The sequence below is a fragment of the Pinus tabuliformis genome, chromosome 1_1 (assembly GCF_031772625.1).
Source record: "Pinus tabuliformis cultivar Carrire ecotype Pingquan chromosome 1_1, CPIR1, whole genome shotgun sequence".
Taxonomy (NCBI): Eukaryota; Viridiplantae; Streptophyta; class Pinopsida; order Pinales; family Pinaceae; genus Pinus; species Pinus tabuliformis.
The window spans coordinates 344,019,578-344,091,666 of NC_142297.1; the positions used below are offsets into that span (position 1 = coordinate 344,019,578).

A 72,089-nucleotide genomic window follows, 5' to 3' on the forward strand; every position below is an offset into this window, starting at 1 on the left:
TGCTTTTCAAACATTTAAGAATTTTCATAAGTGGATTGAAAATGATGCACAATCTCATATTGGGTCTATTCGCACTGATAATGGAAAAGAATATACATCAAATGAATTTGAACACTATCTTCGCCAACATGGGATTAAACATCAAACAACTGTGCCTTATAATCCTCAACAGAATGGTGTAGCTGAAAGAATGAACAGAACAATTTTGAATACGGTACGATCTATGCTTTTCTTCAAAAATGTAAAGACAATGTTTTGGGCTGATGCTGTTCTATGTGCTGCATATATAAAGAATAGATGTCCATCTAGTACTATAAGAAACAAGACTCCTTATGAATTGTGGTATGGACATGTTCCTTCGGTAAAACATCTCAGGATATTTGGTTCCACCTATTATGCTTTAATACCAAAGGTACATAGAAACAAACTTGGTGCAAGAAGTCATAAGTGTATCTTCCTGGGGTATTCAAACACATCTAAAGCATACCGCCTTTATGATGAAGTAAATAAAAAGTTTGTTTTATCTAGAGATGTCATTTTTCTTGAATCATCCAAATCTGACAATGTTGTTGAACGGCAACTTGATCGCTTGGATAGATTCACAAAGCAGAAATCATTTCAAGAGTTTGATAATCAGATTCCACATCTTGAAGGGGGGATTCCTATACTAGATCAACATGTGGAATCTTCTTCTGAAGAACAATCTCCCCTGCATGACACTCCAACAACGGATGATGCTTTAAGTGATGTAATTGATAGAATTGGGAGACTCAATCTTGATTCAGACCCAACTCAATCAACAGAGCAGCCTGGACCATCTCAGAAAGGTCCCCCAAAGTGGCTGACAAAGACACTTGAAAGTGTTCATCCTGATGAAATTGGAAAAACAGGAACCCGAAATTCAAATCGACAAGATGGAGGTGATGTAGATAACTCTAATTCACCTGTTGATATGGATGTTACTTATGATTGTGAATTGAACTTGTCTACAGATTTTGAACCAACTTCCTTCAAAGAAGCTGCTTCTCATGATGAATGGAAAGAAGCAATGCGGAAGGAGTATGATGCCCTCATAAAGAATGGCACTTGGAAGCTGGTTGATCCTCCATTTGGAACCAAACCAATTGGCTGCAAGTGGGTCTACAAGAACAAGTACAAAGCTGATGGCTCACTTGACAAGCACAAAGCCAGGCTTGTGGCAAAAGGTTTTGCACAGAAGGAAGGGGTCGATTATGAGGAAACTTTTGCTCCCACAGCAAAATGGGCCACCATCCGGACACTCTTTGTACTAGCTGCTCAGAACGGTTGGAAAGTCCATCAAATGGATGTAAAAACTGCATTCTTGAATGGAGATCTAAAAGAGAATGTTTTTATGTCCCAGCCTGAAGGATTTGCTGTGAAAGGACATGAACACAAAGTATGCAAACTTGTGAAATCCTTGTATGGCCTCAAACAAGCACCACGAGCCTGGTATGAAAAACTAACTGAGCATCTTCTGAAACTCAACTTCAAACATTTTGATCTTGATGATGCAACTTTATTTGTCAAGAAAGTTGGCAAAACAGTTGTATATCTTATGGTATATGTAGATGATCTTTTAATGACAGGGAACAATGAAAGCTATATTGCATCCATAAAGAAAGAATTAGGAAAAATCTTTGAAATGACTGATTTGGGCTATGTTCATTACTATCTTGGCACTGAAGTAACCCAACATCCAAAGTCCATATTTCTTTCTCAAAAGAAATACATTGGAGATTTGTTATACAGATTTGGCATGACAGAGTGCAATCCCCTCTCTACTCCAATGGAACAAAACTTGAAGCTCACATCTACTGAAGGAAAGGAATTTGAGGATGCAACAAGGTATAGACAGCTTGTAGGAAGTCTCATCTACCTCACTACTACCAGACCAGACATTTCATTTGCTGTTGGAATCCTCTCCAGGTTTATGCAAAAGCCTTGTGAGGGACATTGGTCTGCTGCAAAAAGAGTTCTAAGGTACTTGAAGGGAACTCAAGACCTTGGAATCAAGTATACATAGGTGGACGACTTCAACTTGATTGGATACTCTGATTCAGACTTCGATGGAGACAAAGAAACTGGGGTATCTACTTCAGGATATGCTATGAGTCTTGGATCAGGAGCTGTCTCCTGGAGATCACGCAAACAATCAGTACCAGCGGATTCCACAACAGAAGCAGAATACGTGGCAGCAGCTGAAGCAACGAAAGAAATTGTGTGGCTCAGGAAAATTCTTGAAGATTTGCAAGTAAAACAAATACAATCTACTCCACTCATGATTGATAACACATCTGCAATAAAGTTGGCCAAAAATCCAAAGTTCCATGATCGTACTAAGCACATCAATACTAAATATCATCTGATCTGACATCATGTTGAGGCCAAAACAATCCATCTCCGTCATTGTTCCACAAACGAACAAATTGCAGACATCTTCACCAAAGCGCTTGGAAGAGAAAAGCTTGAAAGATTCAGAACGATGCTTGGACTCACCAACATCCCTTCAGATTAAGGGGGGGAATGTTGACACCTAATCCGAAACGGATGAGGTGAAGCCGAACAGTCATCTAGAAGATGAACTGATCCGTTTCTTTTGTATATAAATAATTGTTATCTAATGTGAAATATCAAGTTGTCTTGCGTTCATCAATAGCTGGAGTTACCCAGGCCTGACAGTTTTCACCCACATTGGGTTTCCACCTTATATCATGGTGTTCATGTGTGTGGCTTTTGTGTGATGATCTGTTCTGTTATACTGCATCTTTTTACTCTTAATATGGTGAATAATATCCTGATGCACTTAACTGGAGATAAACTAACTGAATTATAAGATTTCTGGTTATACGCTGTTTTCTTTAGACACAGTAGCGTGTACACGCTGGTTCACTTAACTGAAGTAGCGTATATGTTTCTGAGCATTGAAAAAGTTTTATTGATTTGATAATACTGATTCACCCCCCCTCTCAGTGTTATTGCCAACAATTGGTATCGGAGCCAGGTTCTTCAGAGAAGCTTGATCGCTTGAAGGTAGATCGTTCATCATGAGAAACTACAAGAAAGAAGCATCAATCAGGCCACCGGTTTTTGATGGGACAAACTTCAATTATTGGAAGGTAAGAGTTACTGCCTATCTTCAATCTCTTGGTACAGAAGTTTGGGACATCGTAGAGACAGGCTACACTTTTCCTTCAGCTACTCCTACAGATGCAGCCGAGAAAAAGAAATATGAAACAAATGTGAAAGCAGTCAATACTCTGTTGGGATGTATATCTCAATCGGAATTCATGAAGGTAATGCACTATAAATCTGCAAAAGAAATATGGGACAAAATTGTCACGAGCTATGAAGGAGACGAACAGGTAAAGCGTGCTAAACTTCAAACTCTCAGGATTAAGTATGAGACTCTCAGAATGTATAATGATGAAAGTGTGGCTAACTATTTCCTTAGGGTAGATGAGATTGTCAATTGCATGAAAAACTTGGGTGAAGAAATAAAAGAGGCTATTGTGGTTGAAAAGGTTCTAAGATCCTTGTCCCCCAAGTTTGAATCTAAAGTGTCTGCCATAGAAGAAAAGGAAAATCTGCAAATTCTTACTATGTCTCAGCTTCACGGAATTCTAACCGCTTATGAAATGAGAAAGGGAGGTTCATCAGACAGAAGAGAAGCTGCCTTCAAGGCTTCAGGCAAAGAAGATTATTATGAAGCAAGTCACGTGCCAGAAGATGAAGAAGAGGAATCAAATTTTGTCAGAAATCTTCAAAGGGGCTCTGGAAGGTTCATAGGTAAGTTACCTTTTAAATGCTTTGCTTGTGGAAGAGTAGGTCATTATGCTGCCAGATGTCCTCACAAAGATAAGAATGACAAGCGAAAGGAACCTGTTAAATGGAACAAGAAACAAAATGAAAAGAAGAAAAGATATTACACACATGAAGATAGTGATGGTCTTTCAAATAGTGACGAAGATGAACAAGGTAATATATATAAACTTTTAATGGCTTTTGAAGATGATGACTACATGGATGTTATAGATGTAGAAGGCTTTTGTGAAGAAATGAAAGATCTCAAGGTTTGCTTAGAAGAGAAGAGTGCTATTATTGATTCTCTACAATGTCAACTAGCAGAAAAGGAAAAACATCTTGAAAAATTGGAATGTGAGATTGTTTGTCTTAGAAAGGAGATTGAGAAAACAAAAGCGATTAATCTTAAATTTGTTAAAGGATCTGAAACCTTGGATGAGATTATCAATGTGCAACGATCTCCTCTGATCAAGACAGGTCTTGGATATAATGGAGAAACATCTCAAGCCTCTACCTCTAAAAGTTATCTTGATGCAGCAAGGAGGAGTGAGCAAAGGCCAAATAAAAGCCATCAGGTGAATCAGGGACAGTTTACCTCAAGAACAAATAAAGACCATCAAGAAAGTCGGGGACAAATCGCCTTAAGGACAAACAGAAGCTACAATCAGCCACAGGTAAAATCTTCCCAATTTGCTCCAAGAATGAATAGAAGCTACAATCGGTTGGATGATAGATCTGATTATCACAGAAGTTTCTTTAATGGCCAATGCTTTTCTTGCCATAACTTCGGTCACAAAGCAACTCAATGTGTTGCCTACAAGACAATCGTGACTAGAGAAGCTCAAAAGCAAGGGAGAATGACTGGAACCATGAAAAGGACTTATAACAACTTTTCGGTTCTTGAAAATGAAGTTGAATGCTCTATTTGTAATAACTTTGGTCATGAAGACTCTGAATGCAGGAGCAGGTTCCGGAAGATAATTCAGAAGGAGCAAACCTCAAATGTCAGAACATGGAGAATAAAGGAACCACAACTAGAAAGATGTGGGATAGCCTTTTATGCAGAAGGTCAAGAAAGTCTATGGTACATTGACAGCGGATGTTCGAAGCATATGACAGGGGACAAAGAAAAGCTTGAGTCATATACCGCATTAGAAAAGGGGAAGAAAGTTTCTTTTGGAAACGATATCTCTGCAGCCATAAAAGGAAACGGTGTTGCTCCATTGAAAGAGAAGGTCAAAGCGGGAAATGTTTTGTATGTTGATGGATTGAAGCATAATCTTCTGAGTGTCAGTCAAATGTGCGATCAAGGAACTAAGGTAATATTTAGATCAAATGGATGTTGTGTTCGTGATCTTGATACAGGTAAAACAGTGATCAAAGGAAGAAGGACTCCAAATAATCTATACATATTTGAAGAAAGACCACAACAATGCTATTTGAGCAAGGATGATGAACACTGGCTATGGCATAGGAGGTTGGGGCATCTAAGCTTTTCACAAATAAGGAAAGCATGCAAATATCAGGCAGTTCGCGGTCTTCCAGATATCAAAATTCCAGACAACACTATATGCAAATCTTGTCAGTTTGGAAAGCAAACCAGAACTAACTTTCCAGAGAAGGAAGGATCAGCCAGCATACCTCTTGAGCTAGTCCATACAGATGTATGTGGTCCATTTAGTAAAAGGACACCTCGAGGAGAAGAATATTTGATATTATTCATTGACGATTTCTCCAGGTTTGTCTGGTTAGGGCTTATGAAGCACAAAGATGAAGCATTCGAAAAATTCAAATCCTTCAAAGCCATGGTAGAAAATGAATCAGGACACAAAATTAAGTTCCTCAGATCTGACAGAGGTGGGGAGTTTACCTCAAATGAATTCTTCGATTTCTGTGAAGAACATGGGATAAGAAGAGAATTCTCTACAGCTAGAACTCCTCAGCAAAATGGAGTTGTGGAAAGAATGAACAGAATAATCCAACAAATGGCTCATGCTATGCTTGATGAGTCAGGTACTCCCGCAACTTTCTGGGGTGAAGCTGCACATGACGCGGTTATTATTCTCAACAAAACAAATGTCCGAGTAAATAGCACTCAAACTCCTCATTAGCTCTGGTGTGGTAAGACTCCTTCGGTGAACCACTTCAAAATCTTTGGGAGCAAATGTTATATTAAGAATACTGATGAGCAACTTGGCAAACTTGAACCAAGAGCAGATGAAGGCATTCTTCTTGGTTATTCTCCACATAGCAAAGCATACAAAAGCTACAATAAAAGACTTGGCAGAATTGTTGACAACATTGATGTAGTGGTTGATGAGAAAGGATATATTCCTAGGCAAGTTCAGCATGAAGACATTGAAGAAGATGAAGGCTATTCTCAAAGGCAGAATGATGAAGAAGAAGAACCTCAAGAAGAACCAGAGGAGCAGACAAGAATAGAAGAGAAGACTCCATCCAGATATGTTCAAAAGAATCATCCAGAATCTCAGATTGTGGGGCAGAAAGAAGCAGGAATACAAACAAGAAGAAGAATTGCAGAAGCTTCAAGCTATCTGGCATTACTCTCTTCCACTGAACCACAAAATGTGAAAGAGGCATGCAAGGATGAATGCTGGGTCAAAGCAATGGATGAAGAACTTGAGTAGATCGAAAAGAACAATACTTGGGAATTGGTTCCTAGACCAAAAGATAAAAATGTTATAGGGACTAAATGGGTCTTCAAAAATAAATTGAATGAAAATGGAGAAGTAATTAGAAACAAGGCCAGACTTGTTTGTAAAGGGTATGCACAACAAGAAGGAATAGATTTTGAAGAGACCTTTGCTCCTGTTGCAAGACTTGAGGCCATCCGAATGTTCCTTTCTCTCTCAAGCTTTTAAAACTTCAAGGTATTCCAAATGGACGTAAAATTAGCCTTTCTGAATGGAGACTTAGAAGAAGAAGTATATATTGAGCAGCCAGATGGTTTCATTCTTGGGAATGATCCAAACCTTGTATGCAGATTGAAAAAGGCTCTCTATGGCCTCAAACAAGCTCCAAGGGCTTGGTACTATCGATTGGACAAATATCTTCACCAACAAGGTTTTTCAAAAGGATCAGCAGATAGCAATCTCTATATGAAAGTTGAAAATAACAAATTGCTAATACTTGTTGTGTATGTAGATGATATTATTTTTGGCAGCAATGAAGAGGCTATGAGTCAGAACTTTGCCTTGGTTATGCAGAAAGAATTTGAAATGTCATTGCTTGGAGAATTGACATACTTTCTTGGATTGCAAATCCAACAAAATGAAGGAGGTATTTTCTTGCCTCAAACCAAGTACGTCAAGTAGGTCTTGAAGAAGTATGGCATGGAAGATTCAAAGCCAGTATGTACACCCATGGTTACAGGATGCAGCCTCAGTGCAAATGATGAATCAGCAGCAGTTCATCAACCAAGTTATAGATCCATGATTGGGAGTTTGCTTTATTTGACAGGTACCTGACCAGATATTATGCATGCAGTAGGAATTGTTGGAAGATTTCACGCCAACCCAAAAGAAACTCATCTTCAGGGAGTCAAAAGAATCTTCAAGTATCTTCAAGGGACCCAAAACTATGGCTTATGGTATCCTAGAGATACATATCTCACTCTTCATGCTTACACAGATGCAGATTGGGCCGGAAGTGTGGATGATAGGAAAAGCACAAGTGGTGGGGCTTTCTTCATGGGTTCCAGATTAGTATCTTGGTTCAGCAAGAAACAGAGTTTGATTGCCTTATCTACAGCTGAAGCAGAATATGTGGCAATGGAATCTTGTTTTACACAACTTCTTTGGATGATGCAGACCTTGCAGGATTTTCAAATCACTTGCACTCCACCAGTCTCTATCTTATGTGATAATACAAGTGCAATCAGCATTTCAAAGAATCTAGTCATGCACTCAAAGACCAAGCACATACCAATCAAGTACCATTTTCTTCAGGAACAAGTGCTTGAGCAGAAGGTCAAGTTGGAGTATGTTCCTTCTAAGGAACAAGTTGCTGATATTCTCACAAAACCAATGCCCAGGGAAACTTTTGAGTATCTCAGACAAAAGCTGGGAGTAATTGATGCTTCATCCTGCTGTTGAAGAGAAAATTTGATATACGTGAGTTGCGTAAGGGATATCCGCGTATATACGTTGATTTATGCAGGGAAAGTCGCGTGTATGGTGTACGCGTATTGCAGAAATTATATCCGCGTACATACGTTGTTTTATGCAGAAGAAGTCGCGTATATGGAGTTCTGAACAGTAAGGGCAGACTCTGGTTGGAGAAGGTCTGAGATGGGTATGCCAGAATTCTTCAGGCACAGTTTCAGGGGGTGCAGCAGGCACAGGTTCAGGGGGAGCAGCTTAAAGTCTCATAAAGCATTGTTGGCATTTAGACACTTTTTTTTGGGTTCTAGTTCTCAACTGTTGTTGGTTTCAGGAGAAGGAGCACAAAAGGAAATCTTGGTTGCTGATCTAAAAGATGTTTATCAGATGCTGCTGGTGGCTTTCATAAGTCTTGGTCTAGATTTGTTGTCTCTATGTCATGTATCTCTTTTATCTCTTTTATGGTGTCAAGGTCATGTAACGGCCTATGTTGGTTTCCCCCACTATGCCTGGGATGAATGATGTAATATAATTGGTTGTTATCTGTAAATTTCTGATGTATCCCCTCTTGGTTGGGAGTATGGATGTATGTATTGAGTCCTTTGATGATAGGAAGGTCCCTTATGGTGTATAAGTCTTGGTTCTTTTAAAGAACATCTTTTGCAAATATTGCCTACAGTTAGGGGGAGCATGTTTCAGCACAACCAAGCAGCCATCAACATGTACTCAGGGGGAGCACAACCCTTTGCCCTTGATGACAAAGGGGGAGAATGATTCTAAGGATCTTGGGGTTGCCATCAAGTCCAAAGGGGGAGATTGTTGGCATTTTGGCACAGGTGTGGCGCTATGGTACAGGTGTTGTCCTTGATGGCAACTCTCTTTGATGACAGATCTCAGTTCAGACTACAGAATGAAGAGAAATCTCATATACGCAGGTTAATTAAGTCCAAGTTGCGTATACACGCTGGTGCTCTATATACTAAGTCGCGTATACGCAGGTGAGCTATATACGAAGTCGCGTATACACGCAGTTTCATGAACAGAAAAGGGCGTGCATGTCGAGAAGCTTACTTTTGGTCCATGGTAGTTAGTCCTCGGTACTTGAGCCTATGTTTTGGACCAAGGTATCTCGATAGACGTGTTGATCCCTAGTTTTGAGGTTGATGGTTTTGAATTTCTATGGTTTTGGCCTTTGGTATTGAGCAAGGCCTAAGGCTATATAAGGAGAAGAAGGTCATTAGGCAAAGACAATCTTGAAAAGGTTTGAATATCTGAAAAAAGAAAGAGATCTGGTATGCTGGTTCTGGGTTGCTTGATCTAAGCTAAGGAGAGATCACATCGGTGGATGGAAGACTAGATCTAAGGACAGATCGGGATCTAATGGTTGAAATGCACTATTATGATATGGTTGATTATTCGTATTTCTAGATCTGCATACTGACGCAATGTTATGTTCTGGGTCTAACTGATGTCTGGTACTGCTGCAAATTGATAGAATTTATTTTTAGATCTGTACACAGGTTGTCTTCGGAAAAAGCGCGTGTATACGCGGGTTGCCCTCATTGAAGTAGCGTATATCTTTTGAAGCTTGATTTTGGGTTTGCAGTTGGGTCTGACTGTTATTGCAGAGTTCTGTAGTCTGCTCTGTGTTCTAGTGACTGGTGTTGACAGGGTTTCAGTGGTTCAGTGATTCAAAGATTGATGATGCTAGTAATGGTTGTTTTAATGCTTCAATGATTTGTGAATGAATCATGGTCTTCATATTGTAATGTTGTGCTTCAGGAGTATCCAGTCTGAAAATTGATGAAAAGTGATACCTGAAGGAAAGAAGATTGTAGGCCAGCACCTATGTACTAGTATCTTAGCTAGTACAAGAGCAAAGGGGGTTGGAGCTCCCTTCCAAGGAAGTTTGGAGAACGAGAGAAGGTTGAAGCCTTCTGCAGGTTGTAGCCTGTGTAGTGGTATAAGGCTGCACCAGTACAAAAGATTGTAAACTGAAGTTCTTATTAAAGAAAGATAGAGACGACTTGCAGCAAGTGGTTTTCACCCACATTGGGTTTCCACCTTATATCATGGTGTTCATGTGTGTGGCTTTTGTGTGATGATCTGTTCTGTTATACTGCATCTGTTTACTCTTAATATGGTGAATAATATCCTGATGCACTTAACTGAAGATAAACTAACTGAATTATAAGATTTCTGGTTATACGCTGTTTTCTTTAGACAGAGTAGCGTGTACACGCTGGTTCACTTAACTGAAGTAGCGTATATGTTTCTGAGCATTGAAAAAGTTTTATTGATCTGATAATACTGATTCACCCCCCCTATCAGTATTATTTCCAACAAAGGCTTCCTCTGCAATAGGTTATTCTCCAATAATTAATTCCTACAAGCTCAAACTATATCAACCTTCCTATCTAGACAAATATAATCCTATATCTAATTCAATGGACAACATTTTAGATTTGTAGCCCCCATTCGATAATGATACCTTCTTAAGGTGTGCCAAAAATCTACTCAACATGACATTATAACTATTTACATCATGGGCAATATGGATAAGCTCCCAACCAAAGATAAATGTGTTGTACCTTTTTCCCATAAGCATTTACATACCGTTTTTAGTGGAGAGAAGATCCTTTGGATAGTGGGATACAATATTTAGTTCTTGTGAGGGCATCCAAAAATCACCCTTGGACAATTGACTGCTAGCATCTTTACAACAGTTTTTTCTCACTGACTTGATACTTGTCTCAGGGGAGTTTTCCTTGAGGGTCTTTTGCCCAACACTTTGCCTTAAGGTAAAATTGTGTATACATTGTTGTATGTAATCTTGATCTTCCATATTATCAATACAAGAAGATACAGATCCACCAGTTGAATATGCAATAAGTGCAAAATCGGATAACTCAAACTGTTCACACTTTGTGTTTTCATCGAAGTTGGCTGATGTTGCATGTTCTTCATCAGAATTTGTCCATATTTGTCCATATTGTTGTATTTTGTTTTTCTACAGTACAAATTTCATCCACACTGCCCCTTGAATGTGATTTCTCCTCATTCATTTCTTCAACCTTATCTTGATTATACATCATACTGGACAATCATCATTCTAGTACAAAACAACCTCTGGATATTATTGGTGAATAATTGTAGTTAATGGGTTCTCATGTAATAATTCCCAATATCAATGGAACAACATATAATTTGAATCACTCAAGTAATGAATCTCAATTTAACAACATTTTAATATAATTACATTCTACCATAAATACACATCAATAATACTTTGCCTTGTAGATTTCAGCACCCATGTATTCGATGGATTTATGGGAATGAAGGGAAATTGGAAAGCAAATGATCTCCTACAGTTATGTATGGCCTTGTCTAGTACCTATGGCCTCTTAGACAACCACGATTGAGCTCAAACTCACCCCAGCAAACGAAATAATGCTCAGGGGAGAGGGAAACGACTCTAGTAAGTAGAAATCCACCCAAGAACGCTTAAGAACACTCCAGGTAAGGAGAGAGAAATTCTTAACAGTCATACATAAACCAAATTAGCAACTCCTTGAGGAAATGAAACAGCTCCAGAACCATGGCAATTGATCTCTAACTCAACAAGAAAGTGGATTATGAGTAACTCAGAGCTGATGCGTTATATAGAGCATCAATCAATCAAGAGTTTCTGAATGAGGCTAATAGAAATTCAATGGAGAGTTATTTATTTCAGCCATGAGCACAAAGACAGGGAGCACATATAATATAACTAAGGAGTATGAATGATGATAACTCATACACCATAAGTTTATTATATCTTAGGAACATATAATAGATGAGAGCCTAGCACATTGCCTTCATTGTCAAAAGAGAGATGTCCATGTGCAAATTAACCCTCGCTCCATGTGAGACTATTGCATCATAGCTGCTATGGGAAAATGAAGGAATTGGTCATGGCAGTTAAACACTGAATTGAGCTAGTTTCAGTGTTGTCCAATTAGGGCTATTGCATCTTGTCACAGGTAAAGATTGCAAGACAGTTCAACATTACAAAGGGAACAATCCAGGCATAGTCACTCTTTGTTTAGTTAAGTCAAAGCTCATGGAGAATTAGCCTATATTCGACCTCCTTTGGGCAGCAACCAAGAAAGTGAAAAAGCTCGAAGTTTGTAATCCAACGGGAGAAGAAAAACTGAGGATAAGAAGAAGTCTACAACACTTGAAGAAACCGAAATATGTGACTAAGCCGAATCTCAATCTAAAGCTATCTATTTGCAACAACATCTGAATATCTGTGGTAAAGAGTCAAGGGTTTGCTGTAGTAGCCAAAGATCAGTAATAGAAGGCAAAGAGTCTGTAATTGGAAGTCATTGTATTATAATAAGAGACTAAACCTACAATAAGGACAGAAATTGAGAAGCTGCTTCTGACTTTGACTAGGCAGAGACTCAACTATTGACCTTGACATAAAGAGGAGGGCTGACTTGGAGGGACTCTTTGGTCTTGTGTTGGATATCTCATTTTGAAGAAATTCAATAAGAGGAGGATTGTTGGGTTTTCCCCTATTGAGAGGTTTTTCCCTACCTTGAAAGCCTAAATCTTTGTGTCTCCTACTTCTTTGTGTTCTTAGAAGAACAATTTGTGTAATTACTTGATGAAAGAGAAATATTAACTAACAAAGAAAAGAATACTTATATAGGAGTTTACTTCCGACTATCAAGGAATACAATGAGGACATAAAATTTGTAAAACTTAAACTTGGCTAGGCCACTGCACCTCCAAAAACCTGACTCATTAAGCCATAAACTAGAAACCTTCTGTGGAACTCCAAAAACAAATGAATTAGAATGAATTATCAACCAAAATCAAGGGCCTTTACACTTTACATTTGACAATCTATTGCAGTGTGAATATTGAGGTCACAACTATTCATTTATATTGCACTTTTGTAAGAAAGGATGATCATATTTTATATATTTTATCTAGTAAGGCCCGCACTTCGTCATTGCCAGCTCTAACTAAGGTTTCATGTTCCCATTGTAATGAACAATAGCTGCATTGCAATCTGTGAACAGTCCACGCTAGGATTATATCCTAAACCCAGCACATGCCAAGACTTGTCCAAAGGATGAGTCAAGCCATAAAATGTTCAATCCAAGGGGTAGTGTTCCATACTTCCAAAACACTCTATCCTCATTCTGACATACAATAAAAGAAAAACTTAGAAATAGAACAAAGAAAAACCCATTAAGTTTTCTAGCTAATTACTTCAGATTTACTTCAAATAATTTAAAGTAAGCATCACAGGAATTAACATAAATAAACCACACTACACACTTACCGTGTTTTGCCACTTGTGATCAAATACATTCATCCCATATGCCCAACCACAAGCATGGAAAAATTAAGGTATTTTTCAAACCAGTGAAAGCTTTCTCCACAAGTTTCCACTGAACCATTAACCTTTCCATGAAGATCTATTGACCACAAGGGCGTCAAATCTTTCTGCACCACAATATCATCATCCAAGAAAAGGATCTTGTCCATTTTGGGATAAACTTGTGGAAGATAGAAACAAAGTTGATTTAGCATGGATAAATATTTTGGATTTATATATTTCAAATTGGAGGAATGTGCTGAGAGTGTTGTCGAGTGATCTGCCTTGAGATAATACTCTTTCATAGCTACAAATTCAAGTTGGCAAAGCACAGGGCTATAGGAGGAATTGATCCATTTAAAATCATCTACATTTTCTACATGTATCACAGCTTTCCCCGGGGGATTAAGTAAAAACCACATTTTCATGGCCCCAAAATTTAACTTGTCTGTGATGAGATGAAATACATGTTTCTCAGATTCCTGCAAACACATGTAAATCACCTACAATGATATCCAAATATTAAATGTAAAATTCAGAAAAACTGTTGGACTTCCAAACTTTAGAGTAATTTAAATTAATAACACTTCACCTTAGCATTCATGACAGTTGAATTCACAACCACAGATGCATAGTGATAAAGAGTCGGATTCTCCAACTTGTCCTTTTTAGGAAATTATCGCTTTTCAAGAGGAAGAAAGTAATAATCTATGGCCAATCACATGGAAAGACAGTGCAGGCCCTTGGGAACAAACTTTGTTGCCACTTGACTTAAAAATTTACTTTGCTTTTCCAAGGTCCTTACTTTCTCATCTGCAGACTGAAGCATTGCTTGCAACTTCTTTGTTACTGTCGCACAACCATAAAATTGTTCTCTAGCCTTGGATAGGACATGACCCATAGCCTTGATCTTCTCAGGTGCACTGAAACATTCATATCAATTACCGGTCATGAAAAAGAGAATGAAAAGCAGAAAGATTGACACACAGACTGCAAATTTAAAAGAAACAAAGGATATGAACACCAAATGCATATGGAAGAACTTACTACTCATGATTTAGAAGCAGCCAATGGGAAAATCCAGGGGGTAGTGTTCCAAGCTTCCACAACACTCTATCCTCATTCTGACATACAATAAAAGAAAAACTTAGAAATCGAACAAAGAAAAACCCATTAATTTTTCTAGCTAATTACTTCAGATTTACTTCAAATACTGTAAAGTAAGCATCACAGAAATTAACATAAATAGACCACAATACACACTTACCATGTTCTGCCACTTGTGATATATTCCAGTTATATCTTGTTTCTTCCATTCTTTGAGATCAAATACATTCATCCCATATGGCCAACCACAAGCATTAGGATCAAAGTGCCTGGCTATATGCGGATTGGAAAAATTAAGGTATTTGTCAAACCGGCGAAAGCTTTCTCCACAAGTTTCCACTTAACCATTAACCTTTCCATGAAGATCTACTCACCACAAGGGCGTCAAATCTTTTTGCACCACAATATCATCATCCCAGAAAAGGATCTTGTCTAGTTTGGGATAAACTTGTGGAAGATAAAAATGAAGATGATTTAGCATGGATAAATATTTGGATTTATATATTTCAAATTGTAGGAACTTGCTGAGAGTGTAGTCAAGTGATCTTCCTTGAAATAATACTCTTTCATAGCTGCAGATTCAAGTTCGCGAAGCACAGGGCAATAGGAGGAATTGCGCCATTTAAAATCATCAACATTTTCTACATGTGTTGCAGCTTTCCTTGGGGGAGTAAGAAAAAACTAAATTTTTGTGGCCCCAAAATTTAACTTGTCTGTGACGAGATAAAATACATGTTTTTGAGATTCCTGCAAACACAAGTAAATCACCTACAATGAGATCCAAATATTAAAAGTAAAATGCAGCAAAACTGTTGGACTTCCAAACTTTAGAGTATTTTAAATTCATAACACTTCACCTTAGCATTCATGACAGTTGAATTCACAACCACAGATGCAACCAATACATTGTCAGAAAATAATGCATAGTGATAAAGAGTTGGATCATCCAACTTGTCCTTTTTAGGAAATTTCACTTTTCAAGGCAAGCAAGTAATAATCCATGGTCAATCGCATGGACAGACAGTGCAGGCCCTTGGGAACAGTCTTTGCTGCCAGTTGACTTAAAAATGTACTTTGCTTTTTCAAGGTCCTTACTTGCTCGTCTGCAGACTGAAGCATGGCTCACAACTTCTTTGTTACTATCCCACAGTCATAAAATTGTTCTCTACCCTTGGATAGGACATGAACCATAGCCTTGATCTTCTTAGGTGCACTGAAACATTCATATCAATTATCGGCCATGAAAAAGAGAATGAGAAGCATAATGATTGACACACAGACTGCAACTTTAAAAGAAACAAAGGATATGAACACCAAATGCAAATGGAAGCACTTACTACTCTTGATTTAGAAGAAACCAATGCGAAAACTACTACCTTTGAGGTAGATCAGAATCTGCATTAGCCTCACCCAATGTACGCTGACATTCTTTAATACGAAGCATCAAGTCATGGTATAAATCAAGATTATTCCTAGCCAGGGAAATGCTTGAATACACCCTAGCCATGATCAGTTGGTTTCGCATCAATCTAACAAGGTATTCAGAATTCTCGTTCTCATTCTCTCGCCTCCAAATGCTGTATTTTCCTAGGACAATAGAATCTACCTCCTTGGAACTTTTGATTGTTGCCTTTTCAAGCTCAACTCATTTTTCTTCATCCTGTTGAATCATCTCTGTTGGCCTTTTCTCCCTCCTCTTTTGTCTCAATTATTGTAAGCATTAAACTACTATAAATTAAAGCATTCTATGGTAAAATCTAAGAAATATAAAAATTTTCTATTGGAGAAGTAACAATCAAAAAGGATTTTGGAAAATAATATAACAATTCCCTCTTCCATGAGAACAAAAAGTAGCAATCTAGTGCAGCAAAGAGTTTTACCCTCTGTGAAACTTTTGTTGGACTTTCTTCAAGCTGCAAATGGTCTGCATTACAACAACCATTGTCCTGGGAGTTTGAATAGACATTACCTTACAGTAGGCTACCAACATCATAGATCATCTAACCAAGGAAAATAAAAAATTATCATCAAGAGCATTCTCTTTGACGTCTCGATGTTCACTTCCTGTGTCATCCTCTTGAAACCTCGTAAGAAGTTCTTCATCATTGGAAGTTTTTTTCTGCACCTCGTCATTCATTTTAAACCCCTCAGGATTTTCCTTGCCTTCTTCATTGAAGATCACACCATATTGTTGCGAATATAACTTTTCTGAGCTGTCCCCAGAAGTCGTTTGCCTCTGCTTGATGTACACCATTAGAAATAGAGAAGCACCCCTGCCAATGTCAGTATTCACTTCTTGCTTAATACATCCCTACTCAACTACATAGATCATCATCACATAGGTTTCCTTACATGTTCAGTAGAGAAAATAACCAAAATCTTCACCAATCGTATCTCAGAGTTAGTAATATCCCTTTGGTTTACTTCGAAGGGCTTTTCTAATACACATGAGGAAGATAAGTCATTTCGTCCAACAATATTTAAGTTTAGAGTTCCCAAGTCCTCTGTGATAGCTGTTATGACATAAATCACCTACCCAGTAAATATAATTTATTTTCAATTCTTTGCTCAATAGGGGAGAAATGAAATTTAAGATATCCAAATGCAACAGGTTTCTTATACTTGCCTCCTTTGGGAAGAGAGAGTCAATTCTCTCTGTTAAACTTTGCTTTCTCCAGTCATCTGCTTGTTCCTGTGAACCCCACAGATAAATAGATAAGAGTGATTTTAAACATACGACAGAGCTCCAGTATCCTCAATAATTCCTCTCTATTTCAATCCACTCAGGTCGATTAAATTTCAGTTTAGGGATATTATTTATTTTATGGGATTAGACTAACGTAAGTGCAAGTGCATTGCCCAGACCCCAAAAAGAACAAAATGGCCATAGAAAAATAGAATTGGTTTTCAAGATGTGGAAAGAGAATACCATTCTAATAGATCCATCTCCTGAGAAGTTGTGCCCTGCTATTTTAAATGATAAAAAATGCATAAAAGGTCAGGTAGAAAGACTTGATGGAGAAGAATATCTATAAATATACTGAAACGCTAAAAAGGGGGTTGCTTTGCTATCATGCATATGCTAAGATCAAGATTTCATTAATCATCAATAATAAAATGGTGTGTATAATATCTATCATTTGTTTTGGCCAATGTGCTCTGAACACTGTGGGAACAGTGTGAAAATGATATGTATAGCAGAAAGTAGCTGGTGAACAAGATTGTCATTGTGAATGGGGTCTAGGTTGGGTGGATCAGAACGAGTTTTAACTTGACTGATGAGAAGTGGGTTTAGCTTTATGAATGGAAAGTGGTTCTGGCTTGGATAATGTGTTGATGGAAAGAATGATTATTACCCTTCCCACCCAAATTCAATTCCCACAAGATTCAATTCCCATGAGTAAGATGTTGAACTGAACTCTTAACAAATATATTTTTATAATACCCATCCAGCTTATGCAGAATCCAGCGCACACTTAGTACCATCCTCCTGTTGGAAATAATACTGAGAGGGGGGGGTGAATCAGTATTATCAGATCAATCAAACTTTTCAATTTCATACTCAGAAACATATACGCTACTTCAATTAAGTGAACCCGCGTGTACACGCTACTGTGTCTAATGAAACTCGCGTATATCCAGAGATCTTATAATTCAGTTAGCTTAATCTTCAGTAAATGCATCAGATCATTATTAAGCATATTAACAGTAAATAGGTGCAGAATAACAGAACAGAACATCACACAAGAGCCACACACATGAACACAAAGATATAAGGTGGAAACCCAATGTGGGTGAAAACCACCTGCTGCAAGTCATCTCAATCTTCTTCTTAATAAGAAAATCCTTTTACAATATTTGTACTGGTGCAGTCTTATACCAGTACGGGAGCTACAACCCCCTTTGCTCTTGTACTAGCCGATCCATTTACTAGTACGCAGGCTGCTACCTGCTACAATGCTCCAAAGATCTCCTTTAGCTTTTGTACTAGCTTAGATACTAGTACGTAGGTGCTTGCCTACAATCTTCTCACCTCCAGGTACCACGTTTCATCAATTTTCAGACTGGATACACTGAAGCACAACACATAATCTGTAAGGCCACTTTTCATCCAATTTTCATACTGGACCCATAACTATCATTGAAGCTCAAAACAATCATCAAACCCTGAATCACTGAAACCCTGTTAACAACAGTCACCAGAACACAGAGCAGACACAGAACTCTGTAATAACCATCAGATCCATCTGCAACTTCAAATATTAAGATTTACAATGTATACGCTACTTCGATGAATCAAACCCGCGTGTATACGCGCTTTTATCAAAGCCAACCCGCGTACAGATCTAAAAATAATTTCTCATAACTTGCAGCTGTACCAGACATCAGTCATACTCATAACACTTATAGAACAATACATGCGTCAGTATGTAGATCTAGAATAAGCATCATAAAGATAGTTCATTTCAAACCATTTGATCCCGATCTCTCCTTAGATCTAGTTCTCCATCAACAGGTGAGATCTCTCCTTAGCTCAGATCAAGCAATGCATCATCAACCCATAACCCTGCATACTGGATCTAATGCTTCATCAGATATTCAAGACATTTCAGATGCACTTTGCCTAATGATTTCCTTCTCCTTATATAGCCTTAGGCCTTGTTCAATACCAAGGGCCACAACCATAGAAATCCAATACCATCAACTTTAAAACTAGGGATCAACACGTCCGTCGAGACATAATGGTCCGAAATCATAGGCACAACTTCCAAGGACTAACCACCATGGACCAAAATGAGTTTTCCACATACACGCGCTTTTAATGAAGCCAACCTGCGTGTACACGCGACTTGGGCTTAACGAACCTGCGTGCATGAACTTTCTCTTCTTCTTATAGTCTGATCATCAATTCCTTGCTGCTGTCCTTCTACACTATGATTTCTCATCAGTGTGGTTTGCCATCAAGGACAACACTTATCTCATAATGCCAACAATCTCCCCCTTTGGACTTGATGGCAAAGCTAACTTGTCACACTTAGAACTATCATCTGATTCCTTTGAGCTATCCTCCATCAGTCACATCTGATATCTCTTCTGAAGATTCATAAGTGAGATATTCTTCTATGAGAGGGTTGCCATCAAGTACAACACATGCATCATAATGCCAACACATCCTCAGAATGAGAAGTTCCCAGCGAATTCACCGAGCAGTTGCCCAACGAATTTACCTGTCATATGCATTTCCCTTTATTAAAAAATGGAAAGAGCATCGTTATTTCTTGCTATTGGGATGAATGGTTTCATTATCTTTGGCAAGGGAAATTACCCTAGGGGCAGTTGGTAAAACCTTTGCTCTTGCATGAGAGAGGTACAAACTTTGAATCTTTCTCCTGGTAGGTATTGTACCGTGTTAATGCAGAGATGGAGTTCACAGCTTCACACAGATCAAATGAAAGGAAACCTATAAAGAAAACTCACAAAATGTTTGGAAAAATGCTAGAGGTGCTAAACTTTAGACAATAAGAGAGGAAAGTAAGTTTGATAACATCTGTGCCTTCAGATCCTGCGAAAAAGCTAAAAGGAAAATCAAATTCCAAAGTAGGTCCATGGGGTTTTGGTTCAATGGTTAACCGGGGGTGGTGAAGGAAAATCAAATTTCGAAGCAGGTTCATGGGGTCTTGGTTCAATGGTTAACTAGGAGTGATGATAATTCCCCGCCAAGGCTCAAATCACATAAATACATTGTTGAGTGGGTTATCAATGAAAGGGATCTTTCTAAAATAGTATAAGATGACTACACTTCATTGTAATGGAGATATTACTTGAATGTTGTAAGAAGTCTACACTTCATTGTAATACTACCATATTAAGAAAGGGCATGCTTGCCAATAAAGATAAATTAAATGCTGAACCACCCCAAAAAAAGAGACAGAAGCAACCTGATAAGGGAGGAGGGCAGGAAGAAGCTTACCAGCGAGGGAGGAGGGCAGGAAGAAGCTTTACCAGCGAGAGAGGAGGGCAGGAAGAAGCTTACCAGTTGCAGATGTAGATACGGAGTGACGAAACCTAGCTGCCAAAAAAACCAATGGCATGACCACAAAGATAACAAGGAAGCACACCACAGCTATTCAATGATGAAAACCCCGACCTCCCCATCCTCCATTTCTACCATGCTGGTAGCCTTGCCACCCTCCATTCCACACACCTCCTCCTTTCACAGGATCTTTAGCTCTCAACCTTAACACCACTTTTCTCCTTCTGCTCCTCCTAAACAGATATCGAGCAATGCAACCCTTACTCAATCATAATCCTCTACATCAAACCCATATCATGGTTAGCAGAAATATATGAAGTCAGCAACAACTAAAAAAACCCTTAGATCTCATATATACTTTAGAACATTTGACATGGTAAAAACCTAGATGAAAATGGGCATAGGGGCCGGAAGTAGACAGATTTTAGGGTCTCTATCTCTGTTAGCCTTTTTGGTTAAAAATCCAAAACATATAATTAAGGGAAACATGTCATTCTGATTCAGATGCCAACATAGATGTTATTATTAATGGGGATCCTCACCAGTCTGGTTGATTGTTCATACACTACGACATAGGAAGAAGAAGAACAGGTAGGCAGTGTTGGGTATATATGACACCCCTCAACTTACTAATTTAGCTGAGTAGAAACTGACTTGGCATGCCTTGCATTGAGGCATGTAAAGGTAAAGGGAATGCTAGGGGGTAATTTGATGCAAAGCAAGGGTGAATTATGCCTCACTGAATGCACATCATGAGACTGTGTTTAAGATTCGCGATTCTGAAGCTGCAAGAATACTAGAGTGTAAGTATCCTCTGCCCTTGGACATCAATCAAGAGGGTTTGAAAAATAGTGTTCGTGGTTTTCCATTGGGTAGATGCTTATTGAAGGTAAAGGATCAACCTTTGTGCGTCTCTGAGATTTTGATATCAAAGGAAAGGGGGTTCATGACAAATAAAGATCATTTCAAGAATCTTGAAATCTGAAACACAATGTTCTAAAATCTCATTTAAATAGGTATGACTTTTATTGATGTCTAAGCCAAATGCATCTCAACATTTCTTTTCATATCAACTCATTGAGGCAATCAGGACAAACATGTGGGTTTAGCCAAGAGCCATCACTTTTTATATGATTTTTACATCTTGGGTTTAAAAAACTTTTATATACTCTAATTAGTAATTACTAGTACCCATGCTCGGTACATGCTACACATTATTTTTCATAGCTGCCAAATTTGCATTCCATCAGTTAAAGCTAGGATAGAATTAGTCTTAGTCGTCGAAGTCTATTTTATTTGATGGATTCAAACTGAATTTAATTTATTATGGTTTTTCCTTTGCTTTAATTTACTCTGGTTTCAATAACCATCAAATCTTCCAAAGACAAAAATTCGATAATAGAACTGGAGTCAGATAGAGACTTACCATTGCGAGAAATGGATACAGTCGAAAGTTCTTTCTCAAGGCTTGGCAAGTCAACGGGCTCCATTTAATTTTTTTTCCTCTTCCCCATATTTATCAATGGCCTTTTCTGCAGCAACCTCAGAGGGGTTTTTGTTGCCTGTGCTAGGGAAAATGTATGATTTCGAAGGGGATGTCCAACAACCGAAGCTTTTTCATCAGTTACTCGAGTCCAAAATTTCTAGAATAGGTCTATCAATCTCTTTCACTGCCTTGGAGGACAAGGTGACAACCTATAGAGAGAGAGGGGCATTTTTTGGGTGACAGTGGAAAGGAAAAGCCATGTTTGAACCTTATGTGGGTTTGGGGTTCCATAGCGAAATCAAGGAGCCGCACAACTTCCAGTTAGGTGTCCCGTTCCCTGCACAAAACCTTAGCAATCCCCTACCTCTATCAAACTTAAAGGGAAAAATAGGATACTCGTAGCAAAACGTTGGTCTCCATCGTTGAAACCTCCTCCAAAATTAAAAAATTCATGGTTTGAACAAAATTGCGGAAACCTTCTCCAGAATTCAAAAATCCAGGGTATGAACAAAATTGCATCACCCATTGTTCTTCTTCCATTCTTGAAAGCTCCTCGAGAGTGCGCCTTGAGGGTTTGAACAAAAATGGCATCGCCCACCTCGAAATTTTATTTGGTGACTGGTACACGGGAGACAAAATGTCTTAAATAAAGTTATTAAATTGCCATGGTATGTTTTAACAAGCTCTTATAATATATATATATATATATATATATATATATATATATATATATATCTTCTAATGCCTCTCAATGTCTTCCATGGGGAATTTTGATTATGATAAATTTAATAAATAAAATGAAATTTTAAGATGAATTCATGTAGTAGTGATTCAATGGAATGGAATTATTTTTAAATTCTTTTCAAACTTTTTTTGCAGATATACTTTTTTTCTAGACAGTTTCACCTTTTTCAAAGGGGGAAGAGGCAATAGTCTCTTGTAGTAGTGATTCAATAAAATGGAATCATTCTTAAATTTTTGGAAACCTTTTTTCATGATGTTTTTAGACATTTACCCTTTTTCTAATAAGTTTCACCACTTTCAAAGGGGAAAGAGGTGACAGTGTCTTGTTGCTCTTTCACAAAAGGTGTCATGTCACTCCTTGTCAAAGGGACTAGAGTGACACGCTTCAAAATGTCACATTTTGCCATGGTTTGAGTCCATATTTTAAGCCAGTCAGGTGGAAGGGTGTCTAAGCTTGTTTAGGTGTACATTTAAAAATGAACATTTCACTGTCATTCTCATCTTCAAATAAAAGCTCATGGAAGAGCTCAGTCTTCTCTTTTTATCAATCTGATAAATAGTTTATATATGGAAGAGGGTATATCTTGGCTACAAACATGGGCTATAAAGCTTGGGGTAGCATGGGACAACAATAGAAAGGTCTGTTGAAAAATGTAGATCCTCCCAATCTCCCCCCGAGAATAGGCCTCGATGCAAAATGGCTACGTGAATCTTCAAAGGAAATTTAGGACGAATACTGTGCTCGCAAGCTGAAGTTTCATGAACAAGAGATGGGAAAGGATATTGTTGGGATGTTTAAGAACAATTTAAAGCAAGATACGCAAGCTCAGAAACCCAAAGGAGAAACCCAAGATAAACATATGAGCTCTAACCCTCGTCCTGAGTCATCCAATGCTACTTCTTCACAAAACGTCTATTATTGGTGTTGGTGGATAAAGAAAAAAAGGAGAGGGATGCTAATGATAGGGAAGGGAGAGTGGAGATGAGATAGATGAGATCGACATTTCCCCTAGACAACACCATTTCCCCTATCCCCCAAAGTCTATTTTCTCTTCTTAATGAAAGACATATTACATTAAATATATAAATAATTATAAGCCATGCATTTTGATGCCCTTGTACGTTCTTTTTTATTAATGAAAAATCTTTGACTTACAAAGAAAAATAACACACTCTACTCAAACACAATGCAATAAGCAAGCCCCCATCGATGTTATGCACTACCTTAAATGGGTTTAATAGCCTTGGATGGCTCTAACAATCATAATTGAATGAATATGATGTTAACTCATTTAACCAACAAAACATGCCTTCGACAATGGTAACTAGACTTACACTCCATTTACTGCATTAAACAATCAAGTGAGGCTTTAATAATTGTAACCAAACATACAAGTCGTTGAACAAGCTAACCAACCTAGAACACAACTTTAATAGTGATAACCAAAATGTACATGTTACTAATCAATTGACCATTGTGTCATACCTCTAACATGTGCAATTGTAGTCAAACATGCATGTTGATTCGGTTAATCTCCTAGATAATGTTAATAAAAAATACATATTAATATCCAACCTAACATGACAATAATAGTGACAATGGAATGTGCATGTCAATGGCTAAGCTAATTGACCTTATATGTTGTTCATTGAGATGATTAACACATAGCTAACTAAGCTCACCAAGTTGACAAACCATTGGCTTTGTCATTGAACTAACGTGCCTTTAATAGACACAACTAAATGTACATGATGTTATACCAGTAAACCATCATGACAAGACTTTAACAGTAGTAACAAAGTGTGCAAGTTCTGGATTGGGAAAACCAAACTAATATACCTATGATAATCATAATTGACCATACATGTTTGTTATGATCAACCCTTCAAGTTTTCCCTTGACTCTATACAAAATTAAGCATTCTATGCAACTCTCAAAGTAACTTTGATACATATACAAATTAATTTTGTATTTACATGTTCGATTTGTGTTAAAGTGTTTCCTCTTTAAAGGTCACAGGATTCGATCCAATGGAAATTAAGGTATGTAGACATCCATAGATTAAATAGTTAAAGCATTGAATGGAGGGCATCCCTTGTCTCACAAGCAAGGGGGTCTCATATGTCAACTTGGCAGCTACCTGCATTATAACTTAATATTAAATAATATTCTTATTTTTTCAATTAATATGAATGCTTCTAATATTTAATATATTGTTAAGGAGATTACCCCTTGACTAATTAGTGAAGTATTTAATATTGGATGAGAGAGTTGTAAGACTAAAATTTTGGCTACCACGGGTTAAGTTTGGTGTTTGTATTATGTCAATGCAAAATTAGATTTCACACCTCTCTAGGAATCAATCAAAATCATTTACACATACCAATCAAAGGCATTTAATAGATGGTTAAAGAAGTGGTTGGGAGGAGTTCACGGTCATATCCATCCAAGGGTTTCCAAACTAGAGAAACACGGGCATGTGTTTGATTTATGGGCTAACGTTTGAAAGATTGCTACGAGGAGAGGAGTTGGTGGGAGTCCTTATTATGAAAAGGCCCTACACCTTTTCGTTTATTTCTTAAGATAGGCTTGAAATAAGTGATTATAGATATATGATACATATAATATGAAAACCACTCACAACACAACAATATTGAAAATTTGCATGAGACATAACTTCATTTATTTTCAATATATTTTTGCTTTAGAAGAGGCAAGATATGCTACCATGATGTAATACAAAGATTCACTAATATTGGGCACCAAACAAATGACTTGGACCACAGATGTTGTGTACGATGACAATCATCCACTATAAGCTATGATTATTAGCCACTCTGACACCCCTCATTTATGGTCACTCATTGAACATGGTCATAAAATTTGAGATCATTGGACATGGTTAACATGCTTTGGTTAACACAATACAGTATGGTGTGAGGGCCTTGCCTACAATGCAAGCTTTCTAACACCCTTTACAACAACATTGCTTCACAAAAGGCATTTGACATTGATTCATAATTTTGCCTTTGTATATGAGAAGAAACTAAATGTTACTTCTCCCTTATCCAAGATAATGCTCTTGATTACAAATTGAACAATGTATCATGACATTGCCTTTCTCTCTTTGTGTGAACTTGCTCAATTAGCATCTAGATACCTTGTGTGACAAAACTCAATGTATGTATTGCATTTGGTATTGTGTCAATTATTCAATTTTTATGTCCTAATATTGTGTTAATGGCCTTCCAATGCATGGTCAGTCTTCAATTAAAATTTTGACATGGAAAATCCCAATTTTACAATTTTGGCAATCAAAGGCACAATGTTGGGACAATGTGTATCCATCTTGGTGGACAATGGGGCAAACAGAATTTTTATTGATGCACAGTTGGTGGAGTGTAGAGGCATTCATAGATTGATATATATCCTAACCAACGTGGGTGAGAGAGGATTCCCATGCTTCACCTCAGTTGTCTTCTTGATTGTTGGTTCGATATGTTGAGGATATGGTTGATGGTTTGATATTGAAGTCAAAATCATTCCTTGACCCTTTAGCCAAAAAGGTGTCTCCTAAAGTATCTCCAATAATATGCTATGAAGAGTCATAACATTTAACCTGGAATTATGGCCCACCATGATCATCTAATAATTAATTGAAATAGCACTAAACGCCAATTTAGGGATTGGGTGAATCATATGGTGGGACTATGGTAGTGGGAACCTTAAATAAATGACTTGAAAACCCCTTGATTTTCTACCTTGATGTCATTCATCTCCAAAATTTCTTGTTGGATACACAAGTCCTAGAAAACATGAAAAGGAAGATGAGAGGGAGTTGACAAGGACATTAGGTTGTCCTAGAACATCATAAAGTGCATCCACATGGATGAACATGGAATGGGAATTAAGGTCATAAAGTATACTAGAGTGTGAGACAGATAGGGTGCATCAAAATATTTTTGGAGTGTCCCAAAGGGCAATATACAATTCTTATCTCCTCTAAAATACAATATACATTTATTGTGGTGATAGTAACCACAAGATTCTTAGAACTAGTGGTATAGTGTGTTACACTAAAATTTGTCACCATGACTATTTGCAGTTAGTATGGCTCCATCAACTATCATACTATCCTCCTTGGCAAGTCTCATACCTCTGCTCTCCATGTCAAACTCCAAGAAAGAGAGAAAGTCTTTAAAAATCTATTTATCTCTGGGTACGCAGTTTCTCTCAGCCTTACCTGCGTGTACGCAACCCAAGTACACAATACCTGCGTACTTGTACGCTTTGTATGTAAAGGGGTGGGTGCGTACCCCTGTAAATGTCAAAAGGCGCGAGTTTCATCTTAAAAAAGTTACTTGTGGTCATTTCTAGAGCATTCTAGAAGCTTGTTCGACGTGTATTGAGCGCCTCCAAATGGTTCATGTATCCCTATGAAAGAGGAACTTATCCCATCAAGACGGGAGCTATCCCATCCAAAGAGGGGCTTATCCCATTGATGGTGGACCTGATTAACTTCCTCTAGAGCACTATAAATACAGGCATTGGGCTAGAAGGGAGGGAGGTTGAAAGCTGAATATTCCTAAGGGTAGATGCTGCTGGAATTAGGACTTTCTTGTAGAAGCTTGTGAGGAGAGATTCCCATCCTTTCTTGTTTCATTTGGAAGTGGGTGAGCTTATCAAAGTAAAGGAGAACTCTTGTTGGACCCTAGGAGGGACCTGCACAACACCAAGGCTCAGGTTGTAATGGTTTCTTTTGTTTCCTATTAATACAAATAAGTCCATTCTTCTCAACAATTTGTTATTTATGAGTTGTTTCATATACTCCTTGGTCTGTATGTTAAATATGTTTTATTTTATGAGATATTCAGGTGCTATTTAATCGTTTGATTGTTAGTGAATTCAGGTTTCGAAGAGAAGGAGGAGCTCATCCGGATCGACGAGGCTGGACTACTACAACAGCGTCGGACTACAAGTTGGATCTAAACACTTGATTTCTTATATGGTAAATGCATATTTAGAGAAGGATTGTTCTTAATTGTCTTGTTTGTCACTAGAAAGCCTTAAGCTTCTAGGGAGGTTGGTTTTGTTCGCAAAATTGACTCTTTCCGCCTGACAAAATGGCGACTCCGCTGGGGAACTCCATTGATGTGAATGATTTTTCCTTTGTGTGAAACTTTGATCTGAGAAAAGTTGTTTGTTTTCTGGTTTTTGGCTGTTTGACTGTGTATTTGGGTGGGCTAGCTTAGGGTTAAATTAGATTTTAGTTTTTCTTGATTTTGCTAGACGTACGCAGCCTCTGAGTTGAGCACAGTGCGTACCTGTACGCACTGCAGCTTTGTGCACAGAGCGTACCCGCACCTGTGCAAATAGGTTGCCTGCGTACCCTGTCAAAATTGAGAAAATTTCAATTTTTTCCATTTTGCCTGTTAGATTTTGTTTTTAATTTGTTTTTACTGCCAAGATCCACTGGTTACCTGTCAGAGATCTTCACCTAAACTTGTTTCGTTAGCGTCAAGAGTTTTAGTGAAATTCATAGAAGTTCTAGCCCTAGGGTTTGATTTTTGCATTGGTCCTGTAGTGACTTTGGCTTTAGAAGTTGTGAAACCTTGGATCTCTCTGGTTTTTTCAGTCTTCTTAGGAGTCAGACCTTTCATAAAGTCTACCTGTGTGAGAAACCTACCTTTGTGTTGTCTCTTTGCGGAATTTCGACAAGGCTTGTTGATTGAGTTGTGAATTTCATTCTTGAGAAAAAGAACAAAAGAGTTTGATTTTTGTTTTTGACTGGTTTATGATTCTGCATGAGCTGGTCCTTGGTTTGATTGTTACCGAGTAAAACAACCTGGAATCATCTTTGTAGGCTTTTGCCTCGTTAGATTTTCTTTTAGGTAAATTTCCTTTTGATTTGCTTTTGAGTGAGTGTTTCATAGATTTTTATAGATTTTGAGATTGATTTTTGTTAAAATAGTTTTATATGCTTTGTTAAATAGAAAAAATACAAAAACATCTCCTTTGAAAAGTTTGTTTTAAGTAGCATTTGAAGTATTTTGAAAGAGAAAGGAATTTTCGTGCACGTAATGAGTGGTCATGTGTTGTATGCTTGGAAAAGATAAAGAGTTTGTTTCTTTGATTTTCGTTGCCAAGAAAGTTGTCTTTATATAAATTTTGCATTTTCCAACTCTCTTAGCTAGGAAATTCATTGAAAAAGAAAAGTAGTGTAAATCATCCTAAGTGCATCTTTTTAGTGGATTTGAGTCGAGTCTACACACCATCAGTTTCATCTCCGCTACCTTTTGTCTTAAAGAAAAGCCATAAAAATTAACGCTTAAAGTAAAATCAACTTAGTAACTTTTTCTTTTACTAGGGCTCTGAAGCACCAATATAGATCAGGCTAGTGTCTTGGAGTAGGAGAGTAATTAACTCTCCAAGACAGCAAAACCAAACAAGTAGCTTATCTTGTGGTAGGATAAATCCAACTGTTGCATTTATACTCTGGGAAAGCTCCTCTTAAAGGAGAAGCACGAGCTCGTGTCCGAACCAGTGAGGGGATCAATCCTCCCTCATTGGGAACGATGCCAGACACGCACGTATTACAAACGGTAAACCTCAGATTAACCATTGTCGAGGAGCCTGGGGTCACTTATCGGTAAACCTTGGATTATTGTCAAGGAGCCGGTAAGGGGATTGAGCTTGATACTCTGCCCTTGCGTGCTGTCGGAGCGTAGACTGTTCCCCCAGGTGTATTTGTTGCTGTTGGTAACCTTAGTGACCATTATCTTTAGGATTCTACCCAAGGTGACGGTGGAGGGAAGATCCCACTGTACCTGGAGCAGACGTCGGCTAGACTCACTTGGATTTTCTGGGGGGTTCACTTCACTCGAGACGGTTAAAGTGGAGGAACTTGGTCCAGTCTATTCATTAAGCAGGTTGCCGGGGTAACTGTTCCACCCGCCATTTCTGTACTGAATTCTACGAGGTTGGGCTTCATCACCAACTAGTGTTTTCGGTCCGGAGAGCTTACTGTTTGTGTGTGGTTTGACGCCCTAGATTCTTTAGGCGTGTGTTTCAAATTTGATTGGTTCTTTAGCGACTTTAGGTGGTTTGCTTTGAGATTTTACTTTGTTTTCGTGTGCAGTAGTTAAAAGTTTTTAGCTGTGGCTGAATTACCGAGACAGTCCCGTAGACTTCGGGGCAAGTCACCTGAGATTGTTACCGTGGCCGATTTGTTGAGGAAATCCCGTAGATTGCGGGGTGAACCTCCTGAAGACGTCCCGGGTCATTACGAAGGTTTGAAAGTCCTTGTAACTCCTAGTGGCAGTAAAGTAGGTTCACCTGAAGAAGGAGAGTCTTCGTTGGTAGTCCATCCAGATTACCAAAGTCTAGAAACAGGTTATAATCCTGAAGCTGTTGCAGTTTCCGAGCTTGCTGGTAGTTTTTCATCTACTAGTGATATAGGTGAGGAACCTGAAATATCTGAACCTGTTACTCCAACTTCTGGTGCTCCTGATTCACCAAGAGTAGAACGAGTTATCACCGAAAATCTTCCTGCTGGTTTGATTGCTATTGAAGAACTTGCTCCAGAAGAAGAAATAGGCGTCTCTTACCTTGAAGATCAACCTACTATTGATCTAAGGGAGCGTGAATCCATATTTTACAGTCCTCCTAGAAGTACTACTTGGTATCTTTCGTTAACTAATTATTTAGACAACTCAGGGTCAAGTTTTTCTCCACCTCGTACTCCTTTTCCACCCGGAGGTATTTATACTCCTGTAAATATGTCTGGTCAGTCGTCAATGTTTACTCAATCGCCTGAATCATTTTTGTACGGCGGTCCTTCTGTTCCCTCTGGGTATCAGTCATTGTCTGGTACTTTTGCGGGAGCATCTCCTCAACCCATTGAACATGGGTTATTAGCTGGAAACAATGGTAATAAACCATTGGGTGTAGGAGACATTTACATGATGTCAGGTTCAAATCCCGGTTCTCAACCTCAAGGTGGTCAGTTACCGCCTGGGGGGCAGCCTCAAGTAACGCCTGGGGGGCAACCTCAAGGTACACAAGTTGCGGCTGGGGGGCAGCCTCAAGGACAGTATGTACCCATGGTGCAATACATTCCTCAAGGTCAACCCCAACCTCAATATGTACCTCAGGGTCAACCTCAGTATCAATTCATGCCTCAAGGTCAACCCCAGTATCAGTATTTACCTCAAGGGTATCTACCCCAAGGTCAGTACTCGAGTCAAGGTTATCAACCACCCCAAGGTCAATCTTATGTTCAAGGTACGGGAAATGTGCCTTTCAATTATCAATCCTATCCTCAATCCGGTTATGGATCTCAATATCCTCAACCTGTTATGGGTCAATACCCCGGAATGACTGTAGTGTGGGATCCTTCGCAGGCTCAACAGGTTTTGCAGCCAAGTGTACAGTTGTCATCTCAAGCTGGACAACCCTTAGTTTCTGGTTCACCCCAGCAACCAGTCCAGTCAAATATTCAAACTTCTGTACCTTTGGTAGTTTCTCAGTCCGGGCCCATTGTGCCTAGTACTCCATCTCAAATGACTGCTGCAACTACTGCAACATCTGTTCCGTCGACCACACTTACTTCTGGAGTATCGGCAACTCCTGTTTCTACTGTCTCTGCAACTACTCCTCAGACATCTTTACCTTTGTCTGGATCTACGATTCAAACTACGGTTCAGATGCCTGTAGGCCAGCCTGGTATAAGTACGGTTGTCACTAGTCAACCACAATTCATTTATCAACCGTACCAGGGACAGTACCAATACGGGCCAGCTGTCCAACAGCCAGTTTACCAGTATCAACCGTATCCTGGGTACACTTATTAACAACCTCAACAACCCCAGTACGGTCCGGTTAGTCCTGGTTTTCCGGGAGGATACAATATCCCGAACGCGATTCCTATTCCAAGTTATCCTGGATATCCTCCTCCTGGGCCTGGTATAGTGACCCAGAGTTTTAGGGATCCTAACCGGCAGTTATCGTTTATCGCAACTTTGGATTTACCAGACTTGTCGCACCTAACGAACGATCCAATCAATTATCTTCCGTTTTGGCCGCCAATGCCGAACAAGTTGCCCAGTGACATACCCAAGTTCGAAGGTAAGTCTGGAGAGGACCCGTCGAATCATGCTGATGACTTACCACCTCTGGTGTGCTTCAAATTCTATCTCGGATGATTCGATTCGCTTACGTCTTTTCCAGCGTACACTCATTGGTCTCGCGGCCAAGTGGTACATTGAGTTACCACGGGCCTCTTTTTACAATTTTAGCCAGTTAGCTACCTTGTTCTTAACTCACTTTCAGTTGCCAGTCAGATACGATAACGGCACGAAGTTACTAACTTCACTAAAACAATCGACGTCCACGTATATTTCCGACCATATTCATGAATGGAGACGTCGAAGAAAGTTAGTGAAAGTTTTTATCCCAGACCAAATCTTAGCTGAATGGTTTGTTAAATCATTATTACCAAAGATTACTGAAGACGTAGCTAAGGCCAGAGTAGTTACTGAGGAGCAAGTCATTGCTCAAGCGCAATACCTTGACTTAGTTTACACTCAGTTGGGTACGTTACACGAGAAGATCCCAGATCTTCCAAAATCAAATCAAATCGCTGCTGCTCCTTCGGGATGTCATGCCGCTGATGGTATGATCGGTATGGTGAACACAAAGAGCAAGAAGGAATCTTCTAAGAATTATTCTCCTATAATCACCCTGCCTGATTCCCCGACAGGAGAGTCTTCTCTTGAAATTTCCGCCGATCTTCACGCTGTAGAGTCATCTACGGCCAAATCAAAAAACGGTGGAAAGAAGAAGGGTAAGAAGAAGAATAAAGCAGACAAGGCTCCAAAGGAGAAAACAAAAAAGTCGGAAACCAATGACGAAAAGCAAAAACCTCGATATCCTTGTCTTATTTGTGAAGAGGATCATTTTACAAGAGATTGCCCTCATTGGGCCGAGGTTGTGAAAATAGTCAAAGGTTCCCCAACTCCTGCTGTTTTGAAAGATCCATTTCCAAAGCAGGAGAGTAAGATGATAGGTTCTTCCTCGACTGCCAGTGAAGAACCCATATTGATGATGTCTCATGTGAGGATTGCGACTAGATCGCAAGATTATGGTAGTAAGAATCCTGTTGATGGCAAAGAAGCAGAATCTTCTCATTCTAATCCATCAACCTCAGCTCCCGGTTCCGATCCACTACAGATCGAGAAACCTAACCCGAACTTGGTGATCAAACCGCCTGCCAAGGGTATACCTCGAAAGTCTGCTTTCAATCCACATGTGAGAGCAGCTCAGAATTATAACATCGTTGAGGACTTAGCTGTTTCACCCTCAGCGATGTCGGCTTTGGAAGCGCTGAAATCATGCCCAACACAACGAAAATTACTTTTGTCGGCTATCAGAGCTGTTGATGTTCAGGACAGGACCCGAACCTAATAATCTTTGATCTAGAAAATAGTATACCGCATTTACCTCATCAGATGGCTTTCCAGATCCCAGTGATAGTAAAAAACACTCCTATTCATCGGACTGTAATTGATGAGGGAGCTTCCACGTGTATTATGTCGATTCAGTGTTGGAGATCGCTTGGTTCTCCTTCGCTGAACCAATCCCCGACCATCCTTAAGGCCTTTGATGGCCGTGGGTTCCGTCCGTTTGGTATTCTACAGGATTTGCCTATAGAGGTTGAAGGAAAAACCGTTAGTCTAGATGTGGAGGTGGTTGATGCCCCTCTGGACTACAACCTTCTCTTGGGTCGAAGTTGGTCATATGCTATGACAGTGGTCGTTTCATCGGTCTTCAGAGTAATAAAGTTTCCATATAATGGCAAGATCATGACAATAGACCAGCTGGCTTACTTTTCATCCGACCCAGCCTCTTCAGAGAGTATCCAGCATGTCGGTAAAACGACTATCCCTTACAGGGACGTTGGCGTAGGTTTAGTTAAAGATTCCGGTTTACTGGGAACTTTTCCTTTTCCTCCAATCAACGCATCGTCTTCATTTGCATCTATTCATATGATTACATCAGACACCATTATTTACGACGATCCTTGGATTGTCCCTTCTGAATCTGAGATAGACTCATTCGGTGATGCTATGCCTTTGAGTCCATATGAAATTGCTTATGAAGCCGTAGTGTCTTTTATCGACTCGTGTTCAACCAAAATCGACCAAATGAATGTGGTCCGTGAGGAATCACTTTTCACGTGAACCTCAGAGTTAATAACGTTTCCCGAAGTTGTGACATCTGACGAATACCTTCGTGAAGTCCTGTGTGTAGACGATTTACCATGGGAAGAGCTTCATCACAGATCTTCGTTTTTACCTGAGGAAGATCGTTTCGAAAATGATTTTTCATCAATATTTATCGCTGAATATGTCAAAGAAGCTCAGAATCCAATGAAACATCCTGATTCAGAGCTGAATTTGGGGAATATTTCTCGAACTGTTCCCATTGACATTTCAGTGAAGCCCGGAATTGTGGAGAACATTCATATAGGTGCCTCGTGTACAGATGATGAAATTCAAACTTACAAGGCCCTATTCCAAGAATTCCGCGGCGTGTTTGCCTGGTCCTATGAGGAAATGCCAAGAATTGATCCCGCCATTGTTGTCCATGAAATCAAGACCTACCCGGACGCTAAACCCGTCCGACAACGGTTGCGTCAGATTCACCCTCGAAAAGCGGCTGCAATTAAAGCAGAAGTCGAGAAGCTGTTGAAAGTAGGTTTCATTTATCCGATCCCGTTAATGGATTGGGTATCGAATATTGTTCCGGTTAACAAGAAACAAGGAACAATAAGAATTTGCATCGACTATAGGGATATAAATCGAGCTTGTCCAAAAGACAACTACCCAACGCCCTATATCGATCAAATAATTGATGATTGTGCCAGAAGTGAAATGTTTTCCTTTATGGACGGTTTTTCCGGCTATAATCAAATCAATATTCTACCTGCCGATCAACCAAAAACGGCATTCATTTGTCCATGGGGGACATTTTCTTATTGCAAATTACCTTTTGGGCTTAAGAATGCAGGAGCCACTTTTCAACGGGCGATGTCTTATGCATTTCATGACATCAAGCACATTGTGTAACCGTACCTCGATGATTTGCCTGCTCATTCCTTACATCGAGCTGATCACCTTGTCCATTTACGAGCAATCTTCATGAGGTGTAGGCATTATCGTATACGGTTGAACCCACACAAATGTGTCTTCTGTATAGAAGCGGGTCGATTGCTGGGATTTGTTGTTTCAAAAGCCGGCATTCGCGTCGATCCCTCGAAGGTCGAAGCTATCATCAAATTGCCTCCTCCTTCGAGTCTTCGCCAACTCCAAAGTTTGCAGGGGAAAGCAAACTTTTTACGCTGATTCATTCCAAACTACGCCGAGGTCACTAAGGGTTTTACCCGGTTGTTGAAACAGAACGCTCAATTCTCTTGGGATGAGATTGCTCAGCAATCTTTTGATGCACTCAAGCACGCGTTGACCCATGCACCGTTGCTGCATCCTCCCAACTACAACCAGGACTACTTCTTATACCTCGCAGCTTCGCATTCCACTATTGGAATGGTGTTAGTCCAGGAAGACGAATTCAGAACGGAACATGTGATATATTATCTTAGTCGGACCCTAAATCCAACTGAGCTAAAATATTCACATGTGGAGAAATTGGCTTTGGCAGCTGTTCAAGCTGTCCAGCGTTTCCGTCACTACATTTTACTTCGTAAAACTACAGTTATTTCGGATTGCAACCCTATGATTTATATTTTGACTAAACAACTGCTAGGGGGCAAGTACTCTAAATGGATCGTTATCCTGCAAGAGTTCGATTTGGAGTTCGAGAAATCCAAGTCTAAGAAATCCTTAGTTTTCGCGGAGTTAATGTGTGATTTCCCGCGTGCTGACACAGAGACTGTGGCAGAGGAGTCCATTGCGGACGAATCTTTGTTTCTCATCAGCACTTTAGATCCGTGGTATGGGGATATAATCGTCTATCTCCAGACCCAATCTTTTCGGCCTGAAATTTCAAAGTCGGAGCGTCGAAAAATTCGATTCCAGTCCCAACAGTTCAAAATTATTGGAGATACTCTTTATCGCCGTGGGGCGGACTTGGTTTTTCGACGTTGCTTAACTCACGAAGAGGCTGAGAGGGTTTTGAATGACTGTCACTCTGGAGCGTGTGGCGGTCATATGTCTGGGTATGCCACAGCCCAAAAGATATTGCGCGCTGGCTATTTCTGGTCGTCCTTGTTTAAAGACTGTATTACTACGGTCCGGAAATGCCACAACTGTCAGGTGTTTGATCGAAAGATGCACGCACCACCTGCTCCTCTCCACCCTATAATTGCCGTTGGTCCTTTCGCCAAATGGGGTATCGATTTTATTACTTGTAACCCTCACTCGGCCGGGGGGCATGCGTATATCATCCTCGCGGTTGATTATTTTACTAAATGGGCCGAGGCGATGCCTACATTCGAGGCAGACGGCAAGACAACAACAATTTTCGTATTCAATCACATTATTGCTAGGTTTGGTGTCCCACAAGCGATCATCACTGACCATGGGCGCCATTTTCGAAACGTCATGATGACCGAACTTACAGGCCAGCTTGGTTTGCGCCATGATAGCTCTACTCCTTATTATCCACAAGCCAACGGTCTGGTTGAGTCTATCAACAAAGTTCTGGTTATCATGATCCGACGAATCATTGGTATTCATCGGTCGAATTGGCACAACATGTTATTTTCAGCGCTATGGGCATACCGAACCTCAGTGAAAACATCAACAGGGTTCACTCCTTTCCAGCTAGTTTATGGCTTGGAAGCTGTGTTGCCCATTGAATGCGAAATCCCATCACTTCAAATGGCTGTCGAATTACTTCCAGCTACTTCCGAAGAGGAGAAGCGTTTATTATACTTAGCTCAATTAGATGAGACTCGACGTGATGCTGCATTGGCAATCGAGACTCACGCGAAACGGATGAAAGCTCAGTATGATAGAAATGTGACCCCTCGAAGTTTTTCGGAAGGAGACCTAGTGCTATTATATGATCAAGCTAATGATAAACTAGGTGCTGGAAAATTCGTTCCTATGTGGCATGGGCCCTACATTGTCAAGCGAAAGCTAGCAAAAGGGGCCTATGAGCTGGTTGACTTTGACGGGGACTCTTTGGGTAAACCCAGAAATGGACTTTACCTAAAGAGGTATTATGCTTAAATGATGGGTATGGAGAATTTTTAGTTAGGTTAGGTTTTCTTTCTAGCTAGTGTGTTTGTTAGTTTAGACAATGTGCTTAGCTTAGAAAGTGTGTTTTCGTCGTTATTCTGGCTTATCTTGGTTTTACTCTTGATATTGCAGATGTCGATACCTCTCCAAACGTACGTTGGATTCGCTGATGGTGCTTTTCACAGTACACGGAATATCTCTTCCGCAGCTTGGGTTATCTATTCGCCCTCTGACGAGTTAGTTTCTATGCATGGGGTGAGCCTCGGTCAAACAACAAACAACATTGAAGAATACAGTGCAGTGATTGAATTATTGTCTAAATCTATTTCATTTGGGATTCGGAGTTTGATAGTGAGGTTAGATTCTGAACTCGTTGTATTACAACTTAATAGAGTATATGCCATTAGAAATCCTGTGTTATTAAGGTTATTTTTGAGAGTGCGTCTCTTGGAACGTGAATTTGATTACATTGAATATCAGCATATTCCAAGGTCTTTAAATACATTAGCAGATGCAATTGCTTCTCGAATGTTAGACAGACATTTGCGATAATCATACATGTAAATTTAAAAACATTTCATCACACATGTTTAACAAGATAAGCCGGTAATAATGATATATATAGATAGGAGTGTGTCAAAAAATATACATCGTCTTCGATCATAGGTTGAAAAACACCTTATGATCGGCAAAAATGATAAGTACAAAAAACCAAAATGTCACATGTGTCTACAAAAGTGACCATCCAATCACTGGTGGTGCTCCCTATATGACACCACTGCACGGGCTACCCTACACAAGAACCTCCTAAAAGGTCCTGGGACTGCGACTACATAGCGCTGAAGTCTGATAGGAATATCATCTATAGTAGTCTCAGGTATATCCGCCGTCAGACGCTCTAGATCCTGCTCCAACTCAGCTAAGGTCTCTGCAGCCGCGTCCTGTGGGACCGGTGCCGGTGCAACTGGTTGTCTCCTCTCGAAAGGCCGGAGATTGGCTGGACGCCGTGGACCTACATCTGCATTTTGAAAATTTTTACTGTCAGTTTTGAGACGATATATAAAAACAAAAAAATATAGATAATTTAAAAAACTTGTGAAAAATGAAGTACCTCTGTCGTCCCATTGTTCTCCCTGTGGAAGAACCATGTCCGGATCTCCACGAAAATCCACTCCTGCATAAGGAAAATCCTAGATCGTAAAGACCTAGTCCTCCAACCAGTGAAAGTAACCCGCAGGAAATCGGACAACTCCCGCTCCCTCATCAGGATGCCGGGCCATCACCGCAACCCATCGCATTAACTTTGGCTCCCGAGGAGGCCCAACCTCAACAGTGAGATGCTACGGGATCAGCATCGGAACTCTCTCTAGGGAAAAGCTCACAACTAAAGGCCCATACCCAAAGGTCTTTAATTTCCCGTTCTTTGCCCTAGTCAGTTGGCCCTTCATATTGGCCAACACAGCATCGCACCAGTTGAAAATGGTGCCTCGGAAGCAATCAATCGCCATCCGCATTTGGGACCTGGTGGCAATGTGCAAAGCTGCTGCGCCGCAGAGTCTGGTAACCATAAAGGCAATTACCATAAGTTCAGGTTGGGATATGTATTTGATTTCTATCCCCTTCTCCTGGTTTTGATTATTGCACCACTCTAGCCGGAGACTAGCAAGGGATTGGCCACCCAGCCTAGTCCTGAACAGAGACAGTTGCTCGCCCCTATTAGGCAAACCAGTGAGAAAATATATTTCTGAGGGCTCTATCTCGAGCTGGTGCCCTTCGATGTAAAAGCATTGATCCTGAACGTTCCACCTTTCAACCAGCCACTCTAAGAATCACACCTGGGCCCTCATGCCAGGTATGGCCCAGTATTTGTAGAGACCGCATGCCTTCAAAGCATCAATGGAAGGTTGATGACCTATTGCGGCCAAATCGACATCTTCGTGTTCTCTTTCACGCCAATCAAGCATGGTGGGCAATCTACACACCAGAAAACATTCATTAGAATTCATTAAATCAAAAATTAATGGTTTAGTTTTGAGATTTGGGGTTTTAAATTTACTTTGCGCGGAGTACGCACCCCGGTTTCAGAAAATAGAGCATGGGTACGCAGCTGTTCTAAAGGTAGGCTGCGTACTCTTGCCATTTTCCCATTAACGAAAATGTCGGGGTACGCAGGTCACCCATGGGGCACCTGCGTACCCCGAAAAGTGGATTTTAAAACCCCAAAGCCCCCAAAAAAATCAAACTAGGGATTAAAATGAAATTCTAAACGGATGAAAACAAAGAGGAGGATGTTGTGAAATACCTGAAAGAGACGACGCTCGTTTCCAACGATCGGATTCTCTGCAAAGTCCACAGGGAAGTTTCTTGCCAAAAGCCCTTTTCTCTCCCTCAACAGTAAAATGGTAAAAATGACATGTTAAAAAGTCTTTTAATAGGTTTTTTGGATAAATGAATGCTAAGTTTGTTTATTTTTCACCATGGAAGGATATTTTTCAATGTATTTTTGCCTATCTTAAACAGGTATGAGTAATGTGTTGTTTTTGTGCAGGACAAAAGGATTTTCAGGGAAAATTGTCATTTTTCACGAACCAAAACATCAGAGTCATCTTTTAAGCCCTTTTCTGACTCCTAAAATATGAAAAGATTGCCGAGCATTTCTTTTACACTCGTTAAAATGGAATTAAAAGACGGTCCCCTTATAGCCCTTCTCTGACCGTAAAAACAGGAAAAGATTGTCGGGTTTTTGTCATTTCAAACTCGATACTGGAAATAAAACGACGTGTCCTTGATCGCTTTTTACTTTTCAGGTCAAAGACACTAATCATGAAAGTAATCCTTGGTCGCAAGATCAAGCGGTTCTCCCAGGTATTATTTTATACTTTTTCGGGCTTGGGGGACACAAATTTACGAAAAAGTTCAACCTTGAGTCTTCTTAAGTTTTTCAGACTCTCTAAAATTGAAAAACGCCGAGTTTCTCCTATACTGGACTCGTTAAAATTTCACAGTAAAGGACCTGTTCAATTACAAACAGGAATGGACCACTCCTTCTTAGGGTTCGAATCAAAACTAAGTTGGACTCATCCGAAGGATGAGCTTATAATCAAGAAAAAACTAATGTGTATCCATCTTGGCGGACAATGGGGCAAACAGAATTTTTATTGATGCACAGTTGGTACAGTGTAGAGGCATTCATAGATTGATATATATCCTAACCAACGTGGGTGAGAGAGGATTCCCATGCTTCACCTCAGTTGTCTTCTTGATTGTTGGTTTGATATGTTGAGGATATGGTTGATGGGACAAATGTTGAGGATATGGTTGATGGTTTGATATTGAAGCCAAAATCATTCCTTGACCCTTTAGCCAAAAAGGTGTCTCCTAAAGTATCTCCAACAATATGCTATGAAGAGTCATAACATTTAACCTAGAATTATGGCCCACCATGATCATCTAATAATTAACTGAAATAGCACTAAACCCCAATTTAGGGATTGGGTGAATCATATGGTGGGACTATGGTAGTGGGAACCTTAAATAAATGACTTGAAAACCCCTTGATTTTCTACCTTGATGTCATTCATCTCCCAAATTTCTTGTTGGATACACAAGTCCTAGAAAACATGAAAAGGAAGATGAGAGGGAGTTGACAAGGACATTAGGTTGTCCTAGAACATCATAAAGTGCATCCACATGGATGAACATGGAATGGGAATTAAGGTCATAAAGTATACTAGAGTGTGAGACAAATAGGGTGCATCAAAATATTTTTGGAGTGTCCCAAAGGGCAATATACAATTCTTATCTCCTCTAAAATACAATATACATTTATTGTGGTGATAGTAACCACAAGATTCTTAGAACTAGTGGTATAGTGTGTTACACTAAAATTTGTCACCATGACTATTTGCAGTTAGTATGGCTCCATCAACTGTCATACTATCCTCCTTGGCAAGTCTCATACCTCTGCTCTCCATGTCAAACTCCAAGAAAGAGAGAAAGTCTTTAAAAATCTATTTATCTCTGGGTACGCAGTTTCTCTCAGCCTTACCTGCGTGTACGCAACCCAAGTTCACAATACCTGCGTACTTGTACGCTCTGTATGTAAAGGGGTGGGTGCGTACCCCTGTAAAGGTCAAAAGGCGCGAGTTTCATCTTAAAAAAGTTACTTGTGGTCATTTCTAGAGCATTCTAGAAGCTTGTTCGACGTGTATTGAGCGCCTCCAGATGGTTCATGTATCCCTATGAAAGAGGAACTTATCCCATCAAGAGGGGAGCTATCCCATCCAAAGAGGGGCTTATCCCATTGATGGTGGACCTGATTAACTTCCTCTAGAGCACTATAAATACAGGCATTGGGCCAGAAGGGAGGGAGGTTGAAAGCTGAATATTCCTAAGGGTAGATGCTGCTGGAATTAGGACTTCCTTGTAGAAGCTTGTGAGGAGAGATTCCCATCCTTTCTTGTTTCATTTGGAAGTGGGTGAGCTTATCAAAGTAAAGGAGAACTCTTGCTGGACCCTGGGAGGGACCTGCACAACACCAAGGCTCAGGTTGTAATGGTTTCTTTTGTTTCCTATTAATACAAATAAGTCCATTCTTCTCAACAATTTGTTATTTATGAGTTGTTTCATATACTCCTTGGTCTGTATGTTAAATATGTTTTATTTTATGAGATATTCAGGTGCTATTTAATCGTTTGATTGTGAGTGAATGCAGGTTTTGAAGAGAAGGAGGAGCTCATCCGGATCGACGAGGCTGGACTACTACAACAGCGTTGGACTACAGGTAGGATCTAAACACTTGATTTCTTATATGGTAAATGCATATTTAGAGAAGGATTGTTCTTAATAGTCTTGTTTGTCACTAGAAAGCCTTAAGCTTCTAGGGAGGTTGGTTTTGTCAGCAAAATTGACTCTTTCCGCCTGACATAGTGTTTGGTCATGAATGAATATGTGGAAAAGAAATCTAAAGCTTTTGACTCACTGGCATAAAATATTTCATGGGGCCGAATCAAAATTTTAAGGGACATGTCAACGATCTCTAGTAAAATGGGGTTAGTAGCCAAAGGATATCTTTCAAATAATTTAGGGAGAGTAGGGAATATTTAGAGGAGGCCAACTCAAGAAACCATAAGCAAGAAAAGGGGGAAAGTATCTAACAAATATGGTTACAGTAGGCATCAAAATCCCCATCCTTGAATGAAATGGTGGTTTACACAGGGCTCATGAGAGAATATGGGATGGAGGGTAGATTGGCATTGTCAGAAAATGAGAGAAGGGTTTTATCTACTAAAGGAATATGGGATGGAGGTTATGTCTAAGTTTAGGGAGGCATTTAGCTTTTTTGACAAGGACAGAGGTGGATGTATCACAACAAAGGAGCTTGGGACAGTAATGCATCCTTTGGGTCGAACCCCCAATGTATATTGGAAGTGGTCCAAATGTTTTGTATTCAATAATCTAGTGCCAAATACAATAAACCACAAAAGAGTAGTTCTATTCTGCCTACAAATGGAACATATTAAATACACCATTCCAAATCGATTTACTCTGGAGAATCAAAGAAATAGATGATTCTAGTCATCCATTGCCTCCATACAGAGTAAACAACAGCCAGGCCCACTCTATCCTTTACAACGCAAATTGTCCCATGCCAAGATGAAGCTAGAAAGATACATTTACTGATATTCTTAGGCAGAGCGAAAATATGAAGCCAATATACAAAGATGCTCTGAAGGACTGCTTGAACTAGAGTCAACTTGCCTCCTAAGGAGAGCCGCTTGTGTTCCCATGATAAAAGTATATAGTGGATTTTCTCTATAATTCAGCGCCAATCCTTAATTCCATAACAATTAGGTTGGAGCATAAATCTAGGATATTTAAAATCTACATTGAATGCAGTGGAAATTGCACCAAAAATATGATAAATCTCTAGTACCAATGCATCATCTGGGTAAGAATAAATCATATGAGATTTAATATTATTCATAAGGAGTCCAAAGACTGATCAAAAGAGGTCAATCTACCAAATAGTAACACATCATAGACAAAAATCAAAGGAGTAAATGTGACTTGTCTACCTACACACATGCAGCCAAAATTACATTTAATCCATCTACCTCCACACCTGCAACCAAAATTACCACCCTTGTGAATTTTGTGATTGATTCTTCGAAAATCCAATCTTTTATCCTCAACGTCTTCTTCTCGCAAAAGTTTTCTTAGATATTTTGAAGTAGGCATATTGTCTACTAAAGAATATTCTGTAATTTGCCTCCACCATCCTTGTAGAAATTATGTTTTAGAGTTGCAACTACTCATGAAGTTTTAATCAAAATCATAAGACACAAGCCTACTCTACTGCTCTCCAGAAGTTAATTCACAATTTAGAACCAAATTTGCATACATGCAATAAGAAATAACACACATGCACACAAAATTTTTCCTAAGGAAAACAATATGCTAAAAACCCCAATGTATGTTTGGACTAATATGATCAATAGAAATGTATTGCAATATATTTTCTCAATTGAGCACAACCTACAAGTGAATAACCTGTCTCTCCGCTCACTGAGAAGCTCTGAGCTAGACTTAGTAAATTTCTACCTCTGCTTGAGCCCATATTTCCTTGCGCAATTTCTTGAGAAATTAGGCCCCTATTATTTAGGAAATTTTACAAAATGGATTGTGAAATTTCCAAGGTTGATCATCTAACTGTATGCAACACCTGTACACTCAAGGCTAGTTTACAGTTTATGTTACAATGCCTTGGAATCTCCACCACAGCTGGGGAACTCGAATTCTCCATGCATTAGCTATTTTGGGTTGATTGATTAGTTAACTGGATGATCACTGAGTTTGACTGAAGTCCCACTGCACAATTGGCCTTCCACTAGTTCCTCAAGCAGTTGGAACTAGTTTAACTGAAAATAACTTGAGATAACTAACTTTGATTGCTACAAATTAACAATCATACATGCTTAACTGAACTATAACTCCTCCAACTCGAATTTACTGTGTAAACTAGGTGACACAAGCCATGTCACACAAGTTAACTATATCTAAGCTGTCTGTTGATATGGAAATTCAATTTTCCTCAATTTAATCAAGGAAAAATCAAACTGAGAAGTTCTTGCTACATTTTTTAATACTCCCTCTCTACAAGAAAGGGATTATCAATCACCCCTATCCTGCACCTAAGGAATTCGAACTTCCCTCTTGACAAAGATTTTGTCAAAATGTCAACATCTTACTCCTCTATCAGAATGGAGTGTAGCAACGTCATCTGCCTCTACACACAGTCTCGTAAATGGTGATATTAATATCTATATTCTTGGATTGATCACGAAATATAAGATTCTCAGAGAGATTGATGCAACTCTGATTATCATAATTGGATCCATCATCTGGCCAAATAGTCCAACAAGTATCTTTCTCATCCATATCGCCACACATGTTTCTTGACTCGCAGCCATGTATTATGCTTCTGTCTAGCTGAGCACCATAGATCCTTGCTTCATGTCATACCAAGAAACAACTACAAACCCAACACTAAAAATTACACTTGATGTACTCTTTCGTTCTAATGGACTTTGTGCCCAACCTACATCTGTGAAGCCGCACAACTTCACTCCCTCTGCTCATCTATACCATAGCCCAAACTGGGTAGTGCCTGCGAGGTACCGTAAAACATGCTTAGTTGCCTTCCAAAATAGTTTGATTGACCTAACCATAGCATGTCTTAGCTCGTTGATTGCACATCACATATCTGGTCATGTGTTCACAAGATACATGAGTGGACCCACTAGCTGTCGATAAATGGTAGCATCCACTTCACCTGAACTCGCATCCTCCTTCCTCTAGTTGTTCATTAGAGGTGTTTCCATGGGTTTACAACTCTCCATGCAGAATCTCTGCAGTATCTCATTTTCATACTTTCCTTGAGAGACAAATAATTACCCATCACCTTGTCATACTTCCAACCCGAGAAAGTATTGCATGAGACCCATGTCCTTCATTTTAAATTCCCTTGCAAGGTCCTCACAATATATGATCAAGGTCTCATCACTAGTTAGAATAAAATTATCAACATATAAGATAACGAGAAATTTACCTTCTACCCATACGTGATGAGCTTTACATCTGGTTCACTTACGATGAAGCCCAAACCGGTGAGATAACTATTGATCTTGGTGTACCAAGCACGAGGTGCTTGCTTGAGATCATACAGTGCTCACTTGAGTTTGCACACATGAGACTCTTGATCAAATCTCTCAAAACCTTTTTGTTACTCTATGTACACCTCCTCCTTAATAACCCCATTCAGAAATGTTGTTTTTACACCCATCTGGTGGATATTCCACCCCATCTCTGTAGCGAGACGAAGAATTGATCTAATGGATGAGTACCTTACTACAAGAAGAAATGTCTCCTCATAGTCAATTCCCTCAACTTGAGAGTACCCCTTGGCCACAAATTTGGCCTTATACTTCCCTATTCTTCTATTTGTTGCCTACTTCACTTTGAAGATCCATCTCAAACCCACTATTGATTTATATGTTGTTCTTGGGATCCTTTCCCAAACACGGTTCTTTGCAATGGATTCATATTCCTCCACCAATGCATCAACCCATACAGGTTCCTCTATTTCTTCCTCAAAATAGGATGGCTTAGTCTCTATAAGCTTAGTCATAAGAGCCACGTCACCAGTGTACCTCTCAGGTGACCTCCTTTGCTTATGCAAATTTGAAGGATATCCCACATTCTCCCTCGCATCCTGCAAAAGTCTATCAACTTCCTTAGTTCTTTTTCTGCCTTCTCTGGAGGTTTTGCTTTAATGAATGTCTCCACTCTCTGCTCCACAATTTGTGGTTGCTTTATAACTTCTTGAGGTTCCTCTTTTTTAGCTAAAATCTCATATTTTCATGGCATCTAAAGCTTCCTCTCAAGAGAGCACCACATAGATTTATCCTCATCAAAATTTACATCCCTTCACATAACTATCATTATGAGTGATGGAAAGTACACATGTTAGTTGTGGGGAATTTTTGTGTAACCCAAAAATATCCCGAATTTTGCTATTGACTAAAGCTTCTTCCTTGGTTCTTTGGAGACATGGTAGTAAACAAAGGCTCCAAAAATCTTGAAGTGTGACACATCCGACTTTCTTCCCGAGAAAGCCTCCTTTGGTGTAATATCATGCCAAGAATCTGATGAGAACTTCAATTCTGCAAACAAATTGTTGTATTGCATGCCTCAACCCACAAATGCAGAGGTAGGCCTTGGTCATGCAACATCACCCTTGTTGCTCCCAAAATGCTATGGATATTTCTCTCAACCACCCCAGTCTGATGTGGGTTGTGGGGTGTTGTCAACTCTCGTCGAATGCCTTCTTTCGCACATAAATTTTTAAATTCATTCAACACATACTCACCTCCATTATCACTCCAGAGAGCCTTCACCTTCTTGTTGGTTTCTTTCTCAAACAGTGCATTGAATTCTATGAACTTGGATAATGTCCCATCTATATTCCGCATGAAGAGATCCAACACTTATGTGAGAAGTCATCAATAAAAAGGACAAAATATTTGTGTCGGGCAGTGGAGGCTATAAAGAAAGGTCCATAGACATCAAAGTGGATCCTTTCTTGCACTGCATGCGCTTTGTTGTCCCAATCATGAAATTTGGATTTTATGTACTTCCCCAAGGTACATCCTTTGCATACATCCTGCTACTCAAGTGCTCATTTAGGGAGGCTAGTGGATATTTGTTGTATACTATTCGAGGTGCCATGATGCAAATGGCCAAGTCTTATGTGATAAAGTTCACCTACATCATGGCCCTGCACTTTCTCTTCCTTAGTTTTTAATGCAACACAATCTTCCACATCTAACTTATATAGATTTTTCACACAAACCTCGATCTTCTTCACCTGTCTCATGGCTATGTGTCTCAAGAATGTTTTTCCTTTGTTGAAGATCACGTCATAACCACGGTCTTCCAAAACTGCAATAGAGATGAGATTTTTCTTTAGGCCTACAACAAACATGATATCCTTGAGCTTGAGAGGGGAGCCTGACTCCCTCTAAAAGTTGACTGTACCAATACTGGTCATGTTGTACCTTCTATTGTCCCCTAGCTTGATGTACATATGGAGATCTTTCTCCTCCAAGGCACTGAAAAGTCTCTACCCCCTCTCATGTGGAACAATGCATCTGAGTCCTAGTACCACACACTCCCCATCACTATGTTGTACATGCATGCGATAAGGGTAAAGTCAAGGTCAAACTATGAATCCAAGGCTTCACCCACTACTCTTCCTAAGGTCTTCTCACTTGCCTCTTTCTATGGGCACTTCGTGGCATAGTGCTCGTATTCGTGACAATGGAAGGATTTAATTTTTGACAAATCTTTCTTCTGTCTCCCTTGGTTGGATTCTGGTTTGGTTTGAGATTTCTTCCTCTTTTCCCTTTTTCCCCTTTCCAACCAATGCAATTTTTTCTTCGTCCTTGCCCTTGGATGAGGTCCCATCTCTAGTATTCTGCCTTATTTCCTCTTTTACCAAATCGTACCATAAGTGTTCCCAATTCGATAGTTTCTCCCTCCCGTTCACTTAATCTTGATAGGTATGCCAACTCTTGGGAAGGCCCAGAAGGGATATTCTTACCAAGTCATCCTTTGAAAGAGTAACACCAACTCCTGCAAGCTCATCATGAACTTGTGTGAACCTCCTCAGATATTGCAGGGTAACGTCATTCTTCTACATCTTGATATTTCAAAGTTTATCCTTAAGCACCAACTTTTTGTGGTCACTACTATTCTAGAACAGATTTGTGAGTGCCTACCACATTCCATAAGGATTTTCTTTCCCATGGAGATTGCTGACAATGTGGTCTTGTACTCCCTCCAATATTATTCTCCACACCTTGGCTACAACTTTCTTCGACTGAGCAAGGTTTTGGGCATCAGATTATGCCAGTTTTGTAACATCTCTCTTGATGTATTCTAGTAATCCATTGTCATCGAATACCTCCTCCATGCGATCCTTGCAGTCAATGAAATTAGGGTTGCCTTCCAAGGAATACTCTAGCCTCAGCCCGTTGAAGGTCATATTTTCAGTTCCTAAGAGCTCTCGCTAGAGTGAACTACAAATTCGAACCTCCCGAGAAACAAATTTGAAATTCATGCTCTAATATGAATCTTGCTATGATACGATGTAGAAATTATGGTATAGATTTGCAACTCATCATGAAGTTTTTTCAAAATTATAAGACATAGACCTACTCTACTAGTCTACGAAAGTTAATTCACAATTTAGAACAACAAATTTAGACGTCCAATAAGAAATAAAATACAGGCACACAATATTTTTCATGGGGAAAGCAATCTTCTAATAACTCCAATGCCTTCTTGCATCAATCTTATGAATATAGATGTATTACAATTGATTTACTCAACTGTGCACAACCCGTAAGTGAATAACCTATCCCTCTGCTCACTAAGAAGCTCAAACCCAAACTTTGTCAATTCCTACCTCTGCTTGAGCTCCTATTTCCTTGTGCAATTCCTTGGGAAATTAGGCCCCTATTATTTAGGTTTTTTCCAAAATGGATTGCACAATTCCTAAGGTTGATCATGTGACTGCATGCAACACCTGTACGCTCAAGACTAGTCTACAACTAATATTAAACTGCTTTGGAATCTCCACCATAGCTAGGGAACTCGAATTGTTTGCATGCACTAGCAATTTTGGGATGATTGATCACTTAACTATATGATCATTGCATTTGACTGAAGTCTCACTGCACAACTAGCCTTCCACTAGTTCCTCCAACAGTTAGACCTAGTTTAACTGAAAAAAACTTGAGATAACTAACTTTGACTGCTACAAATTAGAAATCACACATGCTTAACTGAACTCTAATTCCTCCTGTTAGCTACCTATACCAATAGGTTTCATATTTCATGATTGGCTATGAAAAGGTCCAAATATGCTCTGCTTTGATGATTCAAAGATCACATATTTCCAAGAGAATCCAATCTGTGCTTATAGCTTGGTATGGACTTAAATTTTGATGGATGGTCCAACAGTCTAATCTGAATCATGTCATGTTTTAAATTTTCAGTTGTAGAATAGAGAAAGGAGTCTGTCCAAACTGTTTAATCTTGGCAGACAAGTAGTTTAGGTAGAGAAAAAAGGTTCCCAACAGCTTAATCTGGGGCCTTGGAAGAAATAAGGGTAGAAGTAGATAGAAAAAACAAAAGAAAAAGTAAAATAAAAGAAAAGGCAAGTAAAGGTCTGCAAGTCCAAGTGCACCCTCCAAGAAGAAATAAAAAATGCTAGGCAAAGTAGCTGGGTATGTAGATGGGGTTGCAGAAGTGGTATTCATTCCAGATTGAATCTTGCTGGTTTAAATAAGAAAAGCAAGGCAAAGGAGCATGTCTAATTCCCCAAATTCCCCTTCCACTCTTATTACTAACATCCCTTCATCCATGAAGATTGATGAGAAATTTCTAAGGTTTTATGATGGTTCTTGTTCATTTAAAAGCCACATTTCCTGTGTAAAATTCTTTTCATTTTGATCTACTCCCTAAACTAAGTAAGTTTCAAATAAAACTTAGTGATTTTCCCCTTCATTCTAATTTTCCCCCATACTAACTCTAACTCTACTATGTAAATCCCCTATATTACCTTTCCCCTACTAGTACTAACACCATGGTGTATAAACCCCAAATTTTGTATAAATATACCTCCCCTTGGCATTATAGCCATATGTTCTCTAAAAAGGAATCAAAATGACATCTGGTCACTTTGATGAGCCTATACCTCATCTCTATCCCTTGTCTCAAAGTCATTCCACTCATCAAACCATCATTTGCAAAGAAAACCCTATAAAAACCCCTTTCTACCCACAACCCCTTTGAAATTATGGAAAAAACCCATGAAAATCCCGAAAAAGCAGAAAAAACCCCCTTTCCTATAGTTCTCCGCTGCAAATATTTAAATGAATATTTAATTAAGGCCGGCGGGACCCCCAAACCTGCACGATCCGTCGGAGGCCCCGCCAGCCGTCGATCTTCCGCCACCCATGATCCAACGGTGGGAGGTCATTTCTGTTCCCCGACCTGCCGACCTTTAGCGTCCGGGGAAAATGGTTTTCCGCCACGTACAGGGATGCATGTCAAACGCTGGGGTTGTTCGGAGCCCCCCTCCCCAATACCACTCATCAGCAAAGGCGGTGCGGGGAACCCACTTACCACCATTCCGATACCTACGTCCCTTATGTCATCGTTGCATCATCCTAACTTAGCACCTTTTGCCCACGCCCGCGCCATGTGATCCTCCACGTACTCCTGCAACCTTATTCACCTGCCACCGTGTCCTGCCACCCTGCCTCACACCTTAGCAGCCATGTCACCTCCGTACCCGGGCCCCGCCATGACGTCATGCTGACGTCATCGGCGGAAAAGCGCCAAATGCATACTTTTTCCAAATTTAACGTTATAAACGACCAAATGAGCCGTTTTGGGTCATTTTCACGCGCAAAAGAAGTAGCCGTTGTCAACCAGCTGCCGCAAAATTTGTCCCCAGCCATCAAATTCAACATTTCGACCGCTACAAGTCCAGAATTCGACGGCATTAGACCTCCATAGCCCGGCCCGCAAGCTTCCAAGCTAGTTTTTCCAGGTATTTCACCAGTTTTCCCCACTTTTGCCCATGCATTCCAATTCTCTGTAAATTCACCATTAAAAGACTGGTAAAAATCCTAAATTCAACTCTGCTTGTTACCTAAAGTAAGCCCAAGCAACCTGCACCACCCCTGAACTATAACTCGACATTAGAGCGGTCATTCCATGGGCTGAAACCATAAAATTATCCTCGAGGTGCTCGGCATTGTTCCCTTTTTCCGAGTACAGGCCAGCTGCATTTTTACCAAAAGAAACCTCATTACCTCTGCAACTTACCCTTGGCAGTTCACGTCCTTGAGAGGTTGCAGCAAACTGCAGAAACCAGCTTGCATTTTCACTGAGAAAAATATTTCAGACTTGGTCTGTATTGGTCCTATTACTCAAGCTTTTAAAAAGACTTTGTAAACAATTGCCATCACCTCATTTCAAATCAAGTTTTACAATGGCTGCTTCTGCATCCTCATCCCTCAGTGTAGCTCCATTGAATCCAACAAATAGAGAGCTGGAGGCCTTGCCATTGGTTGACAAGGACTGTCTTATTGAAGACTTTGAGGGAAACAGGGTCTTCTTGCAAACTTTCAGTCAGTTGAGAGAGGACTATAAGGATGGTCATGGTACACATGGGATATGGGAGTCAAACCTACCATATTATTGTCTCCCAGCTGTAAATGTCTTCCCTGAAATCATTCACCTATGTGCTGAAAACTATAATGTGCAACACAGAACTGTTAGCACTCCATCTGGAAGGATCCTCTTCTACATTAATGCTGAGTCTATCAACAAAATGTTACATTTTGATCAGACAGAATTGCTAATCCCGTTTTCCATGAGCTATTTGCTAGAGACTGGTGAAAAGATGACCAGTGAGGAGATTCAAAAGGTCACTAGAGATTTCATGAGACCTGAGTGCCGGCCTACAGAGCCACCTCCCTACCTGGGTATCCATTTCAATGATATAGGCAGGCTTTTACTGGACATGATTGCCTATGTGCTGGTATACAAAAACAGTGAGCATGTGGACAAAACAATGCTGGTATTGCTATCTGCATATAGCCCACGCCAACCCCCTGCCAGGAAATATAACTTTGCTAAATTCATTGCCAATAAGATTCATGATCAGCTGAGCAAGGTGGACAGGCAGGGGGTCTTCAGGTACTCAGCCTATATTTACCACCTATTCATGTACTACCACTCTGAAGCCTTCCCATGCTACATCAGAAGGCTGGATCACAAAGGGGAAAGAAGATCTATTATCTTCTGGACCTCTATCTTTCATAAGGTCACAAACTCACCCTATACCTACTGTGAATTTGTTGACCAATTTGTATACCCAGTCTCTTGCCTGTTGGTGATATCCCCTCCTCCCAGAGTATCAAATGAGATAAAGAAAGCCCTGCAGCTTTCTAGAAAATATAAAATAGGTGACTGGTACCTATATGAGAACCATACTATCATTAGGATCTATGGCTGTGAGCTCTGTCCATACAGGCTCCCAAGATATGTACCTATGAGGTTATTTTCCTTGGAATATTACAGGTAGTTGATTCAGTCAGACCTCACCCATTTCCACAGCGCAAAAAAGAAGGCCCACTTCAAGTTCAAACACGAGTTGGGCCCCTTCATCATGAACAAAAAGGAAGGGTGGGAAGAGGCAGACCTAATCCTCAAGGATAAATACAAGTTATCCTATAGTTTTCGGTGGGTCCATTATGACCCTCAAGGTTTCATCACTTCTAGAAGAAACAAGTATAGGCTTATAGGCATTAAACATTGCCAGTACTCTCACATTGAAAAATATGCCAACCTGCAAGAATGACAGATGGACACTCTAGTTGAAAATATAACTGAGGAAGAGAGAATGCTAAAGAGTAGGAGGGAGCTTGAAAAGACTATTGACCTAGACTATGTGCAGCAGGTACCTTTCAGACCGCCTTATTCAATAGGAGAAGGGACCTCGGCTACAAAGACTGCACCACAGGCACCTTCTACATCAACACCAGTGTTAGATAAAGGCAAGGGTATAATGGGTACAGAAGAGGAGGTAACAAAAGAAAAGCCTGCCCCTGAAGCAGAGCAGCAAACAGGGCAGCAACAAGAACAACAGTAAGGGCAAAATGTCCCTCCTCAAACTCAGCTACCAGCAGCTCCAACACTGCAAATTCCACCTCCACAAAAAGAGCCAGTAACTGCCCCAATCTTACAGACCACAGCACATGAGGAAAGGGGAACTAAAAGAGATAGAGAAGAGTCCACTCCTCTCAGAGGATCCTCCCACCAGCCAGAAGCCAAAAGGCAAAGAGCAGACTCCCCAGAGGTAGAAGACATTACTGATGATGTCTTGGAGAGTGAAAGAAAAGACAAGGAGGGCAGTCAACACACAGGTACAAGCTCCTTTCCGCAGGAGCAAACTTTACAACTCGGCTTAGAGGTGTCCTCCTCTTCCCAGCTGAACAAGAAGCCCAAAAGCACCAAGGCTTCTTTCAAACAGATAAAAGCTCAGAATGAGCTGCTAAGGGCCGAGGTCTACAAGCAATTCGTAGATGCAACACCAGCCCAACAAGAGAGACTACTGTCGGTATATGACATTCAACAGGAGAAATTGCTCCTGAGCCACTACAAGCGAATGGGGTCGGAGCCTAAGACACCTGCAGATTTCATAAAGACAAGGGTGGAGGTCCTATCCAGGGATATACATCCCATGGACCAGATTGAACTCCACAAGCAAACTGGAGAGATGGTCTATGCAACCCTAATAGAGAAGGCCACCTTGGCCCATGAGCTGAAGGAGTCCCTAAAAAACACCAACACCCAGTTGGATTTTGAGAGATTGTCATCCCAAGCCAAAGACAACAGAATAAAGTCCCTGGAGGAGATCATCATCGATCTAGGACATGATCCTAGTGATCCAACGGGTGTAAAGGCCCTCATGAAGAAAAAAGATGATGACTTGAACGCATTAAAGAAGAGGTTGAAGCTGCAGCCCACAGAGCACCCTCAAACAGCAGAACTTCAAAAGCAAAAACGGGCTGAGGACCAGCTAGACCTCCTAATGTAGCAAGACCAAAGGATTAGGGAACTAGAGAAAGAGCTGGAAGGAATATTACAGGAAAAACAAGCAGATTCCACTTCCCAAGCTCCTCCAACTACATCAGCAACATCAACAACTTCAGGGGCAGCAGTGCCCCCTATAGCAGAAGCAGCAGGAACAACAACAGCCCTAGATGCCAGTCCAAGTATAGAAGAATTGACCAAGGCCGTCAAAGCAATGGAGCTCCAAGCAGACGAAATAAAGAAGGCCAAGGAAAAATTGGCAGAACTGGACTCCAAGTATACCAACTCCAAAATGACTGTAGCAGAACAGGGCAGAGAAATAAAGGCCCAAAGAGACAAGATAAAGGCCTTAGAAAAGGAGCTGAATCTAGAGATAGCTATGGTTGACATAAAGAGAATCCTTTGGGCTAAAATTGGCCAATCCATCAAACAGCAATGGAGGTCAATAAAAATGATGCATGAGCAGATGGATTTGATGGGCCAAGCACAAGCGGAAATTCAGAAGGCCAAGACACTACTAGGAAACAAAACAGAACAGGCAAACAGGATGATAGACTTCCTGAATAGACAAGAAAGGGAAGAATTAGCAGCCATAGGCATTCCCAACAGAACAGAAGTTGTCCTCTCTGCCAAGAAGGCACTATCTCTAAGAAACTATATACAAACAGTAGAGAGGAAATTTTTTGAAATGCAAGCAGATGTGGAGGAATAAAAGGCCAAAATGGGAGTGCTGCAAGCAAAAGCCCTGCCCAGCTTGCTAAGTGGTGCAGGAAAGCTGATCTCCCTAGATCAAATGGCCAAAAGAATGGCAACCACTATTGAAAATCAGATTATTGCATCTGGCAGTACATCTGAACCAGCAGGGCCTCCTACAGGACAGAGTCTATATGAAAAACTTGAGGGCATGTTCTTCATTGAGAATGAGGTGAATCACCTGTTTGAGACCCGTCCCAATCTTTACAAACATACAGAGGCAGAGGAGACATTGATAAAAATACGCAGGCATCAAATGCCTAAGGAGGATTGGTGGCAGTTTATGCTTCAGATTTTGCCACGATAGCTTCAGTCATACAGGTCACTGCCAGCTCCAGGTCACTAGAAGACAAACAACGGAAAAGGGTTAGCATTTAAAACAGCTAAGAAGTGACTCATCACATAAGATGATGACAGCTAGCCAAGTTTTGAACAGCGCATCTCCAACCGACTCTAACAGCCATAAAGTCCAAATATCTTCTGACTATTTGACAGCTGAAGCATAAAGGAATTTCGGCTGCATTCACTCCTTCAGCTACTGCATTCCGGAGATTAGCATATCATAAATGAGATATTAACTCATTTCGTTGATATTTTTGATGTAAATTTTGTATATAAACTCCCCTGAGTAACTCATAAGGGGTTGGTAATTTTCTCTATGAGAACACTTGTATTGTATACTTTCAGAATTATCTAATACAAAGGGCTGGAAGAGCTCAGTGATTTCCTGAAATTATTTGATGTCTGGAGGATGCTCCATGTGTTGATGTATAATTCCCGTGCTGTCTGACGAAATAACAAGTTTTCCTCAAAACTCTGTTTCTTGTTTTTTCTTATGTTTATCAAATCATACTTATCTCATACTAAGCTAGCAGTGAAGAAAAAGAATAGTACAAGATCTATTTTATTACACCTTGGGCTCAATTTTTGCTGCTGTAAATGTTTGTCTTCAGGGTTAAATATGTACATGAATTCTTAATTTCTCATGTGTCTGTTAGTTCTATGTGTACGAATATCACCTAGAAATTCTTAAATGCTCCTGGGTCGATATTCTCACTGTCTTACTCCAACAGTTAACTGTAAGATTCTTAATTGCCTTGCACTAACTGGATGCACTCCATTCCATCACTATTGCAAAAGTTATTTCTCAGACACTAATCTGGCTCTGCAGCATCACTACAGTATCACAGCATCACATCAAGCATCTAAAGGACCACTGACTCCATAGCCCAATGTACTAGAACACTTTGGAAATTGCATAAGAACCTAGACTAAAATTATCACCCAACTAAAACCTCAAAACAGACCTGAACTTATAGCTAGCCTAAAATCATTACAAATAGAGATAAATTATAAAGAGAGAGCCCTCGATGACTACAGTTTGGCTAGAAACTGTTGTCCAAAGATTGGTTAGTGGTTACCCCGACCATATTCCCTTGGGAGTCATAGGGAACAACCTGGGTGTTAACATAATTGGCGACTCCACTGGGGACTTCTTAGGATTTTCCAATTTCTATACATCCCTCAAAGCTTGAAATCAAGCCTGAAACAAGTCAGGAGGCCTTCAAAACTGTTTCTGTGTAACATTGACAGTTTTAGGGAAGAGCTCTTTCAGAGAATCTTCATCTCAGTTTTGAAGTATATATAGCCATTCCAAAATCTTTATCCAGTCCTTGCAGATATGAAAATTTCCTACAAAATCCTAAAAAACAGTTAGAAGTTGGCTCCCAAGAAAAATCCACAGCATTCTAGGGCAAATCTTGACCCTAATCCACCCATCATTGTTGATAATCCAAATACCATCCCTAGAAACATCAGGAGGCAGCAAAGGCAGGAGCAGCCTGCTGATTTAACCTCAGACTTAGATCATCCCAGTCTCATCCCTACTCCATGCAAGGTCCTTTTCCGGTCTACCCCTAGTTCCCCTAGTTCACCATCCACATCTCAAAGTCCTCCTCTCACATCTTCATCCACTGCACATATCCCCTTGACGAACACTCTAGGTTCACCCCTACTTGTTACCCCTGTGGTACCCACTATTCCTATTATCCCAGCTGCCCCTGTTAATCATCTAAATCCTGTAAATATGGCTAACAGATATGCACCCTTGCAGATACCAGCTAATTCTGCAGCTCTACCCCAAGATTACCAAACCAAAATTTCATATTTTGACTCCAATGGCCCTCTGACAGTTGTTCAGCATGCTAAGAGGATGCAAGCCCATTTTGAAACCTATGAAATAGATGATGACAGTGTCAGAATGAGGATGTTTTTTCAAAGCCTAACTGGGGATGTTAGAACCTGGTTTAGATCCCTGAATGCAAACTCCATCACAACTCTTGACGAACTGTATCAAGCCTTTACTAGTAGATGGGAAAAGAAGAAAGATCCTCTGCACATACTTGGGGAATATGACACTATCAAAAGAGGTCCCCAAGAGACTGTTTTGGAGTATTGTGCAAGATTTAACAATGTATATAACGCGATTCCACAAAATTTAAGGCCTCCTCCTGATTTAGCCTTGTACAAATTCCCTCATGGTTTTGACCCTGACATGGCCTATCAGTTAAAGGAAAGAGATCCTGAATCCCTGGCAGAGGCCCAAAGGGTTGCTGTCATAGTGGAAGCCAACCTGATTGCCAAAAGAAACAGGGCAAGGTTGGAAAAGAGGACTGCCTTCAAAGAAGAACCCTATGCCTTTGATTAGAAGCTGGATGCAATACTCAATGGAATGAAAAGATTAGGTGATAGAGTGGAATCGGTTGAAAGAAAGTCATCATGGGAAGCACCACAAAATAACCCTCCTAGGAATCCAAATTTTAGGAGAACTCAAAACCCAGGCATTGGCAAAACCAGTGCTGATCAAGACATAAGACCCCCTTTCCAAGAAAATTATGCAGAAACTTCCACATCAACAGAGCCCAATGAAGATCCTGAGATTAATTTAATGGGTCTAGATGGTGAAAGTCAGGTTTTATTAACACAAGAAGATCATGAGGATGATGAAACCAAACTGTTCCAAACTAAATCAGGTGAATCCTTTGACTTTAAGCAAGGCTATGACACTGCTGTTTATGAGGTCCATAAACAATACAAGCTAAGGAGCAGAACTGTGAATGTAAACCAGCCTGAAAAGATAAAGGACAATCAGCAGCTTGAAAGAGTCATAGTCACAGAGCCTAATGACAAAGAAAATTCACCTGCAGAAGAAGTGATTATTGAAGAGATCACTGAACCACTATCCTTAAGACAACAGCCTCTGGCCACTTCATCTTCTCATCCTAATTTAAATGTTACTCCCCAAGAGATGAGTAAAAGAGGCAAGTCCCAAAGTCAAGATAAAAATCAAGAAGAAGATTTAATGAACAAGGAAAGGAATGTTATCTATAATCCCAAAACCCAATCTGAAAAACCTTTTGACCTAGAAACTGAAATCGGCAAACTAAAGATAGCAATCCCTCTCTCAGAACTAGCCAAGCATGACATCTATAAACTACAAATTAAGAAGTCTCTTCAACTCACTAGCAACAAAAATGATGTCAATGTGCTGGATGACACCCCAGAACTCCTGTTCGGCCTAGAAGTGGATGGAAAAACAGTAGTCACAGGGATACTACCTTTTTATGTCAGTTTACATATTCATGATAAAATATTACATAACGCAATGTTTGACTCAGGTGCCTCTCACAATCTCATGCCAAAAGCGGTCATGGAGAGATTGAATCTAGACATAACAAGACCATACAAGGACCTGTTTTCCTTTGACTCCAGCCAAGTCAAGTGTTTAGGTCTCATAAAAGACTTATGTGTGTCTCTGGTTCAATACCCAAACAAGACAATCCTAATGGATGTGGTAGTTGCTGATATCCCACCTAAGTATGGGATGCTGTTATCAAGATCATGGGGGTCTAAACTCCAAGGTTCCCTACAATTAGACATGTCTGTTATAGACAATTTTGTGCCTTACAGCAACAGGCATGAATTGTCAATAATCAAAGGGATCCAAAGTTCCCTAAACATGATGTTCCTACCCCTAGAGGAACAAGGTCAGCAAACCAACAGCTCTCAGATCAGTTCTCCACCTGAAAACACTCAAAAACAAGCAATCCTGAAATCAAAGCAGGTGCTCCACTAGGCTTCTGCGTTGAAACACAACTCCTCCATGGTGTACCTGCGTTGCAAAGCAGGTAGAACAAAGGCCACCTGCGTTGAGCGAGATTGGACAAGTGGCACACTGAGTCATTGCTCCAAAAATGACACTTGGATCAGGGATTTCGCCTTGTGATGAGTCAGAGGCTCTGTTTCTCCAAGTGGAAGCAAGGTTCTCCAAGTGGACTCAAGAACTGAAGATCAACTGAAGAGAGAGAGGACACAAGGCAACTACACATCAGTTGCAAGCTGACTCATCCTTTCTCAATTCATCTATATATTGAGCTCTCTCCTATGAGCTGAGGGGGCTGGAATTTTGTGCAAAGTAATGATATGCTGTTGGTTTCACTATTGAGCTATTGGGTGATTGGTTGAGAGAGGTGAAGAGGAGCAATTCTTTCTGCTGGGAGGTGTTTCTGGGTTGGAGCCTTCAATGGTTGTAATACTCTCAGAACCTTTACTTCTTCATTAATAAAAGCTATTGAGGTTCTTCTATGTGCTCTTGTTTCAATAATATATTGTGATGATTGCATGTTTGGTTTACACTAATCCATGAACCAGTTATGATTGCATGCCTCTTGTAGTTTCCTTCTTTGTTATTTTGTAGGATCTCATTGTAGCTGGGCAAGCAAAAGAACAAGGAGCTAGGAGCAAGCGGCCAAAGAGAAGAGTTTGGATTCGACATTAAGCACAAGGCAACGGTTAGTGCATTTCTCCATTCTCTTTTGCTTTCATAAAGAAGTAAACCTTAAGTAGTTTGTTTTACAGTTGTTGCTAAGGAACTATCACCCTTAGAGTGGGATAGGGTCATCCGAGTCGGATACTTTTCCCTACAACAAACTGGCGACTCCACTGGGGAACGTATCTGTTTGATTGTGTTTGTAGTATTTTGCTATTCATTTCCTGAACAAAAGAGTACCAAATCGAAAAGCTTTTGACTATATCAAAAGCGAAGTAGAGGGCAGCTACTCTAGCTCATTTCTGAGCATGTTCATGATTTGAAAAGCTGATCTACAAGGATCCTTGTAAGCTCTTAGTGATAGCTTTTCACCTTCCTTATCATCCCTTTGAGTGTGCTTGACTGATTGCTTCTGATTTGAGCAAAAACTGTGCATTTTTGAGAAAATTGTGACCCGGAAACTGTGAAAACGCAACTTTCGTTTTCCAAAGCAGGTAGTACACAGGCTACCTGCTTTGCAACGCAGGTCCCGAAGGGGCTACCTGCGCTGAGAGCCAGACTGGCTGTGCAGCACCTGCGTTGGCCCAATTTTGCCTAGTGCATTTGGGGTTTCCTCCCTTTTTCTTGCTTGTTTTCACTTAGATTTTGCTGAAGTTGTCTTTCTTGTACCTGTTCTGAAACCAACCTTACTTGCCATCATTCCGCCTCTGTTATATAACGAAATTGTACTTTTTCTTTTGTATTTCTTATATCATTTACAATTTCCCATAACGAAGAGTAAACTAGTCCTACTTTGGCCTCTTAGATCTGAACCTGTGTTAGGCATTTTGCTGGTCTAGAGAGTTAGCTTGTTTGATGTCCATAGCTGATTAGTCATTTTACTTTCGTCATTATGGTTTGATTTCATGTATTTCCAGTGATTAAACAAGTAAATCTTAAAGTGTCTTTTGATTTTGTACAAACTTGTTTGTTTTCGCTTTAAATCGAAATCAAAGTTATATAACAACTTTCTTTCTGTAATACATCAACATTAAGAAAGGGAAAAGAAAATACATGCATTGTGCATTTTGCATTTGAAAAAGTTTGCATGATGATTTAGGAGAAAGTGCATTAGTTTGTGCTGTATGAACTGTGTGAAAAGAATTTGCCTTTCTTCTCCCTCAGTAGTTAAGATTTTCATCAGTCAAAAAGATTTGAAAAAGCTTGCTTCTCATCTTAGGCTGCATTTAGGAATTTGTCATATACATCTCGTGGTGAACCTTGAAAGGCAAACTTTAAAAAGATCAACTTAAAATATACTGAATGAACCTAACAACGCATTTGAAACATAACGCAAACATCTAGAGGTCTAGGTAGAGACGTGTTCCGGCGTCGTTAAACATAGTGACTGTCGATCTCTACGAAGGTGGGTGATTCCTCCTGAGAGTCGGTGGCACTAATACGGATTTGTGCTCCCACGTACCGTCGCGTATATATTGGGAGACCCCTATAGGCAATTATCCTTTATCCATAGGAAGCCGTGTCGGCCGCCCTACTGATCGCGATGCAGTGAACATAGCATTCACGAAGATCGACCACCCGTACCGTAAAACGTATTCTGTGGTTTCGCGAAAGGTTTGGCACACCCTCTGCCTAGATCTCCAGAGCAGTTTCTTTTGGCCCTTTTCAAACTCTATAACTGAAAAGGTCCAACCGAGCATTTGTCACTTCGGGCTCGTTAATACATCGAAGGAGACTAGAGTCATCTTTAGCTTTTTCTCGACTCTTAAAACATGAAAAAGAAAAGTTATGTTTAAAAGCGTCTAATAAAATTCATTCAAATCGGAAACACAAATTTTCCCCTTTATATTTTAGTTGATCGAGTAATCCGCGATCGTGGAAGAAAGTCAATTGAATATCCGTCGTTCTCGGAGGATTGCGAGTCAACCGTCTTTGTCTCCGGAATCGAAAACAATCCGGACAAAGCGAGCTCGTCGAACCAGTTCAAAATCTCCTTTAAAAGTTAGAACAAGTGTTCCAACAACATCTGAGATTCTGGTTACTCCAAACATTTCCGGAAACCCTGCCTCTATAGAAGAAGTTCAACCGCCGCAAAAGGACAGTAATACTGATCCTAGTCTGGGGGCAAATACGTGTATAACTGAACCAGTTCCATCTGTAACTGGTCCAGAGAGTTTTGTTCCTCAAACATCTGTCGCTGTTGATACAACTCCTTCTTCGGCACCGGAAATATATTATGGACCTGACGGTCTTCCTCTTCCACTTGGTCTGATTGCGATAGAGGAAATTATAGAGGAACCACAAGTATCCACTCCAACTCATTTTGGAGTAGGGGTCATTCTATTTCCTACTACAACAGAAGTTTGCCCATCGCCAGTGGAAGTTCCTGTAGAATCACTAGGCAATCAATTGGATAGACTCAAAATGTCTGAACAACCGTCGACATCTAGGACTGTGTCAAATGACACGGTGACGGCAGAATTACCTGCTGCAAATCCAACAATGTTCGCCGGCATACCATCTGTCCCAACTAGCTCTCAATCGCTAGAAGGAGTCCACCAAGGGACTATCTCGACAGTATGGTCTGTGCCTGTTTGTTCCGGAGTAATGTCTGGTAACTCTTATGGTGAGACTCATCAAATTGACCCTTTTGGGAATCAATTTAGGCCATCCAGTCCTCCAAGACAATCAATTGCCTTGAGTTCTGGATTACCACCGTATGGGGGGCAGTATTCCCTTTCATTACCCCCTCCGGGAGGATACCCATACGGGAGTTCTCAACCTTATTCAAGTTATGGTGGAATTGCAACGAGTAGCTGGGTACCTATGCTATCCCAACCACCAAGAGTTGTATATTCTATGCAACAGTGTGTACCTGTGACGAACATCCCAACTACGCCGGCTATCGTAACCGTGTCGCAAGTTGAAACGATGCCTGTTGTATGTCAACCTCAGATTTCTCAGGTTCTCATGCAACAGCCCCTTGACCCTGCGACCCAACCACAATCGCCTACTGGTGGGGCGACACAAGTACAATTGGGTACAACTACCCCACATCTTGGTCCAATGGTTAGTGTAGCGCAACAACCCATGGTGTCGCAACCGTGGATAGTGCAATACCAACAGCCACAATTCCAACAAGTGTACCAAGGTTCTGAACAGCAAATCTTTGCGAATACTGGACAACCATATATCCAAAATGGTCAAAATCAATCACTTTATAGTGGTCAAGTCCAGCAACCGTATCAATCATACCAACATCAACTCCATTATGCTGGTATGCAAAGACCAACTGTTCAGGCAATTCCATCGTACCCTGGTTACGCTTCCCCTAACTTGAATCAACAGTTACCATTCGTGGTGACTTTAGAGTTGCCTGATTTACATCGGTTAACCAATGATCCAATTGCTTACGCCCCATGGTGGCCAGTGATCCCTCACAAACTTCCATCCGACATTCCTAAATTCAATGGAAATCCTGGCGAAGACCCGTCGAATCATGTGATGACATTTCATCTATGGTGTTCGTCGAACACTTTAAATGACGATTCGATAAGGCTTCGCCTATTTCAGAGGACATTGACAGGTCCAGCGGCAAAATGGTATATAGAATTGCCAAGAGCTTCGTTCGACAATTTTAGCTCCCTTGCCACGACATTCTTAACCCACTTTCAATTACCAATAAGGTATGAAACGGGAACAGAAATATTGACTAACTTCAAACAGACAACCGCAACTCATATATCAGATCATATACATGAGTGGCGACGTCGACGAAGAATGGTTAAAACATACGTTCCTGATCAGCTTTTAGCTGAGTGGTTTATAAAGTCGTTACTTCCAGCCATAACGGAAGATGTGGCAAAGGGGGGGGTCGTAACAGAAGAGCAGGTTATCGCTCGTGCACAATATTTGGACTTAGTATATACTCAGTCCGGCACGCTCTATGACAAGATACCAGACGCCCCTAGACCAGAGTTTTCAATCCCTCCTCCTCCTAAATCAAATAGTGACTCTCATGCCGGCGATGGCGTGATTGGCACGGCAAACACGAATCCGAAAAGGACCAATCAAAAGAAGGCCCGTAAGGATTCGAATCAAAATGCACATGAAGAAGTTCTTGCTTCGGAAGTAAATGCCGTATCAACAGATAAGGGCAAAGAAACCAATCAACCAGGAAGCAAGAAAAATCAAAAAGAAGGGAAGAAAGATCAAAGAAAGTCATCTCCTCGAAAAACTCCTCATAGAAAGGAGAAACCACCTAGGAGATGTCACATATGTGATGATGATCATTGGACGACAGATTGCCCGTACAAAGCTGAGTTTAAAAGATTCGTAAAGAATCCGCACACTCCAGCTGTGTTGACTGATCCTTTTCCCGATCCAAGTCAGAATCTGGTTGATAGTGGAAATGCTTCCCCATCACAAGTTATGATGTTGTCAAGTTTTAAGCGCCAAGATGATGCTTTAATTTCAACATTAAACAAAAGCCATGGGAATTCACAGTTGTTGAATGGCGAGAGAAAAGGTCGATCAGGCAGTTCGACAACAACTTCGATAGAAGTTGTTCCGCCATCCAACACGAGGAGCATTCCAGCGATCCATAGAGGCAATCATCCTCTCCCATATATCAGAGTAATTTTCCTAAAAGGCCCTTCTTTAATGGGCACTTTTGCCCCGCCACCACCAAGTAATCTTATGGAGATGGGTGCAACGGAATATGAAGCCTTCTATTTTTAATGGATCTAAAAGTTACGAGGATAATTCTTATATTATGTCAACCTCGTTAAAAAATGAAATAAGGAGTCAAGAGGATAGTTCTTTACGAGGTCAACCTCATTAAAAAATGAAATGTTCCCTTAAGGATTAAGGGACATATGCCTCGTCTGCATTATTATGCTGGGGGCATCATTGAGCAAGGTTTGAACGCATTCAAGCTCGTTAAAAAATGAACTGCCCCTTAAGGTTTAGGGGGCATATGCCTCGTCTGCATTATTATGCTGGGGGCATCATCGAGCAGTTTTTGTACAGAGTTCATGCTCGTTAAAAAATAAACATAAATTGTGAGCAATCTTCCCCTACAGTTCAAGCTCACCCAGAAAAAATGAACCGGTAAATAACCTTGAGAAATGTAACCTTTGAAAGCCATATTAAAGCCCTTGGTCGTGTTCCTGCAGTCTCACCTCCATCCGTTCATTTGGCCAATCGTTCATCTCCATATGTTTGTTTACCCATTTTGAGGAACAGCTGCGAAGAGTGATTTCACTTAGCCATCCTTGTGACACTGCCGTGATTGGAAAATTCCAACCTGTACTTGGAATCTGCTGCTATCCCTGTTCATCACTCGTTCCTCAAAAGACGAGTCTTCTTTGAGCTCTTTTCACTGACTCATAAAATATGAAAAGTTTGCCGAGTTTTGGCCTTCCAGCTCGTTAAAAGGACCGGAATAGCTATCCCTCCTCTAGATTTTAATCTTTTTGGACCTGAGGGATTATTGCACAAAAAGATCGAGCGCTTGTTTTGTTCGGCTCATTAAAGAAATCGAAAATTCATCCCTTCTGTATTGTTTTATACTTTTTCAGACTTAAGGGATTAGATGACGAAAAAGGAATTTTGGAGTTAACTTTCCGTACCTTTTCAGACTCTCTAAAAATGAAAAGGACCGATTTTTCCTTGTCGTTAGACTCGTTAAAATGATTAAATAGCGACAAACTTGTCTTTAGACGAGAACGAGTTTCCCTCTCGCTAGGCTCGTTAAAACATAGCGATGGGCTTGCCTGAAGGGCAGGTTATAGAACAAGCATATGTTATCCTCCTCAAGCTTGATAAAAATAAAGAGGTACTGGTCAGCAATGACTGGGGAAAAACTGGGAGAACCTCACAGCTTTAATGGTAGCAAGTCGCTCTTGAACATGACACTTTGTCCTCCGTATCACATCGGGTTGGGTTGTTTCATTCACCGGTCTCATAACCATGGTCCTCGCCACACCATCCACATTTGGGGTAATGCTACCAATCCATCACATCAATGTCGTTATATGTTCAAGAGATGTTGTTCTGCAAAGAGTCAACCGTGTCCCATCCACTGCCATACATTGTCCTTCATCCATTTCATGACCGCCACCCTGAATCATACATCACAGTTTGTTTTCACCTCATCACAATCACTAGCTCCGTTCCGTGTCACTGATGTGGGATTCATTAAGGCCCTCCTTTGACGGATCGCTCCTTGTCGACATCAGCTCATTATCCAAGGAGTTGATTTAGGAACACCCCCCTCAGTACTTTGAAGCTTGCATGCCTCAATGGCAAGTTTCTCACTTCCAGCGACAGGTATACATCAATGACCTTCGACCAGAAGATTTTGCATGGTGGTCGACGCCAAGTCCTTTATTCCCACCATGTGAATTGTACTGCCATTCCTTGAGGGTCATCATCCTTATCGGTGATTCCTCTCGCGCTTGTTAACGGTTTACATCATTGACCGGTAATCAAGTGATGTCTTTCCATGTTCGACTTCAAGAAATTCTCACATGGATCGACTTGTACATCGAGTGAAGATCGGAAGAGATTGAAGACCCCGGATCTAGTTTCATCCATCCGGGCTGCGATATATATTCAGGATATAAAGACATTTGATATGTACATCATTGCAACAGATGATCATCCTTCTCAAAGGATGATAATTTCAGCAGAGAATTATTAGTCTACCATCAGACGATCGTCTGTTCTATGTACCAAAATGTATTTATAAAGCTGAGCATGGGAATGCCCGCCTCAGCTAGATCATGAAAATGTATGAAAAATAATGTATTGTATTGTATCTTATTACAGGACACTTCTGAGCAGATTGAATGAACTTCGGATCCTCTCAATAAAGCATTTCACCCGATAAACGACCTCATACTTTAGGGGGCATCTGTTATAGACAATTTTGTGCCTTACAGCAACAGGCATGAATTTTCAATAATCCAAGGGATCCAAAGTTCCCTAAACATGATGTTCCTACCCCTAGAGGAACAAGGTCAGCAAACCAACAGCTCTCAGATCAGTTCTCCACCTGAAAACACTCAAAAACAAGCAATCCTGAAATCAAAGCAGGTGCTCCACTAGGCTTCTGCGCTGAAACACAACTCCTCCATGGTGTACCTGCGTTGCAAAGCAGGTAGAACAAAGGCCACCTGCGTTGAGCGAGATTGGACAAGTGGCACACTGAGTCATTGCTCCAAAAATGACACTTGGATCAGGGATTTCGCCTTGTGATGAGTCAGAGGCTCTGTTTCTCTAAGTGGAAGCAAGGTTCTCCAAGTGGACTCAAGAACTGAAGATCAACTGAAGAGAGAGAGGACACAAGGCAGCTACACATCAGTTGCAAGCTGACTCATCCTTTCTCAATTCATCTATATATTGAGCTCTCTCCTATGAGCTCAGGGGGCTGGAATTTTGTGCAAATTAATGATATGCTGTTGGTTTCACTATTGAGCTATTGGGTGATTGTTTGAGAGAGGTGAAGAGGAGCAATTCTTTCTGCTGGGAGGTGTTGCTGGGTTGGAGCCTTCAATGGTTGTAATACTCTCAGAACCTTTACTTCTTCATTAATAAAAGCTATTGAGGTTCTTCTATGTGCTCTTGTTTCAATAATATATTGTGATGATTGCATGTTTGGTTTACACTAATCCATGAACCAGTTATGATTGCATGCCTCTTGTAGTTTCCTTCTTTGTTATTTTGCAGGATCTCATTGTAGCTGGGCAAGCAAAAGAACAAGGAGCTAGGAGCAAGCGGCCAAAGAGAAGAGTTTGGATTCGACATTAAGCGCAAGGCAACGGTTAGTGCATTTCTCCATTCTCTTTTGCTTTCATAAAGAAGTAAACCTTAAGTAGTTTGTTTTACAGTTGTTGCTAAGGAACTATCACCCTTAGAGTGGGATAGGGTCATCCGAGTCGGATACGTTTCCCTACAACAATGTCATATGCCACCATCTCTGTTTTTGGGCAACCAAAAAGACTGGAGGATGCGTAAGCAGGCTCGACTGTTAAGGATGCGTAAGCAGGCTCGATTGTTAAGGACCAGAGGCGCTCGACCATAGGGAGAGGACCCTTTAGGGTGCGTTAGCACACTCGACTAATAAGGAGAGGGGGTTCGACTGATAAGGAGAGGAGAGGACATTCTCCCTTGCTTTCCTAACGTCAAGCAAGCCCCTACCGGTCCTTGCCCGATGCGGACAAGCGACTACGTCCCAACTAATTTGGCCATTTTAGCTTGGCGGAGGATGCGTAAGCAGGCTCGACCATAAGGGAGAGGTTTTCAAGATTAGGGCGCGGAACCACTCCCCGCGCTTTTCGACTTGATCCACTGCTCAACTGATAAGGACCGGAGGCACTCTACCATTAGCCCCCCACCCAATAAGTAAACCCAAGAGGGAGAGGAGAGGAGAGGGAGAGGCAGGTTCTTTATATACGTTACACCAGAAATGCCAGTGAGGCTCGACCAAGCTAGATCAATGCTTTTCTTTATATACGTTACACCAGAAATGCCAGTGAGGTTGCGAGCGTAATGACATATATAATGAATGACTGGAATCACTGGTCGAAATGAACCAATTAGTTCGAGATGCCGTATCGATAAGTGAGGCGTAGGGTCGATGGTGTAGGGCGGCGGGTAGAGTTGCAGGGTCGAGGGTAGAGAACATGAGGCCCTATAACCCCTGCAGTGGTATATGAAATTTGTCGAGACTGGTGCCTAGGGTGCTGTTAAGACCCTCGATAAGGTGCATCCTTATCAGTGAAGTGCATCCTTACCAGCGCATCATGGGAGTGGATCCAGTCGGTTCAGAGAAAAGCGCGGGGTACAGAGAAACACTTATGAAATATATGGTCAGCAGTGAAGAAAAGCCTCAAAACTTCCCCATATATGCTATCCATTCAGACATAGACTCATACATTCTCTTCAATGACAACACAACTCCCTCAAAAGGTGAGGTTGAAACCAAGATACTCATACAGGAGGAAAACTCAAATGAAAGAATTACTACCCATGAAAAAATAGTCAATCAAACACTAGATACTGCTGTTGTTCTAAATATCAAGCATACCCAATCAAATGATGAAACTGTCCTAGAAGATAAGCTGGATGAAAAACCACAACTGCTACTCACATTGCCAGCCCATGAACCGATCATCAAATCTCCCCCACAACAGGATATTCTATGGTTCCTTGAATTTGATGGCTCAGTCAACAAGTTAGGGGCAGGAGCCGGAGTCTGGGTACACAATAAAGAAAATAGTCATGCAGAAGGCAGAGCCTATAGATTAAACTTCAGATGTACTAATAACATGGCAGAATATGAAGCTCTTTTACTAGGCCTCAAGTTAGTAAAGTTCTTACAAGCTGCCAGGGTTTCAATCATGGGTGATTCAGATTTGGTTATTCAACAAGTGAAGGGAAACTTTGTCACCAATGACTTATAGGTCTGCTGTTGCTGAAGTACTAAACTTTTTCTCTGAATTTCAAATCACTAAAATTCCTAGAACCCACAATCTACATGCTCATAGTTTAGCCACCTTTGCAAGTACCTGCAAGCTGCCTTTTGAGCCCCATCATTGTTTTACAGCTGAGGTAAAACACAGACCCTCCATCCCGAACAATGTTAATGATTGGCAAGTATTTGAGGATGACAAGCAAATAAACCATTTTTTAACTCTGCAACAAGAATTTGCAGGATTAAATATTGACACTGATACAGCAAGTCAATCACAAATACTTGATACAGCAAGTCAATCACAAATACAGTTTCAACGGATTACTCACCCAATATCACCTAGAACAGCAAAACAAATGCTGAATCCAACTATTTTTAACAAGGAAAACATTCAACAAATTCAATCAATCAATTGTGAGGAAGTGGCCAATGCTGAAGCTGAAATCATAGAGCTGAAAGACAATTTTCTTCCAACAGGCCTAACTCCACTAGAAGACATCTTTGACTCAAATGACATCCCTAGAAAACCAAAAATGTAGCCCTTAAATGCAGCCATTGAAGAATGCAACATAGGTACAATTGACAAACCCAAAATAATTAAATTGTTTGCTTCCTTACCTCCTGACCAAAAGCCTAAGTACATCGACCTCTTTAAAGAGTTCCAGGATGTCTTTGCATCGAGTTATGACGACTTAAAGTCCTATGACACCTCTGTTATCCAGCATACAATCCCTCTCAAGCCTGATCAAAAACCCTTTAAACAAAAATTGAGGAGAATCAATCCTATGCTTCTCCCAGCAATGGAACAAGAGGTACAGAAAATGTTCAATGTTGGCATCATAGCACCAATCAGATTCTCTGAATGGATCTCCAACTTAGTCCCTACAAGAAAGAAGACTGGTGAAATTAGGCTGTGTGTGGATTTAAGGAATCTGAACCAAGTATCCCTTAAAGAGAATTACCCCTTACCCAAGATGGATCACATTTTGCAGAGACTAGTGGGGGCTTCCAGAATTTCTCTACTTGATGGATTCTCAGGTTTCAACCAGATCTTAGTTCACCCTGATGACCAAGACAAAACTGCATTTACAACCCCATGGGGAAGTTTCAAATATGTAAAGATGCCTTTCGGATTAAAATATGCAGGGGCAACTTTTCGAAGAGCCATGGATATTGCCTTTGCCAAGGAGATTCATGACTTCTTAGTCATTTACCTAGATGACCTTACACCTTTCTCAAAATCAGACCAAGAACATATAAAACATCTGAGCCAGATCTTCCTAAAATGCAGAAAATATGGAATTTCCTTGAATCCCAAGAAATCCCTGTTTGGTTTAGAGGAAGGTAAGCTATTGGGCCACATCATTTCTAAAGATGGCATTAGAATTGACCCAGATAGGATACAGGCTATCCTACAAATGCCCCACCCAAGAAATGTCAAAGAGTTGCAAGGATTCTTGGGAAAAATCAATTTCTTGAGAAGGTTTATCCCAAACTTAGCAGAACTAATCAGATTATTAAATAACATGCTAAAGAAAGATTAAAAAGTCAAATGGACTGTTGAAGCCAATCAAGCCTTTGAAGGTATAAAATTGGCCCTTACCCAAACCCCAGTGTTGACCAATCCTCAGTTTGACAGAGAATTTATCATTTTCTCTTTTGCCTCCCAGCATACTATTGCTGCTGTTTTATTGCAAAAACATGACCAAGGAAATGAGAAGCAAATTGCTTTCTTTAGCAAAGCTCTTAGAGATGCACCTTTAAAGTATCAAATCATGGAAAAGCAAGCTTATGCTTTAGTCCAAGCTATTAAAGACTTTAGGATTTATATCCTTTATTCCCATGTTATAGCATATGTGCCAAGTCCTATTGTCAAAGACATTCTCACCCAAGAAAATTTAAAGGGCAGAAGAGGAAAATGGATTGCCAACATCTTGGAATTTGACATTAAGATAAAACCTACAAAACTAATAAAAGGCCAAGGCTTGGCCAAATTAATGACGAAAACAAATTTCCAAGCCTTAGACATTAACTAGCTGGACAGTGAACCGGAGCTGGCGACTCCAAAGATCAATGTAGCCTTTGAATAATCCCCCTGGTACTCTGATATCTGTTATGTGTTACAAAACTTGTGTGCTCCCCCAGGACTGCCCAGAACTAAGTGTAGATTCTTAATAATGAAAACCTCAAGATTTTGTGTGATGGATGGCAATCTGCTTTGGAAAAACCATGAAGGTATATTGTTGCACTGTTTAATTGAAAATGAAACTGACAATATCATAAAAGAATTTCATGCAGGTTGTTGGATACCTATACCAATAGGTTTCATATTTCATGATTGGCAAGAGAAAGTCCAAATATGCTCTGCTTTGATTTCACAAAGATCCCATATTTCCTAGAAAGCAAGAAAGGTGTAAAGTGCTTCAATGATTGATGACCTTATTTTCAGTTTTGATGGATGATCCAACAGTCTAATCAGGATCATGCCATGTTTTCAATTTTCTGCTATAGACTAGAGAAAGAAGTCTGTCCAAACTGCTTAATCTTGGCAGACAACTAGTTTAGGTAGAGAAGAAAAGGATCCCAACAGCCTAATCTGGGACCTTGGAAGAGATAAGGGTAGAAGTAGATAGAGAAAGCAAAAGAAAAAGCCAAAGAAAAGAAAAGGCAAGAAAGGGTCTGCAAGTCCAAGTGCACCCTTCAAGAAGAAATAAAAATGTTAGGTAAGTAGCTGGGTAGGTAGTTGGGGTTGCAGAAAGGTTATCCCTACTATTGCAAGAATGGTGATGGTAGGTATCAAAGCAAAGTTGATTAAGTGACAAGGGTGTCCTTCTTCATCAATTTTCAGCAGGAAGCATGACTAATTTCCCTCATTCCCCTCCAATTTCATCTCTAACATTCCCCTATCAGCTAAGATTCATGGAAAAGACTAAGGTTTCATGGTGTTTCTTAAATCTTTAAGAAGCCACATTTCTTGTCTAAAGTTCTTTTCATTTTGATCTGCATTTAAAACCAAGTTTGTTTCATATAAACTCAATGGTTTCCACATCCACTTACCCTCTCCTCCATATTAACACTAACTCTATTATATAAATCCTTTACATCACCTTTTCCCCTAATATTACTAACACCAAGGTGTATAAATCCCAAAATCTTATAAATACCCACCCCCTTGGCATTATAGCCAATAAAGTTTCGAGTCAGGGATCAAATGACACCAGGTCATGTTGATGAACCTAGGCCAGCTACCCCTTCCCCTTCATGAGCTAATTCCCCTATTTTACCCCTTTGCACATAAAAAACCCATAAAAAGCCCTAAATCCCCACCCTTGCCCGC

At 40.2% G+C, this 72,089-nt stretch overlaps 1 protein-coding gene across 1 annotated transcript; it reads right to left on the bottom strand.

The window, feature by feature from the left end:
* Nucleotides 1–13,917: 13,917 nt before the first annotated feature.
* On the bottom strand, nt 13,918–15,164 carry LOC149212992 (putative galacturonosyltransferase 5). Its single transcript, XM_089390693.1, has 3 exons — nt 14,588–15,164; nt 14,368–14,444; nt 13,918–14,243 (listed from the first exon to the last, which is right to left on the bottom strand). Exons 1-3 carry the CDS (start codon nt 14,657–14,659, stop codon nt 14,039–14,041), a joined length of 354 nt encoding a protein of 117 aa, XP_089246819.1. The 5' UTR covers nt 14,660–15,164; the 3' UTR covers nt 13,918–14,038.
* Nucleotides 15,165–72,089: the final 56,925 nt, after the last annotated feature.

Bases quoted from the DNA above. Each gene is read 5' to 3' on its own strand.
- LOC149212992 (XM_089390693.1), bottom strand. From the start codon at position 14,659: ATGAATGTATTTGATCTCAAAGAATGGAAGAAACAAGATATAACTGGA. The intron at 14,445-14,587 runs GTAAGTGTGTAT...ATTGTATGTCAG, and splicing joins ATCACAAGTGGCAGAACATG to AATGAGGATAGAGTGTTGTG. The intron at 14,244-14,367 runs GTAAGTTCTTCC...TGAATGTTTCAG, and splicing joins CTGCTTCTAAATCATGAGTA to TGCACCTGAGAAGATCAAGG.